Source organism: Perognathus longimembris, chromosome 26 (assembly GCF_023159225.1).
Source record: "Perognathus longimembris pacificus isolate PPM17 chromosome 26, ASM2315922v1, whole genome shotgun sequence".
NCBI classification, from domain to species: domain Eukaryota; kingdom Metazoa; phylum Chordata; class Mammalia; order Rodentia; family Heteromyidae; genus Perognathus; species Perognathus longimembris.
The window spans coordinates 2,764,515-2,835,097 of NC_063186.1; the positions used below are offsets into that span (position 1 = coordinate 2,764,515).

Below are 70,583 nucleotides of genomic sequence, written 5' to 3' on the forward strand. Positions count from 1 at the left end.
CGAGATCCTATTTGGAAAGGAACTAAAGCAAAAAGGGCTGGAGGTGCGGCTCAAGCCGTGCAACACCCCACACGCACACACGCCAAGTCCATGCGATAGTAAGTGTGGCTTCTCCCCAAGGATGCCGTGGAAGCTACAGCGCCATGTCCAAGTCAAGCCACGGATACGGTGCAACTGCTAGCTCAGGCCCAGGTTCCGCGCACACTCTGTGGGTCTGCGCTCACGAACGTCTATCCGCGTACAGTTCGCAGCAAGCATCACCGCCATTGGGACCCTAATTCTGACCCTCGGCAGTGGCTAGGCCGCTCTGTAATATGGAGACTCTTGAGAGTACGATGGGCAGCATGGAGCCCTTGGAGAATGGCTTTCTTCCCCCAGCCTCATCCCCTGTGGGCCTCGCTCAGGCTGTGGCAGTCCGGGGCTTGTCTGCTGACTAGTATCCGGGGCGGAGATGGGCTGCAGCTCCTTATCTATTCATCTGGCGAGTGACCTCGGGCATTACCAACAAAGCTGCCACGAGCATTCATGTATAGGTTGTTGTGTGAACGGCACGCTGTCCTTTCTCCTGGGTAAAGATCCGGAAGTGGCTTGCTGGAGAGCATGGTAAGCATATTTTAACTTTATAAGAAATTGTCCAGCTGGCTGGGTGTCGGTGGCTCACACCTGTCATCTTAGCTGCTCGGGAGGCTGAGATCTGAGGATCGCAGTTCAAAGCCAGCCTGGGCAGGAAAGTCCATGAGACACTTATCTTCAATGAACCACCAGAAAACTGGAAGTGCTGCTTGTGGCTCAAGGGAAAGAGTGCTAGCCTTGAGCTGAAGAGCTCAGGGACAGCGCCCAGGCTGAGTCCAAGCCCCAGGACCGACAAAAAAAAAAAAAAGAAAAAAGAAAAAAAAAAAAGAAGAAGAAGAAAAAACTGTTCCAAAGAATGGCTGCCCCGTTTTACCTTCTCACCAGAAGTATGAGAGACACAGTCTTTCTTTGTCCTGCCAGCATTTTGTAACATCAGCCCTTTCCATCTTAGCCGTGCTAATAGAATCGTAAGGGTTCTGTTTGGCAGTCTGAAGTCAAGTGGCAGAAAAAATGTCAGCCCCCAGACAAGGGTAGGGTGTCCTAGGAACCAGGTTAGTCCAGCTTGCCTGATGAGGGCTAGATGGTGGGGGACATGGCGTGCACCCTTTGGAAATGGGTTCGCCTCCGGGTTTGTGCGGTTGCTCCTGACTGCAGTGGCAGGACGCCAGGCCCCTGTGCGGCAGTGTGCCTGGCCTGGTGGACAGGCTTGAGCCAGCAGCACAGGCTCCCGTTGGGTGAAATCATGTCTGCAGGACTACAGCGTTGGCCAGTTACATGGAAGCTCTGTGTTCCAAAGGCGAGTCAGTGATTAGCACGGCGTGAGAGGAGGAAGGACGTGGAGCCAACACACACAGGTAGAGCTGGGAGCATCAGTGGACTGGCCGAATCATAATCTTTGATTATCCAGTTTTCCAGAGGAACTCCCTGACATCTTTCCTTCGTGACTTCAGACTCTGGCCCCGCCCTTCCTGGCAGCATTTCCGGCAGCAGTCCTCCTGTGGCTCCAGCCTTTGGGGGCTGGCACTTGCACCCTGCTTATTTCTTCCGCCGTTGGGACTCACTCCCCCATCGGTCTCTGGTGAGCTCCCCACTACCCCAGGTGACCCCCAGCTCAGGGGGGAACCTTCAGTCCCCAGGACCAAACACAGGAAAGGGGACTTGCAGTGGACCAACCTGCTGTTTGTTTATCGTACTCTCTTTAGCACACTCCTGAGGAGGCTGTCCAGCCGTGCTGGGGAGGAGACCAGCATCAGACTCTGTCTTCAGGGATTTGAGAGGCTGAGTCAGATCTGCCAGCACTGGCCTTCCCTCACAATAGACAAGGCCTGACCTTCAGGGTGTGGGCACGAGTGCCAGAAATGTCAACTCCAGCAACAACTAACACCCAAACCACAGCGCTTCACCAAAAAGCTAGGCAACCAGGGACTGAGTGGCTCAGATGAAGACTGCTTTATTGGTACTGGAAATCTTGAGATTAGAGGCACCCACCACCTATAGTTTCTAAAGTTTACCGATAAGGAGAAAAAGCATATGAAGATCAGCACGGGTAAAAAGGAAAAAACAAGTCTATGCATATGTGAAACAAGGAAAACAAGGAAAAGGCTCTTCAGACAGGGCTTCTAACTTTACCTCTCATTGCTTCAGTAAGTATCGGAAAGTTTCCCAGGAAAACAAACAAACAACAACTAAAACCACACATCAACTCCTTCAGGAATGGCGTGGGCCTTTTTAGTCTACTTTTAAAGAATTCTCTAATGTCATGTTTGGTTGTAAGGTCTCTCTTTAGGGAATTTACCCCTCTGATTAAGTCTCCTAAGACCTGAGGCAGAAGAGTTAGAAAAGTCTCCCAAAACCCCCAGGAACAGAGAGAGCCATGCGCTACAGAGACGAGATTGCCTACAGATCACGGAATCTCATAGCTCATAGATGTGGAACAGAAGTCCACTGAGCAAGTAGAACAGGAAGAGGACTAAGCCAGCACAGTCCTGGGGCAAGAGGACCCTGGAAGGAAAATAAAGGGCAGGTTACACTTCCTGTTTTACTAGCTGTCCGTTGGCAGCATGCAGCTGCTTACCTGAAGTCCTGGGGTGCGAATGGACAGCAGCGTGTTGAGAAAGAACTCTCATACACAGCCAGAGGACATCTACAGTATCCATTTAGGGAACCACTGGATGTGTGTGTGTGTGTGTGTGTGTGTGTGTGCGCGCGCGCACGCGTGCGTGTGTGTATGCTGGTCCTGGGGCTTGAACTCGGGGCCTAGATGCTGTTCCTGAGCTTCTTGGCTCAAGGCTAGTGCTCTAACACTTGAGCCACAGCTCCAGTTCTGCCTTTTTTGGTGGCTGACTGGAGATAAAGAGTCTCATGGACTCTCCTGCCTGGGCTGGCTTTGAGCCTCAATTCTCAGATCTCAGTCTCATAAGCAGTTAGGTTTACAGGCATGAGGCACCAGCACCCATTTCCAGGATACTTCTCGACCACTACTCCATGCTGGCCCTTCAGTATCTCCAAGTTCCTTTACATTTGAGCCAGAGAGAGCTACCTCTTCTCCACAAACTCTCCACAGTTGCTCCTCGGAAGTGGCTGTCCCTTGAGGAACTACATTTCCCAGATGTCTTTGTGGTTAAGTGTGGGCATGTGACTGAGGCTTAACCAATAGGATACGAGACTGGCTAAGGGTCAAGTCATAAAAACCCGTGCTCCTTTTCATAATCTTCCCTTTTTCTACTGAGGAGTCAAGATATTCTAGGTGACTTTAAGAACTGCCTAAGGCAGACGGGCTTATAATTTTACTTCACATTATTTCAGTAAATATCTCAACCTGGAAGTTTGAATTTTATCGATGATATTGCTATTTGCCCTGTTTTGTGGCACTGCAGATGGAAGGAACCCTGGCTTCCTCAATAACAGGAAGGTACTCTACCACTAACTACATCCCCAGTCCTGAGTCTGAAAGGCAGTTGCCCCCCTGGCCTGGAAGGAATACGCTTCTGTTATGTTGTAGCCATGGTACCTTTTGGTTTATTGTAGCAACCACTGTATTCTATTAAGTATCTCCTTCTTCTTTCTTTTTCCTATGGTACAGGGGTTGGAACTCAGGCCTTAAACGTGCTAGGCAGGTGCTTTCCTTGTGATACACCCCAGCCCACCCACCCCTTTTTGGCTTGATTTTTCACAAAGTTTCTCACAGTTGTTTTTTTTCCTGGAGTAGCCTGGGGATGAGACGCGTGTGCCTATGTTGACCTTGAACCAAGACCCTGTTGCTCTCTGCTTCCTGAGCAGCTGGGATTACAGGTATGAGCCACCATGCTTGGACACACATACTCTCTTTCACGCAGTTGTCGCTGTTGTACGTAGACGTCTCTGTGCCCTTTTCCCTTTTCTTTAAAATCTTGCTCTTGAGCAAAACAGTAGAATTAGACCCAAAATGTAAGGAGTAAACAGTACTCACACATTTGTGGTCACGGTACTCAGATCTTGCAGCAAGAAGAGTGGTAGTACGGCAAAGCCTCACTTGAAAACACCCCGATCTGTTAAAAAAAACAACAACAATAAAACCTAAGACCTCCGCAGAATGCATTAGAGTGTACAGTTCATTTAAGAGTTTTAGGTTACGAATCTGCCAGGACACTGCAGTACACGACAAGCTTCCGCGTGACTGTAAAACATGCCCTCAGTCATTTCAGATCAGCATGTAACTCCGGAAGTCAGGGGAATCGGGGTACTACTTCTTTATCTTTGTGCCTTGCAGCTCTCACACACGTGTTAAAAGGACTGTGTTTACGGGAACTTGAGTTTCTCGAAGCATGTCCGCAAGCTGCACGTGACGGGCTTGGCAAAGCCGCCCGAGCTCTTAGCTGAAGCGGAGCGGGACAGGGAGGACGTCCTGATGCGTCGTGGTTGGCAGGGTCACGGTGGGCACGGCGGCACGGGCCAGCTCTCTGGAGCGGCGGCTGAGACGGCGACACGGCTGCGGCCCCCGGCCCTGGGGAAGCCGCCTCTCGGGGCTGCCATCTCTCACCAGAGCAAGGGTGCAAATGCCACTGGATGGCGTAGGGTGCCGCGTGAAGGCCGTGCGAGGCGCTGCCTGGAGCAGGGCTTAGACTTAGGTCTGGCTGCTCTGGAGAAGTTACAGGAAGCGAACGTCCAGAACCGCGAGCAAACCTTCTGGCAGTTGGCAACAGGAGACTGGCGCAGCGAGACACAGAGGCGACACACAGGAGGGCTGACAGGAAAAGGCACCGGTGGGCCACTTCCCCCATGGCTTCAGCCTGAGTATCCCTGTGTGTGTGTGTGTGTTCACATGTGTGTGTATGCACGTGTGAGTGCGTGTGAGTGCGTGTGTGTGTGTGTGTGTTGGTACTGGTTCAGGTCCCTTTAGGGAAGAATCCAGAAGGTCTTCCCAGGTAGCCCCACCCGCCCCACCCCTGGACAAGGCCCGTGGGCCTTGGGTCAGCGAACAAGATGGGACCACAGGGTGGGTCTGAGCGAGGGGCCGTGGGTGGGCCTGCACTTACTCGGAGAAGACGCTGGGTCCTTGGCAGCCCGAGCACTGCCCACTGCCTGGGCTCAGAAGTCCCGGCTGCCTTGTTGCTGGGGGGTCCTTCACTTCAGGTCAAGATCAGTTAGTTCCACATAGTTTCCTAGTGATGTCACTCATTCTGGCTTCCTACATTTGGAGAGTTGATAGACGGGTCAAACCTTCCTCCTCGTTTGAAAAACAAAAGCAAACCCAACCGAATGAAGGAGAGGGAAGCGCGAAGCCAGGCGTGTGGCATGGAGAGGGAGGAGGCCCGACAGCGGCCTCCTTATTTTGAGAGGAGCGGCAGCTGCGAGGGGAGGGCCCGCCCCGCCCGCCCCGCCCGCCCGCTTCCTGGCTGCAGAGGGAGGCCAGTGGACAGACGCCCGGTGACGTCAGGCCCGGGCCTGAGTCACTGCCAGCCCAGGGCTGCCCTGCCACTCGCAAGGGGACAAAAGGAACCTTTGATGTCCAGAGGCCCTCCTCTCCCCCAGGCACGCTCGCAGTCGGGCCGGCAGAACATTCCAGCCACCTCCCCTCCCCTGCCTCCTGTCCTACTTCCGGAACAGTCCCAGACAGCTCCCCCAAGGCCTCCCCAGGGACGCGGCCCACAGGAAGGCCTGCCCTCGGGAAGGCTGAAGCCAGGAGAAGAGGGGTCCCTCTGGGGCCCTCTCACTTCCTCCCTTCTTCCCAGGGTGCAGGGCTCCGTGGGTTCCCGCCGGGGGTCCCTGGACCACACCTGAGCCAGGGCCCGGCCCTGCTGCTGGCTCGGGCATCCACGGGCCCGGCCTCCCACAGCTCCCGGGTTTCCACGGGAAACCTCAGGCCCTCCAGATCCACGCGTGAACGCATCGCTGGGTGTGTCGCACAATAAGCGCGGCCCACAGGGTGAAAGTTTCAGCAGGGATTTATTTTAGTATGGCAAGGTTACAGTGGGATTGGGGGGGGAAACGAGGGGGGAGGGAGATGGGGAGAGAGAGAGGAGTGATTTGAGATTCTCTGCTGTCGGGAAAGCTGTTACCTGCTGCCTTTCATCCTTGGGGGGCGGGACACAAGTGATGGGCTTGCTGGCCCCTCCCCCTCCCTGCCTCCCCCTGGGGTGCGTGGGGGGGAGTGTCAGAGATGACTCTGGGCCTACTCTAAATTAGGGACAATAGGTAACCACAGGGGCAAGGGCTATCCTCAGGGGGCTTCTCACCCACTGTCTCTACCCATTCACAGAGCAGGTGCCCGGTTTTTCCATTTCCAAGGAGAGGGCCGTGAGATGGCCCCTCTTCGGTAATTCTCATCAACTGTCCTGTGAAGCCAGGGGGTCAGACCCAGGTCTCTTGAGCACCTCACTCACTAAGTAACTTGAACTCAGTCTCAGCTTCCATCGCCTAAGTCCATGACGTATCGAACCCGAGAGGTTACGAGCTGGGCCAACACCACAAAACCTGGAGGACTAGGTTTTTCTCCTTGTAGGCTACATGGTCCACAGTCTCCCCGCCCCTCTTCCCCTCTCCCCAAAATGGGAATTATTTTTTTTTTGGCCAGTCCTGGGGCTTGAACTCAGAGCCCGAGCACTGTTGCTGGCTTCTTTTTGCTCAAGCCCAGCACTCTACCACTTGAGCCACAGCGCCACTTCTGGCCTGCTGGGGAATCGAACCCAGGGCTTCATGTATGCAAGGCGAGCACTCTACCACTAGGCCATATTCCCAGCCCCCCCCCCCCCCACTAAAATGGGCTTTTTAAGTGGTATGACTCATCTGATGCTGTGGGAAGAATGTTTAAAAAGTAAAGACCATGATGCTTTCCCTCATCGTATCTAAAACACACCGAAGGGCTGCAAGACAAATAGCTCTTCCCCCCTCATTGTTGAGGGCCATCACCCCCATCAGCTGCTGGCAACACCGGCAGGCAGTGCTCCCCCTGCTGGCCCGGGAGGACACAGGCCTGTGGGAGCTGACTGACAGGCTCCCCGGCCCCGCCCTCCGCGGGGGGTAAGGGGGGAAGGAAGGAAGGACCAGACCACCAGGCTCTCAAGAAACTGTTTGGCAACATCTGGGGGTGTTTGGGGCTGGGGCGGGGGATCACGGGGCTGGCAGAGCCCCTGCATGAGGGCAGAAGTCCTGGAAGAGCTGGGGCTGGAGAAAGGGTAAGCGCTGCGAAGTTGCATTTTATGATGGTTCAAGTTGCCGGTTCTTTTTAATCTCTTATGGCTTTTAACGTGAGAATTGCTTTAAAAGAAAAACAAACCAAAAATAGAACATACCCATGAATAAAACAATATAATAATACGTATACGAATATTTCCCCCATTCCCTCACCCCTTCCCTTAAGTCAGTGTTAGGTTAACCCTGGCTAACCTCAAGACCATCCCTCTCTTTCTCTGGCAACACAAATGAGGATTCTTTTGGCTTTGCTTGCTGAATTTGTAAACCTACATTACCTTTCAATACTTTACGTGTGTGTGCGCGCACGCCAGTCCTGGGGCTTGAACTTGGGGACTGGGTGCTTGCTGTCTTTGAGCTTTTTTGCTCCAGGATGGCACTCCACCACTTGGCCACAGCTCCACTTCTTGGGGAGGAGAAACCAAGCCTGTTTAATCCGCCATCTTTCATCAGACACTCATGGAGTCTCCTGACAAATATGCAGGGCCAGGCACCATGTGCGAAGTCCGAGCTCTCTCTAAGACAGCTGTGCTTCTCTGACCATTGTGAGCCGTTGGGGGAAGATGAGGAAGGAAGGATGAGGAGGAAGAACGCGGCTGGTAGCCAATGTGACTCGCTTTAGCTGAGAGCCGTGCCCTCAGGAGAGAGTGCACTAATGCATTCCCTCTGCGGACAGACAGCCTGAATTTGTAATCCCTAGTGGAGAAGGCAAGGGTTCAGGAAAGACATTGCAAGTAATGATAACAACAAATCACTTCAAGAGGAAGACACAATTACTTCTAAATTCCAAAGTCGTTATAAGCATTTCTTTTTACTGTAACTATTGCCAGATCATTCCTCAATGATATCGCTGCTAGAAAACAGTATGAAACAGTATGAATGAAGAACAGTATGAATGAATGAAGAATGAATGTGAAGCTGGGCGCCCGTGGCTCACGCCTGTAATGCTGGTGACTCAAGAGGCTAAGTACTGAGGATCACGGCTCAAAGCCAACCTGGGCAGGAAAGTCCTTGAGACTCTTATTCCAATAAACTTCCAAAAAGCCGAAAATGGGGCTGTGGCTCAAGTGGTAGAACAACGCTAGCCGTGAGCAAAAGAAGCTCAGGGAGTGTGCCCAGGCCCTGAGTTCAGGACTGGCACACACATACACAAATAATAATAGTAATAATGAATGTAGGACATTTCTTTTAAAAAAAACACATAAGTAGTTTATTATAGACTATAGCCATTGGTTGGCTTGTAAGGCACTATTTCCATTTCATTTTTCAGATGAACATACTGAGTAAAAAACTAAGCCGTTGTTGCAAAGCTCAGGGTGGTGGAAATTACAAGCACTGATACCAGCCAGGCATTTTAAAACTTTACTGGAAAGTAAATATGACTTTAGTAGATCAATAGATAAACAAGTACACTATTACAGGTAATAATGGGTTGCTACCCACAGCCTTAACTAAGGAATTTTCTCAGGGCCAACCGGGGTTACAGGAGAACGTGTTTGTGACGCGTCGTGCGTGTCAGCAGAGACAACAGTGCCCTTGCTGCCAGCCACGCCTCTACACACAGGTTCAGAAGGTTTATACAAAAGAAGAAAGGGGGCAGCCGAGGGGGGGAGGGGGCGTCCCCGGAGGAGAGCTGGGCAAAGCCAGGGTGGAGATCTGTGCACGCCGTGCGTGCTGTGCAGCGTGTGTGCGCACTGTGCAGATCTGTGGGTGTTGATGGGCTCAGGCTGCTCCGCTAGGAATCTGGTTGAGGGACGGGACATTCCACGTGGGAAAACAGCAGAGAGTCAGAGGCGAGTGACAGGGGAGGGAAATTCAACTCACTTCAAGACCACGACGCGCCCCCAGTGATTTAACTTAGGGGAGAAAAAGAAATCCCACTAGCAGGAGAAAGAAAGGAAAGAGCAAGCGCGAGGCCTCAAGACTTGCTGTTCGGCGTGGACTTGCACGCGGGGGTAAGGCCAGACGAGGAGGCGTGGGAGACACACTTCCCGGCCGTGGGCTCGCTGACCACAGGGTCACCAGCCTCCAGCCTGCTGATTCACCTCAAGCCATGCAGCCGGGACTCCCCGGCCCCGACTCACAGGCCTGCCCAGAACACTCCTTTTTGGCAAGGCCCTGAGAGCGGCCTCCAGATCAAATCAGGGCGCCCTGGAACTTTCTCCGTCTGCTCACACCAGGAAAGAGCAAGGCCCAGCTCGGCGCGCCCCACCTCAGCTCCACGCCTCCTCCGATGCATTCGCGGCCAAAGGCCCCAGAGAAGGGACTTGTGGGCCAGGCTTTCCTAGAACCACCCACCCACGAGCACACGGGGGCGTGCGCACCCACGCCGTGCCTGCCGCAGCCGGGGTGGGCTGCAGTGTCCGGCGGGCCCTGGGAGGTGGGGGCGGTCTGGGGGCAGCCCCGGAGGAAGGGCGCCCCTCCTGCCAGCTCTGTGGGGGAGAGGCACGGCACGGCGACCTCAGCAGCTGTGGCCCCAGGGAGGCCTGTCAGCCACCGCAGCGCAGCTCTGATGCCAAGGCCAGACCGCGGGGCCTGACCCCCCCCCCCCCCGCCGGCACTCTCAGGGCAGCCTGGCCAGCACGAAGGCCACGGCCTCACCCGGCTTGTCCATCCCGCCGGCTGTCCCGATGCGAGAACTCAGACCGTGATCCAAGGAAACGGAGCGGGACCCCTAGTGCAGAGGGCCCTCCGGATCCACTGAGAACCAGCAAGGCTCAAATCGCATCTGCACCAAGTAAGCCTTCTTCTCTTGTCATTATTGCCTGAGCAGCACAGTAGGGTAGAACTACAGAGGGGTGACTTAAAGGATGCGGAGGCTCAACTACGCCAGCGCTGCCCTGGGAAGTTGCTATCTGCAGAGAGCCTTGAAGCCACTGACTACAGGGCAAGCGCTCCGGTTCCCGCTTTTCTTTCCGGTTGTTTTGAGAGAAGGTCTTGCTGTGTAATCGAGGATGGCCTGGAAGTCTGATGATCCTCTGGCTTCCGCCTCCCCAGTGCCGGGGGCGACAGGCACGCACTGCCATGCCCAGCAAGCTCTCGAGACATGCCTATGACCCAGCCTCTTCCGTACAGCAAGGAAATTCGCTGCTTTCTATGTCTCCCGCTTTTGTTCTCCACCCCCTTAGTTAGCATCACGGTGACAGAGCACCAATGTATATAAACTTCCATATTTCCACTCCAGAAAGAGAATGGTGCTTTCATCCATAGCTTGGCTCTGAAAATTAAGTAAGAAGAGCCAGCACTTATAATACTGGGATTATGGACGCATCCTTCCGCCCCGAGGCCAGTGAAGACCCGTAATGAAGGGCCTCTGGCAGCGTGTCACTACCTGTACGCCACCCACAGGGCTTGCGGAGCAGGGCTCGGTGGCGAAGCACCTGCCTAGCGTGTTTGAGGCCCCAACGCCGAAACGAAAAATGAAAAAACCCTCGATGAGCTATGCTGCAGGAGGACCCGAGGCAGGAATGAGCGGCGGAAGTTCTTTTCCTTAGCACGGCGAAGACATTTCTCTAATTCTGGACCTCAGGCTTCTTGTTGTCCTGTGAAGCGCGTCTGCGGTGCACAGGGACAGTGCTTGTCCTCGGAGGGCAAAGGCCCGAACATCAGAGGCCATGTGCAGAAAGGTGAGGTCTGAGGAGACAGGGGAGTGCTCTCTTCTGTTCACAGTTGCATTCTCGGTGAAGGAGCACAATGCCAGAGTGAAGCCTGCTGCAGAAGGCGGGTGGGACGCAGAGTGAGGGGGGGCTCAGGCCCCCCCACCCCCCAGGCTGGAGAGCTTGGGTGCAGCACGGACAGCCAAGGAGGGGCATGGCATGGGGAGAGATCTAGAATGGGACCCCCGCAGAGCTGGGTGGAAACAGACGGGAGAAATGGAACTATGACTTAAGCGGTAGAGCTCTAGCCTTCAGCAAAAGAAGTTCCGGGACGGGAGGGGGGGGGGGAACCAGGCCATGAGTTCAAGCCCCAGGCCGAGCACAAAAAAAAATAAAGACACTGAAACTCCAAGAATAACTGCCATATGAGTGCATGTGTCATAGCATAATAAAGTTTTACAATTTTTGATTAAAAAATTATTGCACCTTGATAAGAAGCCGTCCCCTTATTTTGGTTCCCTCGGGCGGCCTCTCTACCCGCCCCCCCCTCCGCCCCCCTCTGCCTCCCCCCCAGGTGGGGAGGAGCGAGGAGGAAACACACGGAACCGGTTTTGCTCTCTCTTCTTTCTCTCTCTCTCTCACCTCCCCTCATCGCCTTCACTTTGAAGTCCAATGTCATGTAAACATTAACCTGCTTCTTAAATAAAGTCACAAAGGACAAACGGTAATCCGAGCCAACGATATCCGGATGTTTCCCCGCAGATTTTTTTTAAGGGTTCTGCATCTCCTCTAGCGAGTCTCAGTCTCACAGAACTCACTTTCAAATACTCTCCGTATTCATTTGCTACTGAAATGTTTCCCAAAGGATGCCTCTTAGGGATGATTGTCAGGAGTTCTACACACCATTTCCTTTCAAACATATTTAAAATCTATCTGTCTTTATCTGAAGGAAAACAACCCTGTGATAAATAGCACTACACGTGGTCAAAAGTAGGCAAAAATGACCACTAGCATGGGTTTGGATACCCCGTGTGTGCTTGCTGGCATTGTGTTCTAGGTGACATTTTTTGCATATATCATTGTATAACTTTAGGACAAAAATTGTATAATTGTAAAACTTTAGGAAAAAATTGTAAAATTGGGGACTGGGAATATGGCCTAGTGGTAGAGTGCTTGCCTCGTATACAAGAAGCTCTGGGTTCGATTCCTCAGCATCACAAATACAGAAAACGGCCAGAGGTGGTGCTGTGGCTCAGGTGGCAGAGTGCTAGCCTTGAGCAAAAAGAAGCCAGGGACAGTGCTCAGGCCCTGAGTCCAAGGCCCAGGACTGGCCAAAAAAAAAATAAAATAAAAAATTGTAAAACTTTAGGAAAAACTCCGCAGCTAAGACAGTCTATATTTTTTTGTTGTTGTTGATGCAGTACTGGATTTGAACCCAGGCCCTTGTGCTTGGAAGGCAGGTACTCTATTACTTGGACCATTCCCCCAGATCCATTTGCTTTAGTTATTTTTCAAATAAAGGCTCACTTTCATGCCTGAGCCAGCCTGAACTACACTCTTCCTGTTCACGCTTCCTGAGCACTTGGCATGATGAAGGTACACTACTACGACCCAACCCCTGTTGGTTGAGATGGCGTTTCCAGAGTTTGGTCAGCACTGGCAAGACGGCGGTCCTCCTCATCTCCACCTCCCCAGTAGGTAGGACCCCAGGGGCGCACCGCCATGCCCAGCTATGTGTGGACTCTTTATGCCAGTCACCAGCCATTGATGACCTAGGTTACCAATGGTTGTTTGCTTGCTTTTAAATACAGTTGTGCTCATGGTGACTGTGATCATTTAAACTACCTGGGGAAGCCCTTCAACTCGCTAAAACATAGGTTTCATTAGGGCGACCTTGGAAAAGCTGGTACCAAAGGGGAGATTTCGACAGATTTGCTTTGGAGATGTGTTTTTTTTTTTTTTTTCTTTTTGCCAGTCCTGGGGCTTGGACTCAGGGCCTGAGCACTGTCCCTGGCTTCTTTTTGCTCAAGGATAGCACTCTACCACTTGAGCCGCAGCGCCACTTCTGGCCGTTTTCTGTATATGTGGTGCTGGGGAATCGAACCGAGGGCTTCATGTATACGAGGCAAGCGCTCTTGCCACTAGGCCATATTCCCAGCCCTGGAGGTGTGTTTCTTTTCTCTTCGAGGTTGTATTGTATTTACTCTTACATCAGGTGACACAAAATCATAGAAAAATTTCCTAACATTACAGAGCTTTTTTTTTTTTTTTTTTTGCCAGTCCTGGGGCTTGGACTCAGGGCCTGAGTACTGTCCCTGGCTTCTTTTTGCCCAAGGCTAGCACTCTACCACTTGAGCCACAGCGCTGCTTCTGGCCCTTTCTATATATGTGGTGCTGAGGAATTGAACCCAAGGCTTCATGTATACGAGGCAAGCGCTCTGCCACTAGGCCATACTCCCAGCCCTATCTTTGAGCTTTTGTGTTCAAGGCTAGCATGCTACTACTGGAGCCATGGCTCTACTTCAGGCTTTTTGGTAGTTAACTGAAGCTAAGAGTCTTCCGGACTTCCCTGGCTGACACAGACCAGAAGAAATGGCTGCTAGGGGTGGGGGTTTGGGATCGATTGTCAGTTATGATCACTGCCCCTTGGGTGTCATTTCCAAGGAGGACATTTTTTGTTGTTACTCTGCTGTCTACTACTAGTTCATTTACTATGCAAAGTGACTGGGATTGCGTTCTGGAGTCCAGGTATTAATGACCAGGGCACTAAGGCATGGGGAAAACACCTTTTATCATCACAGCATTTCTGAGTAAGACCATCTCCATTCTTTCCACTCATACCTCGTCTCCAAGGACCTCCATGTCTTTTGTTTTTTCTTCCTGTCCCTCCTTCCCTCTTTCCTTTTCCCCCTCCCTTCCTATCAGATACTAGTCAGCCTGAAAAAGGCCAGTCAACAACAGATAAACTCTTGGTCTCCAGGACGTTTGGTCTACCAACTGAACACTCTTCCCTCTTCTCTGTGTCAAGGAATTCATGGGAAATAAACCACCTTGGACAGCTTTTCCTGAGTGGGAGGAAAAGTGTGTCACCCACCTTGGGCTGTTGTAGTCTTCTTTGGGGGCTCTGGCTGTGGTCAACAGTTCTTCTTTTCCCCAAGAGCTGGCTCTGGACGGGCATTCCTCCTGGTCTGGCATTAGGAAGCCTGGCCCGGAGTGTCTGCACGGGCATCAGCCGGATGGGACTCTGGGCAGCATTAAGTCTCCTAGAAAATGCAAAGTGTCCCACGCTCAGATGGTGTGGCCGCCCGGGGCCCCAGCTTCAGAGCTCCCATAGAAAACCACAAATGCACAGGAAATTGGGGAAAATCAGATAAAGGCCAACCATCGCACGGCAAACGTACAGAAGGGAAACAGTTAAGAATTAACCCAAATTAATGTAAGGCTACGCGAGCGAGTGGTGCAACGGTCGAGTTAATGAGAAGCTAAGGCCGCAAAGCTAGGGCACTGGAAGCAAATAAGTCCGGACAGGTGGCCGGGCAGAACGACGGATCACAAGGACGCGGACACAAGGCTGTGGGAACCGGGAACATGCGGGCGTGCCCGCCACCCACGCGTGCCCACACATCCGTGTGACCGTGCACACACGGCGGGTCAACTCCCAAATACCAGCTGAGTGCCACTGTCCCGGACTCCCTGTCTGCTAGACCCGCTGAAGGAGGGTTGCCATGTCGGTAAAATGATGCAAAGGAAAAGGCAATGCGGAAACCTGGCTCTGCTGGCTGCGGTTAGTTGCTCTGGAGTTAACAGGGCTGACTCCAGTAGCACACTCGTGTCCTCCACCCCAGCCTTCCTGGTCTGTAATACTCTGGAAGCTTCCACAGCGTAGGCTCAGGCCATTCAGCCCAGGCAGGAGCCTCCCCTGGCTTTCTGCACGTGCCTAGAAATCAGCTTCCTGGATCTCTGGTCTCTGGCCCGCTGTTGTTAACCTCTGAAACTCGAGCTCCCAGGCTCACCGTTTCTGCAGTGTCCTCTGCCTAACTCACCCGGAGCGGTCCCCAAGTTCCCATTCCAGTGCCGCAGGCAGCCGGGCCCAACTGTGCGGCGTGAGACAGAGGTGTGAGAAGCGCAAAGTGAGACGGGGTAAACATCCCAGCCGAGGCCAGAGATGCCATAACCTATAGGAAACACGTGGCTGATGGCTGACACGCCCAGAGATCACGCATCCCCACTTCTGGTTTCGGGGTGGCTTGGTGGTAAGGGTGAGGGGCCTCTCTGGAGATAAAATGAGAGCAATCCGAAGCACTGGGCACGGACGGCTGCTGGTGAAGGGTGACTGTCCCCCCAGAGTGTGGACTTGCTGAGGAGGAATACCGATTCCAAGTTCTGTGGCTCAGCTTCCCGTTACCACGGAAAGATAAAACGTTAAAACGCCGGAGAATTAACCTAAAGGAAAACGGATCGATGGATTGATTGGGGCTTTCAATCCCAGCTCTCGGTCACTTTGTGTCTGGTCTGTGGCGAGGCAGAACAAAATCAGGAGCCTTCCAGAAGGCTCATTCCACACCACCCCCAGCCCCCAAAGGCTCAACCCCCTCCCAGAAGCACCAGCTGCTGGGGCACAGCCCCCCCCCCCCAGGGCGGGGGTCATTCAAGATCCAGGTCACACCACTACCTCCAGCACTGGGAAGGTTGGGGGTAACTGACAGGCCTTAAAAAGGACATAGAAAAGACAGCGGAAGGGATCAATCATTCTTTCATTCTCCTAGGGCTCTTTTTTTTTTTTTTTTTTTAAGCCCATTTAGCCGAGGCCCTGAGTTCAAACCGTCTACTGCAACCATGAGTTTCTGTCTTCTTGTTGTTTGTTTGGTTTTGTCAGTTCTAAGGCTTGAACTCAGGGCCTGGGTGCTGCCCCGAAGCTTCTTTTTGCTCAAGGCTAATGTTCTACCACTTGGAGCCGCAGCTCCACTTCTGGTGTTTTGGTAGTTAATCAGAGAGTCTCAGAAGCTTTCCTGCCTGAGCTGGCTTTGAACTGGAATCCTCCCATCTCAGCCTCCAGAGTAGCTTGGATTGCCAGCGAATTCATCACTCAGAAGCAGTATGAAAATGCTGGAATCTACAAAGCCCAGGACTAAGCACTCCAGCAGGCTGGCTGACCCGACACCCGCCCCCATCCTCAAATCAATTTACCCCATCCAGGATCTTTCAGGATGGCGTAAGAGCGAATGGTGTCCCATCTCCTGAGCAAGAAGTGAAAATGAGCAGGGGGAGCGCGGCAGAAATGTCCATTCGGTCCTCCAAGGTCAAGCTGGTAGCGGGATTTACTTCCTCTGAGGCCTCTCCTCTGTCTGTCTCCCCATCCTTTGGGTGTCTTTTGTGCATCTCCAAATTTCATCTTCTTACAAGGAGACCAGTTTTACTAGTCTAGGAGCTACCCTCACAGCCTCATTTTAGGGCTTCAATATACAAATTCTGGGGTGACCCAATGCGTTCGGGCCATAACATAGCTGCCCTGCAGACCCTTGCTCTCTGGCTGCCCTCTGATTCGCCGTACGGGCAACGCAATGAACCGCAGAGAAAGCCAGTGAGCACCAGCCCTCAGCTTCCTGGGGAAGAATGCCCACCTGACCCCAAAAGGAAAGAAGGAGAGGGTTTGACCTGGACCTCGCCATGCATGCCTGTGCCCCCTGCCCTCTCAGGATCTGAGGAGGTTTCCTGAGTTTTAACACAGGGAGGAGGAGGAAGAAGAGGAGGAGGAGGAAGAGGAGGAGGAGGAAGAGGAGGAGGAGGAGGAGGAGGAGGAGGAGGAGGAAGAAGAGGAGGAGGAGGAAGAAGAAGAGGAGGAGGAGGAAGAGGAGGAGGAGGAGGAAGACGAAGAATAGGAGGAAGAGGAGGAGGAAGAGGAGGAAGAGGAAGAGGAGGAGGAAGAGGAAGAGGAGGAGGAGGAGAAGGAAGAAGAGGAAGAGAAGGAAGAAGAGGAGGAGAAGGAAGAAGAAGAGGAGGAGAAGGAGGAGAAGGAGGAAGCAGCAGCAGAAGTAGTAGTAGTAGAAGTAGTAGTTCCTCTCAACAGCAGCTGAGTTGTCTACTTTGTATTTCTGAACCCGTTGAGGCCAGCAGAGGCTTCAGGTCAAGAAGTCTCCAAAGACTTTTCAGACACAAACCAGGATGCCCTAACAGAGCCAAGATGAGAGGAAGGACAAGAACGTTGCCAGGCACGGTTAGCACTGGGAAAACTCAGTGTTTCCTGTTTGCTAGCAAACTTCACTCTGGCGCAGGGGCCTTGCTCAATCTAACAGGTCCCTGCTGGGCTTTGGGCTGCGGCCTTAGGTCACTGCCCTGAAAGCCAGTTGTTTGCATTTTACTTTGTAGTCTCAGCGGGCTCCAACTTTCCCTACCCGTCCCCTCTCAGCGAGTTTCTTTAGTCACTTCTAATGGGTCTCATTTATTCTCACCGCCCCCAAGTCCTTCCTCATTCCTCACCCCACACACACACACCCCAAATCTCTCATCCTTTATTCATCCCAACATGGAACTCAAAGTGCTCTTCACCAACCCCACTGCACAAGGTGCTTTGAACAATAAACCTATCACTGCTTTAGTATTTAGCTTTAATATTGAAACTCTTGTCATATACTTAGTAGTCAACTGTGTTTCTGATTTTTATGAACTGCTCATGTATATTCTACTTAAGTATTTGAGCTCAGGTTTTTACCTTTTATAAATCTTTTTTTAAATTTAATTTATTTATTAATTGAACACAAATTTTTTTTGACAAGGTGTTGTGCAAAAAGGGTACAGTTACATAGTAGGGCAGTGTGTACATTTCTTGTGATATCTTACGCCCTGTTTTTCTTTCCCTTCTCTAGGTCAGGTAGACATATATGCAATATACGATGTATCAAGAACATATACAGTAGCCACGTGGCCACGCCCAAGAAAGTTTGCCTAGGGCTTTAAATGCAATGTCGATATTAGACAATATGTCGACAGTAGTCTTGTATGAACATACATACATAGCTTTTGAGCTATTGTATTCCCCTGAGAGGTCAATTTTTGACCTTTATGTGTTGAGTAATTGTTTGGTTTTAGTTACATACTGTTGGGTCGCTGCCCCAATCCTGTGGGGAATACTATTTGACAAGCAGTTTTTGGTTTCACAGACTTGGTTTCTACTGTCTCTCCGTCTCCCTTTGTTAGCAGTCATATATCAGGGAGATCATGCCCCTTTGTTTTCTGTGTTCTAGGCTTGTCTCACTCAACATTATTTGTTTGAGTTCTGACCATTTCCCTGCGAATAACAATATTTCACCACTCCTAATCGCTATGTAGTATTCCATTGTGTATAGGTACCATATTTTTTGGCTTTTATAAATCTTGTGGCTATTTCCCCCTGTACACATCCTGTGATTTCTAACAAATAGGGCTGAGACTGTGTCTCTTAAAGAACACTCTATAGTATTCTTTACAATGCCATGAGGTATTTTAATATGTTGGCCGACTAAGAATCTGTAGAAATATTTAAAACAAACTCTTCAAAGAACTTTATTCAATACGATAGGCTGTAAACTTCCTAAACAGGCAGAGGAAGCATATACGGTCGACTGACCAAATGGTGGATTCGATCTCAAGAAATGAGTTAAAAAATTAAAAAGCAGACCTACTTCCACGTTCCATTCTGCTGTTATTTCTAAGTTTATCATTTTTGACAAAATAATAACTCAGGGCCTGGGCGCTGTCCCTGAGCTCTCTTTTGCTCAAGGCTAGCGCTATACCACTTTGAAACATAGCACCACTTTCAGTTTTTTGAGTGGTTCACTGGAGATAGAAAGAGTCTCACGGGGACTTTTCTGCTGGGGCTGGCTTTGAACTGTGATCCTCAGATCTCAGCCTCCTGAGCAGCTAGGGTGACAAGGCTTGAGCCACGGGTGCCCAGCCCTAAATGTAGTGTTTTAAAATATATATATTCCTAGATATTCTTTTGATATCCTCCCCTGAAGAGGTAAAGTCCAATCCTCCTTGATTGTGGATGTACCAAACACCGCAACTAAAATGACTGTGGATTGCAGTGAACACTGAGACTCAGTTCTGCCCGCTTTGGGGTGGGGGTGGGGGGGAACGTCCGTCTTTCTTGGTTCTGAGCCATCAGCAGTGAACGGAGGTCTCCATTCCTCACCCCTTCACCCCCTGCACCCCAACCCCTGCATCTGGATAGACCCAGTGGGGCTTGGCAGGCCTCACAGGTGGGTGCTGAGCAAATCCTCTTTAGTTCACTCCCTCCTTCCCATTCCCTCCCCCCCGCGCCTCCTCTTCCTCCTAATGCTCCAGACGCCCCCCAACCCCACCCAGCCCTCCTCGTTGCGGGGGTGAGGGACACAAGGGCCTAGCAGGTGACAAGGAGCCCTGCGCCCCACAGAGGCCATCGCCAGGGGTTGGGAAGGGGACTGCTGACCCCCAGAACCCAGGCTTGGGGAGAGGGTGGGGGGTGTCCTCAACGGGACAGGGCCTCCAGGTCACCCCCTCCCGGGCTACGCCCCCCACCCCGTACCTGAACCCACGGCCCGCGGCCTCGCCCCCCGCAGCCGCGAGAGGCCCAGGGACGCGGGCGCGCACGCGCGCGGCCCTCAGGCCCAGCGTCCCGCTCAGGCCGCCTCCTCCTCCCAGACGCTCGGCTTTCTTCGACTCACGAGCGACCCCTGGAGGCAGAATCTTCGAGAAAGAAGGAGGCGCGGGGAGGTGGGGGGGGCGGGGGGTGTCGGGGAAGCTCGCGCGCCATCTCCCGGGACCTAGGTAGTTCCGTTCCTCACGCCGTGAATGAGGCTTTCTGGGAAGTGGAGTCCTAGCCAAGAGGCTTCTGGGAGTTGTAGTTCACGCTGGTGAGTGACCCCCCCCGTCGCGCATGCGCACTGCTCCTCCAGGCGCCCGTCGCTTGCCCTCCCGGGGGTGGAGGGCTTGTAGGGCGGGAGGTGCGCCTGCGGTGAAGGCAGGCTGTGGGGGCCGCGGGAATGGGGGGACGAGGGGAGGAGCCTCGCCCGCCGTGGTGGAGAACTGCGGTGCGGAGAAAAGCCACAGGGCAGGGGGGGGCCAGGGGGCACCCCTTCTTTCTCTCCTCCCCCCTGCCCAGGGGTCGAGGCGGGCCGCTTCCGGCTGGAGGGAGCCCCGGCGACAGCAGGAGGAAGTCAGTGAGTGTCCTGATACGGAGCCCGGGGCCAGAGCTCTGAACCCCAGGGTGTGTGTGTGTGAGTGCGTGTGTGTGTGAACCCCAGGGTGTGTGTGTGTGTGTGTGTGTGTAGAGCTGGAAGGCCCCACCTGCCCAGGGTGTGTGAGTGTGAACCCCAGGGTGTGTCTGTGTGTGTAGAGCTGGAAGGCCCCACCTGCTCAGGGTGTGTCTGTGTGTGTGTGTACCCCAGGGTGTGTGTGTGAACCCCACGGTGTGTGTGTGTGTGTGTGAAGAGCTGGAAGGCCCCACCTGCCCAGGGTGTGAGGCCTTCGCTGGGCCCCAGCTATTCAGCCCTGAAGCTGGGCCTCCCCTCTGGTGGAAGAGCCTGCCGTGGCCCAGGCTGCTTCTCCAGGGGCCAGGGAGGTGTCAGATCAGTGGCTTCAAGCCCTGCAGACTCCCCCCCCCCCCCCTTTAAAGCAGAGCCCCGTGACCATCAGCCTCTCCGAGTGGACAAGCAGCTAGAGACCGCACAGCTAGTCAGGGAAGACGGGTAAGAGGACGGGGCTCCTCACAGCAGTACTTGGAGTGTTTATAGTAAATGGTGAACACAAAGGCAGAACTCCGGCCAACGGGGACACGAACTGCATCTTCCTCTCTCCTGAGCACGCAGGAGAGACACCAAGCACTACAGTCCACCCGCAGCTCCTCCATCGTTGTACTTATTGCCAGTACTGGAGAGATGGCACGGACCCAGACCATGAAGGCCTCACTGGGCACCTTAGGATGACGGCTTCCTCCCCCTTCTTCTGGCAAGCACTCATCACTTGGGCTGTCCCCCCTACCCCCCCTTTTGCTCTTTCCAGTGTGCTTTTCAGATAGGGTCTTACTCGTTTGCCTGGGCTGATCCTCCTACCCCTGCCCCTAGGATGGTCTTTGTGGTTGTAATCTGGAAAGGCTTTAAGTATGTGCAGGAGAATTCCATCTTCAGCAATGAAGATCAATTCAACAAAAGAAAACCACGTTTTCACCTGAGAAGAACTTGCACGTCTCACCGGTACATGAGCTGCACAGGACGCATATTCCTTCAAAACTTTATTTATAGAAACAGACGTATTCAAATGTCACACTCGGACAACAACTAAGAGGAGAGGTCGCGGAATGCCAGCGGTTTGGAGAATCGCCGAATCAAGCTCAAATGGTTACGTTTCTTCCCGATGGAGCTAGCACCATTATTTAGACCACAGATTCGACTACGACTGCGCTAATATATAAAATACCTTAGAAAGATTATTTAACTCTCTAGTAACAAAGTTCTCCTAAAAACGTGTCTAAAAATCATCAATCTGGAATTTTCCACTGCAACTGGTGAAAATGGTCTAAAAATGGATTCAATTCTAGGGCCTGTCAAAAGGAATGAGCCATTATTATTATTATTATTATTGATTTTTGTGTGGGGGGTGTGCCTGAATTCAACTTTTGGTCTTTCACCCACCGAACAGTAAATTAAATATTACCATAGGTATAAGAACACATCTAAAACTGGCCCCCAAAAATATTTTCCTAGACTATAAAAATACTAAATGGAATACAAAAATTTCAAGTCTATACAGCAGATAGACTACAGCAGACAAGTACCTGAAACATAGGTGAAACTAACCTGTACCACGCTCACGACGGACATCAAGTGTTTCTGCTAGTCGTTCACCTAGGATTCACTCTGATTCCCCGTGTGATCAAATTCTCTTTCCAGCAGAAGTGTCTGGAAGAACCACTGACTGACCGATTCTTGGTAGTCAACTGGTTTTCAAAGTGCTGCTTGTACAACTGGTAGTAGAGCCTAGTTTCAAAACCAGGTCTGCAGATTTCAGCCGTAGAGAGCCAACGCTGAGGCCCTTACCTGTCTTTCGGTTTAACCTGCCAACACAAACACCTTTATGCCGTTACTCTCCTCAGAGCTGCTACGTTACCACAGCAGAGCAGGGGTAGTTACCACCCAAGACTGTCTGTGGTCTTTTGGTCTGCAGGTTAAAGTATTTCCTACCTGATCCTTTAAGGAAAAAGTGTGCCAATCCTTGTTTTAGACAGAATTTTCACTGAAAGGTAAAAGCATCCAAGAGTAAGAAAACAGTGGCTGAGGTTTGCTGGTTCTAAGGTTTGGCAGGCTAAAGGAATACAAACGTGGATTGGCAAATTTTGGGTACTGAAGATTATTCTGGCACTCTGAGCAATGTGTGGCTGTGATCGAGTACCGTCTTCTCTGCTCTCTGCGAACCGGCCATGTCGTACCAAATAGCTCACGTACCCAATGACAGCAACGCGTGCTTCCTGTTCAGCCCGAACCCAGCGTGAAGCCTTTTAAAATCAAGACTCAGAGCCAGTGGCTCTGCCTGTCATCCTAGCTATTCGGGAGGCTGAGAGCTGAGGATCAGGGTTCAAGACCACACCTGGGCAGGAAAGTCGGTGAGACTCTTTATCTCTAATCACACACACACACACACACACACAAACACACACACACACAAAGATGGAAGTGGAGCTTTGGTTCAAGTGGTCAAACGCTGGTCTTGAGCAAAACCTAAGTGAGTTCAAGCCCCACAACTGGCACATAGGGAACAACAACAACAACAACGTTAAAGACTTGGAAACCTTCCAAAACAGAACGACAAGCAGACCCTTCCCTGCCTTGCCCGCGAGCCCCGGCCCCGCGGTGCTGCCACCGAGCACCCCCTTCACGCTCCTTCTCTGTGGCACGCCTCGAAATAACTGGTACTGCCGCCGTCGAGGGCCAGGAACATGTCCCTCTGGACGAAGCGGACCAGGTTCTCCAGGGGGCACATGGGCCTGGGGGGGCGCCTGGGGTGGTCCCTGCAGAAGGAGGTGAGGAACGTGACGTCCACGCCGTCGTAGAGCACGCGGACCGAGTGCTCGCCGGGCCGCTCCCGGTCCCGCCAGAGCTCGAAGATGAGCCTGGCGGCGAACCTGGGGAACCTGGCCTCGGCCAGGCCCAAGGCACTGAGGAGCGGGGACAGGGTGACGTCGTGGGCGGAGTGGAGGGCGAAGAGCTCCCCCGTGCCGCCGCGGGCCGCGCGCCGCAGGCGGTCCACGGTGTGGTTGAGGACGGGGTGGGCGCCCAGCAGCGCGTAGCCCAGGTAGAGCTTCTTCTCCCGCCTCTCCCTCTCGTCCTCCAGCTGGTGGGCCTTGATCACCCTGAAGTGCTCCATGCCCAGGCAGCCGCTCGGGGTGCAGGGGAAGCTGACGTTGTGGCAGAAGTGGCAGAGCATGGCGTCGATGGGGTTGGCGGCGCGCAGCTGCCTGGCGGGCACGTCCACGATGCGGGCCATCTCGCCGTACGTCCTGTCCAGCAGGCCGTTGCGCAGCCGCAGCAGGTACTGGCGGCGCTGCTCCCGCTCCAGGAACTGGTTCCTCGCCGGGCAGTGGCAGCTCCCCGAGCAGAACAGGGTGCTGGGCTGGTGGCGGAAGCGGATCTTGGTCCAGTCGAAGTCCGGGAGGAAGCCGTAGAGCAGGGCCAGCGCGCTCTGCAGGGTGCGGCTCTTGCCCGTGGTCTCCAGGTAGAGCTGGGCGGCCGACCAGTCGTCGGGCAGGAGCTGGTGCTTCTTCAGGTAGACGTCCCGCAGCAGCTGGCCGTTCCGCAGGTGCTGCACGACTCCTGCGAGAAGGCGGGGCGACATGGGCTTGCACACGCGGGCGCGGGCCACACTCATGGGACGAGCGGGTGACAGAAGACTACTTGGAAGCCACTCCCGTGGGGGGGGGTGTGTGTGTGCACGTGCACAACTTAAGAACGGCGTGCTTGCTAGGCAGGCGCTCTAATTCGAGCACACTGTAAGTACCTATCTTTCTATCTTTGCTTCAAGGCAGGGTTTTGTTTTCATCTGGTTTTAGACCAGGCGAAACTTCCACATAGCTGGGATTATCAGCACCCAAGCCTGAAAGGGTTTTTTTGTGGTTTTATTTTCCCCCAGTCCTGGGGCTTGAATTCAGGGCCTGGGCGCTGTCCCTGAGCTCTTTTGCTCAAGGCTAGCGCTCTATCACTTTATAGTCACAGCGCCATTTGTGGTGGTTCAATGGAGATAAGAGTCCTACAGACTTTCCTGCCCAACTTGGCTCTGAACCACAACCCTCTGATCTCAGCCTCCTGAGTAGCTAGGATTGATTATACAGGCGTGAGCTGCCGGCATCTGGCTCAGAATATTATTATTTTTATTTTTTATTTTTGCCAGTCCTGGGCCTTGGACTCAGGGCCTGAGCACTGTCCCTGGCTTCTTTTGGCTCAAGGCTAGCACTCTGCCACTTGAGCCACAGCGCCCCTTCTGGATTTTTCTGTATATGTGGTGCTGGGGAATCGAACCCAGGGCTTCATGTATACGAGGCGAGCACTCTTGCCACTAGGCCACATTCCCAGCCCCTAATTTTTTTTTAATTGAGTTTAAGTGACTCTATACATTTCACAGTACAACATTTTAACCTTCAGAAATGATGAACACCATCATTCCACCCTACAAAGTGAAAGGTGATTTTTTAACTTGAAGAAAGCAGGTGTTTCAATTCGATATCTTGGGGTTCCTCTGAGCCCAGGGCCCTTGCCTGGGGAGCCAGCTCTGACTGGACATGAACGGAAGGGGGGGGGGCGTCCCACATACCTGTCTGCGTGAGCTCCCCCAGCTCACACAGAGGATGGTTAGGGTACAGAGGCAGGGAGTTTAAGGGGCTTTCGAAAGAGGCTCCAGATCCCTTGGACATGTGGCTGACGAACGCTTCCAGCTTGGGGTGATAGGGTTTCCTAAGGAGACAACAGAGGATTTAGTCCTCGCAGGCTTCTAGAACATTCCTGCCCCCACCAAGCAAACCCCATAAGCGTCACGGGCTCCAAAGGCAGCTTACTCTGACCTCCGTCTCTCCCCCCCTCCCTTCTTTCTGTTGCACCCCCTTTTGGCTTGTTTTGGTTTTGGTCTTGCCAGTCCTAGGGCTTGAACTCAGGCATGACGACAAGTCAAGACATAATTGTCTTTCCAGTCACGAGTACGCCATTTCCACCGAATAAGGAAGGTGGCCTACGAGGAGAGACTCATTTTCTCAAAGCAGTGAAACGGCCCACGGCTATGTCCGTGTTACCCAGCAGAACAGAGAAGCATGAAAAGGAAAGCAGAGGCGGATGGTTCTCGCGGCCCATCCTGCTGCCTGAACACCCGGTGGGTTTCAGCCGTGCTGTGAGAACGGCTGTCAAGCCAGCACTGGTTGGCGCATGAGGATTTTACGTCTCAGGAGGCTGTGGCCTGAGGGTCAAGGTTCGAAGCCAGCCTGGGCAGGAAAGTTTGTGTGAAGCTTTTATCCCTAAGGAACCACCAAAAAAGCCAGAAGTGGCCGCTGTGGCTCAAATGGGAGCGTGCTAGCCTTGAGCAAAACATGCTCAGGGACGGTGCCCATAGTCCTGAGTTCAAGTCCCAGGACAGACAGACACACACACACACACACACGCACACACACACACACACGCTGCCAACATGAATTTATTATCTTCCCAAACCACAAAGCTGAAAAGAAAAAGCCATCTTTAAAAAAAAAAAAACAAAAAACAAAAGGGGCTGGGGATATGGCCTAGTGTCAAGAGTGCCTGCCTCGGATACACGAGGCCCTAGGTTCGATTCCCCAGCACCACATATACAGAAAACGGCCAGAAGTGGCGCTGTGGCTCACGTGGCAGAGTGCTAGCCTTGAGCGGGAAGAAGCCAGGGACAGTGCTCAGGCTCTGAGTCCAAGGCCCAGGACTGGCAAAAAAAAACCCAAAAAAACTGCATCTTAAAAAACCAGAGGATGCCCATCCTGACAGGCCCCAGAGTCTGACATCACCCTGGACGGCTGCGGGGAGGCGCAGCTTTCCATAAAAACAGAATTAGTTTATTTCGCCCAAGGCTGAAGCACATACGTGTTTACAAACTCGGAAAGAAAATGTCCAGACCGACAGGGAGGCTTGCCAATACAAATTCCCCTCCACCGGGGCTATCCATCAACACCGCGCGCGCACGCGCACACACACACACACACACACACACACACACACACACGGCGTTCCAGACCATTATTTCAGGCTGGCGATTTGCGGGGATCTGAGGAAATGATGCGGCCAGTTTTAGAAATGGATCTCAGCCCTGAACGTGCCGGCCGGGACCCGCCAGGCTCCCGGGGCAGCTGACTGCTTCACGATGCCCGCAACTGCTGCGTGTGCTCGCCATGGCTTTCATAAGAGAGGTGAAGATTTGTGGAAGAAAAAAAAAAAATACGGGACGGGTGACAGCTGTGTCTTCGTGCGTGTGCGTGTCGGGTTTGAACTCAGATCGTGTGCTTGCTAGGTGACCGTGCTACCGCTAAGCCACACCCCTGCCCCCAGCTGTTTTATGAACTAATTTTTTTTTTTGCCAGTCCTGGGCCTTGAACTCAGGGCCTGAGCACTGTCCCTGGCTTCTTTTTGCTCAAGGCTAGCACTCTGCCGCTTGAGCCACAGCGCCACTTGCGGCTTCTTCTGTGGATGCGGTGCTGGGGAATCGAACCCAGGGCTTCATGTATATGAGGCGAGCGCTCTACCGCTAGGCCACCTTCCCAGCCCGGCTCCCCCACTGAAATGGGAGGGCGTGCAGTGAGGCTGAGTCCCGGGACGGGTGCTGGATTGAAGGTCCAGCCTGGCACCAGCGGGCGGGCTGGCGTGGGGAGCGATTCCCCCGCAGCCTTCTCCAGCTCCCGGCCTGGCCGAGCGGGGCGCCTCGGGGACGGGTGCGATTTACCTGTTGGCCACCAGGGTGCAGTCGATGTCGGGCCGCTTGGTTTTGGGGATGGGGTAGAGGGGGGTAGCGGTCCCCGTGGCGGATGAACGCGTGCACCGAGACCAGCTTGAAATGGTGGGGGGCGTGACCTGCGGGCGGAGGCGGGAGGGTGGGCGCGGAGCCGGGACTCTCGCAGGGGGAGGGGGAGGGGCACAGGGCTGGGAGGAGGGAGGGGGAGGAAGGGGAGGGGGGGCCGGCTGCAACCCGGCATGGGAGCCCCCCAGGGCGCCCAGCTTTTGCCCCCCGGGGGGGGGCTGCGTCCTGGGCACGGCGGCCAGCGGCAGGGCCGAGCAGGGAAGTGGGGGGGGGCACCCCTACCTTCCATGCTGTGCTCGGCCACGCTGGGGATGTTGCAGTAGAGCAGGGCCTCGTACACGGGGTCCGCCGCGGGGGGCTCGGTCGCGGGGTGGGCCAGGATCCTCTTGCGACTCTTGCCGTTGCCGCCATTCTTAGCCGGGGACACGGGGATCAAGTGAACTGTGGGGGGGATGGGGGTCACCGCCATGCACTGGTAGAGGAGCTGCGCCCAGCCCGCGGCAGGGAGAAGCGGGGCGGGGCCGGCTCTGTCCTGTGTGTCCCCCCGCCCCCCCCCCCGTGAGGTCGGCAGCTTTTCTGACCCCCTTAAGTGGAGTCGTCATCGATCTGGGGGGACAGTGCGTTCTCTCGGGCCAGCCCTCCCCCCTCCTCCGCCCTCGCCCCCACCCCCGTCTGGGCCTCCTCGAGGTCCTCCACTACATTCCTCTTCCCGGTCGATCGACCGTGGGGTCACAAGGCCCCCGAGTTCAGACACGGGTGGAGCGGGGGACGAATCGCGTGAAGCGGGGCGAGCCACGCTCAGCGTTCCCTCTCCCACGCGGACGCGAGATCGAATCCGCACAGACGACAGGGTGGCGGTGGATTCCACGGGGCTCTGGCCCCCCCCCCCCCCGCGCACGGCAAGATGGGAGGAGGAGGAGGAGGAGTGGAAAATGCACTGTGCAAATCATGGGGGGGGGGGACGCTGGGGGAGGAAGCCAGGGGAGGGCGCCGTGGTTGGAAAGGAACCCTGCACTCATTACGTGACTCGCGTGACTGTCGCCCTCCGCGCGTCGCCTTTGTCGCGGTATGAACGACACGGAACGCTCCGGCGGCTCTGGCCTCCCCCCTCCTTCGCGGGCGTGCCCAGGAATGGTGATTTTTCCCTGGCGGTCATCTCCCGCCATTCCCTCGCCGCTCTTCGGGCCACTAAATGACCGGAGATGCTCACGCTGGGCCCGCGCCGGACGGAACCTGGAACCGTCTGCTGCCATTGCCGATGGGAACCAGAACTGCGGCCAAGAACCCGCGCTCCTGTGACCGGCCCTGGGTGGGGGTCATTTGTGTTTTCGGGGTGTAGAGTCGAGTTATTCCAGCGGGGCAGGGCAGGCCCGACGCAGGGTCACGGACTTTGAGATGTCTGGTTGGATACAGACCACAGAGGGACCAAACAGAGAGCCAGGAGCTGGTGGCTCACGCCTGCCATCCTAGCTACTCAGGAGGCTCGAAGCGGAGGACGGTGGTTCGAAGCCAACCCGGGCGGGAACGTCTGTGAGACTCTTATCTCCAATTAGGCACCAAGTAGCTGGAAATGGAGCTATGGCTCAAGGGGTTGCATACTAGCTTTGAGTAAAAAAGCTCGGGGACAGCATGCAGGCCCTGAGTTCAAGCCTAGTACCGGTTTAAAAAAAAAAACACGACATGGTTCAAGGCGTTTCCTGAAACTTTCTGCCCTTACACCAACGTTGCACAACACCACCAACCGACCCTCTCGCCGAAAAAGAAACAGACGCTTCCACGAGCCGGAGTTTTCCTAGTCCCGTTTGCACAGTGACTTTGCAAAGGAACAACAATTGTTTTATGGAAGAAAACAAGTTTCCCTGAGCCCGAGGTGTCCCTAAAGGCCTCTTCCCAGGCTGGCCTTGAATCGCGGAGGCGGTCTGTTTTAAGGGAGGGGGAGGGGGAGGAGGAGGAGGAGGAGGAGGAGGAGGAGGAGGAGGAGGAGGAGGAAGGGCTCTGCCACATGGACCATGCCAGCCGAACACAGAGAGAAAAGCACAAAAGCAAGCATTAGAGACACGCAGGGGGACCGGCAGGGAAGCAGGGGCTGCAAAAGAGCCACAAAGGAGAAACCCCAAATAACCCACTGCCACGGCGCGCTTCTGGGGCCTGAGACGTCGCGTTTTCCCTGGTCCATTCTTCAACTACAACCACACCACGCAGGGCCTGGACGCACAACACGGACGACGGTGCAGCAACGCAATCAGCCAGCCCCAGGAAGCCGCGTTACGCACAGATCACGGCGCTTAATAAAGCCTGGCGGATTCCCCGCACGCATCTCTCCCCAGAGGGGGGCAAGATGCTGATTACAATGACTTGATTTCTGAATCATAACCCCAGTCGTAACTTTTGTGTATTCAAACAGCAACAGAAAAAGAATTAAACAACAACAACAACAACCTACCCATCAAGACGAAATAAAATCTGCCTTCACTCCAGGAAAACAAAACCGTACTGTTGACTGAACAGATGAGAAAAGCAAGTTGTATTTGAAACCGCGCAGATATTCCTTACTGTCAGTGCCAACTGGCATCGAACACCGTCGAGAGAGATGAAAAAGAGGTCCATGTATTTCAGAGTCAGAAAGAAAAATACGCCGCATTATGAACGCGTGCAGTATAAAGGAAATGATAAGCGCAAGGAATAAAGAGATGACAGAGAGCCACTGAACTCGAAATTTCTACAGAAAGTGGGGGGGGGGGGGGAAGAGGAAGTTACACTTTACCTAGAAGTAGGAGAGCAGAAAGAACGTCCATGTCTTGGTCTCTCGCCCTCCCCGACGGATCGCAAGGTCGACGACCAGCTTTAGATCCCGCCGGGCCTTACCTAACCCCGCAAATTCTTTCCTTAAAAAAAATAAATAAAAGTGCGGCCGAGGACTGGCCCTCCCCAGACAGAGGTACTTTCAGAAGCGTTATGTAAGCAGAGACGCAGACACACAGGGCCATTCAGTGACGCGGAGCCAGCTCAAGCAACGACAACGCCGTGGATGGGGCTCACGTAGGTCCCTCAGAGCTGCGGGGGGGGGGGGGATGGGGGGGTCTCAGCGGGAAACTCAGGTGACAGTGACACCCTTAACCACCCAGACCAAGGTATGGCCAGTGCAAATCTGTACACAATTGAACTACTGAAAGTCAAACCACATTTCCCCCCCCCCCACGGGGTAGGGTGGGGGGGGGACGGGGAGGAATAGGGTTAAAGATTCCTGTTGAACAGTTCGTTAACCACCCGAGGTATATTTTTAAACCTCTTAGGTCCGTCTTCTCTTGACCTCTTTTTCCAATTCTGGAAGGACGAGACGAGGATTTTTTTTGGTCACTTGTTAAGACTTGAACTCAGGGCCTGGGCGCCGTGGCTGAGCCCTTGTGCTCGAGGTCGGCGCTCTACCACCTTGAGCCACGGCGCCACTCGCAGTTTTCTGGTGGTTAATAGGAAATAAGAGCCTCACGGACGGTCCTGCCCGGGCTGGCTTTGAACTGCGATCCTCGGCGCTCAGCCTCGGAGCGGCTGGGGTGACCGGCGTGAGCCGCCCGGCGCCCGGCCTGAGATGAGGACTTCCCGCGCTCTCCGCGGTCCCAAGCGCCTGGCACGCGGCCCCCGGGCGAGCAGGAGTCGGGAAACGCGGGCCGCGAGCCACCTGCCCTCCACGCCCCCTCCTCCGATGGCCGAGCCCCGGGCCGCTCGGGGGTCACCGCGCCTCTTCTCCGCCACCCACCCTGCGACGGAAGTGCCCCCTCCCCACGGAGACGTCCCGGGCAGTGATGGGTGCCAACCCCCTGGTCGCCCACCCATCGGGGTGAGACGGCGGCACGGGAGTTGCGTGGCAGCGGAGACGTGACTCTCGGCACTGCACAGATACCGGCTCAGCCTCGCGTGCACGGCGACAGAGGAAAGGGACGCGGGCTCAGCCTGCCCCAAGAGGGAAGGGACGCGGGCTCAGCCTGCCCCAAGAGGGAAGGGACGCGGGCTCAGCCTGCCCCAAGAGGGAAGGGACGCGGGCTCAGCCTGCCCCGAAGAGGGAAGGGACGCGGGCTCAGCCTGCCCCAAGAGGGAAGGGACGCGGGCTCAGCCTGCCCTGAAGAGGGAAGGGACGCGGGCTCAGCCTGCCCCGAAGAGGGAAGGGACGCGGGCTCAGCCTGCCCCCAAGAGGGAAGGGACGCGGGCTCAGCCTGCTCCAAGAGGGAAGGGACGCGGGCTCAGCCTGCCCCGAAGAGGGAAGGGACGCGGGCTCAGCCTGCCCCGAAGAGGGAAGGGACGCGGGCTCAGCCTGCCCCGAAGAGGGAAGGGACGCGGGCTCAGCCTGCCCCGAAGAGGGAAGGGACGCGGGCTCAGCCTGCCCCGAAGAGGGAAGGGACGCGGGCTCAGCCTGCCCCGAAGAGGGAAGGGACGCGGGCTCAGCCTGCCCCGAAGAGGGAAGGGACGCGGGCTCAGCCTGCCCCGAAGAGGGAAGGGACGCGGGCTCAGCCTGCCCCGAAGAGGGAAGGGACGCGGGCTCAGCCTGCCCCGAAGAGGGAAGGGACGCGGGCTCAGCCTGCCCCGAAGAGGGAAGGGACGCGGGCTCAGCCTGCCCCGAAGAGGGAAGGGATGCGGGCTCAGGCTGCCCTGAAGAGGGAAGGGACGCGGGCTCAGCCTGCCCCGAAGAGGGAAGGGACGCGGGCTCAGCCTGCCCTGAAGAGGGAAGGGACGCGGGCTCAGCCTGCCCTGAAGAGGGAAGGGACGCGGGCTCAGCCTGCCCCGAAGAGGGAAGGGACGCGGGCTCAGCCTGCCCTGAAGAGGGAAGGGATGCAGGCTCAGGCTGCTCTGAAGAGCAGGTTTGGATTTATTCATCGAACCCACCAACGTCCAGGAGAGGGCGGGCGTGAGCTACAGCGGTGGGGGCTCGAGGACTCTGCCTCGGAAGCTGGCTCTCGGGGGCCCCTGCGCCCCTCCCCTGTCCCCCCCCCCCCCCGCCCGCTGCTGTACTCACAGAACTGCAGGCTGAGGCTCAGGAAGGCGAGCAGGGCGGCCAGCGCCAGCAGCAGCAGGAAGCGGTTGCGGAACAGCATCCTCGCCCCCTTCTACCTCCTCCTCATGGCCTCAGCCCGGACAGCGGACCCGACCTGCGGGAAGAACGGGAAGAACGATGACGGTGACACACGCGTGCGGGGGGGGGGGGGAGGAAGGGGGGGAGAGAAGCCATCAACATGGTCACCTGACGGCGCCACCGTGTCCATCCTGCTTCGCGTGCTTTTCATTTAAGGAGAGAGACAGCAAACGGGGAGAAGATTCTGGAACAGGAAGGCTTACGGGCATGGGGGCTTGAACTCAGGGCCTGGGCGCCGTCCCTGAGCTCTTTCTGCTCACGGCTGGCGCCCTACCACGTGGAACCACGCAGTGCCACCGGAGATGAGCGTCTCACGGACTTTCCTGCCTGGGCCGGCTTTGAACCTGGATCCTCAGATCCCCGTGGGTAGCTAGGGTGACGGGCCGTGAGCCAGCTGTGCTACTCCTGGACTGCCGAGCCCCTCGGCGGAAGAGGGCCACCGCACGGGCGAACGCAGCCCCCAGGGAAACCTTCCCGGACCACAGGGAAGGCACGCCGCCACCCACAGGCCCCCCCCGCCCCCCGTGAGCGGAAACGGGGAGGCTGCTGTATCTCCGTTGGTTGGAGTGCTGGGGGCTTCCTTCGTACGAGAGGCCAAAGCGAACGGACCGACACCCAGCACACTGACGTCCCTCCGTGCCAGGAGATCCGACGCCCGGATCTGGTCTCTGCCATGTGCGGGCGGCGCGGGCGGGTCTGCCCACGTCCCCAGCTCTTCAATCTGCCGAGGACTTTTTCTTGGGGTGGGGTGGATGTCTATATTTAGGTCTAGATGTAAAAATAGGGAGGGCAGAGCGGGGGGAACCAGATGGCTGGGTTGGTATGAGTACCGCCTTAACCACTGCCAATATTGGGAGTCCTGTCATTTCTGCCTGGCTATGATTTCTTCATGTACATGCGCTGTAGGGGCGTTCGATGCTCTCGCTCCTTCTCCTGGGTTTCTGGGTGTTCCTCCTTTAAACTCCTTCTGTGTGTGTGTGTGTGTGTGTGTGTGTGTGTGTGTGTGTCCTGGGGCTTGAACTCTGGGCCCGGGCGCTGTACCCTGACATCTTTTTGCTCAAGGCTAGCACTCTATGACTTTGAGCCACAGCGCCCCTTCCAGCTTCCTGGTGGTTCGTTGGAGCTGAGAGTCTCACAGACTCTCCTGCCCAGGGCAGACTCTGAACCTTGATCCTCGGACCTCAGCCTCCTGAGTAGCTAGGATGACAGGCGTGAGCCACCGGCGCCCTCCTCCACCCCCGCCCCCCACGCTCGAACCCCCAGACATCTGGTTTTGATTCGGTGAGCGTCAAGGCCAAACCCAGTTCCCCAAACAAACGTGGGGCTAGCGCTTTCCCAATTCCAGGCCGGACCTGAAGCGCCTCTCCACCCTCAGATGCCAGCCACGCGCGGTGGGGTCCCCTGAGCCCAACCCGCGCGGTGAGGTCTCAGTCTCGGGGATCTAACGAGCCCTTGCAATTCCCACTGACGCGGCAAACCAACAGAACACCCAGCTAGCTCCAGTCGGCCCGCGGTGCGAGGAAACGCCGCGGAGCCCAGGCTTGAAGAGAGTCCAAGCTAATGAGCAGTTCCCACTGCATTACGGTAAACACCGCGTCTGAATGGAGAAGGAACACGCCAATGCCGTGTTTTGCATGACTAGAAGTCTCCACAGTCTGAGCCCTTGGTGTGTGTGCGTGCGCGTGCGTGTGTTGGTCCTAAGGCTTGAACTCAGGACTTGGGTGGTCTTGAGCTTTTGAGCTAAAGGCTGGCATTCTATCACTTTAGCCACAGCTCTGCTTCTGGCTTTTTGGTGGCTAATTGGAGCTCAGAATCTCTCCGACCTTCCTGCCCGGTCTGGCTTCGAACCAGGAGCCTCAGGTCTTAGCCTCCTGAGTAGCTAGGATGACAGGCGTGAGCACCAGAGCCGGGCTCCCATCCTGACCTTCCTTCTTCCCCTTTCCCGGCTCAGAGCCGATGACGAGGGGTAAGGACGCCGGGCCACACCCATTTCCTGTCGGCCCACTAGCTCCGATCACTTTGGAAGATAACCATCTTCACGACCTTTTCCAGGCACGGTTCTTTTGCTTCGGTGAAAGCAGCCAAACCAACCTGGCCATGGGACACGGCCATTCACACTAGAGAGCGCGGTGGGGTGGTGATCGCTACCCGCCCCGAGCTGCCCAAGCACCTGCCAGCCCGGACGCAAAGCTGAGGTAAGACACGAGGCAGACACCATCACGGGAACCTTTGTTCTTTGTCAACTCCGTTGTTTGATCTTAAACAATTCATATCTAGGAGGATGACTGGGCGGGAAGTAACGAAAAGCCCCGGGTAACCCAGCGACTCCCGACCTTCTCCCCAACAAGTCAGAGCCGGAGGGAGCCTCAGAAGCGCAGCTCTAGGCTGGGTCATGCGGAGGCTCCAAGACACCACCGGAGGCTGGGGGTGGGTGACTCACGCCCCCCGTAACCCCAAGTATTCGGCAGGCTGAGATCTAAGGATCCAAGTTCGAAACCAATCTGGGCAGGATTAAAACACACACACACACACACACACACACACACACACACACACACACAACAAGCCAGAAGTGGAGCTGTGGCTCAAGTGGTAGAGCACCAGCCTTGAGTGCAAAAAAAAAAAAGCTGAGATAGCTCCCAGGCCGCTGAGTTCAAGCCCTGGAACACACACAAGCGTGCGTGCGCACACACACACACACACACACACACACACACACAATAGACAGATATCTCCCACCCAGGAAGATGTGTCCCGCCCAGGGCCACATCAAGCACCGACTGGGCTCGGGACAGCACCACCGAGGGAGCCCCACCGGAACTCGTTTCACCTCCTGGCCCAGGCCCCCGGTGGGAAGGATGAAGAAAGGAGGCCCGAAGAGAAGCGAAGCGCGGCAGGCCTGGGACAAGGCGCGGCGGCGGAAGGCGAGAGGGCGATCGTTCTGGAGCCTGACCCTGCGGCTCCGGTGTCCGACGCAGGCACTGGCATTTCAAGACCCAGCGATCAAAGCGCGCGGGGCGGCAGGGTGAAAGCTCAGCCAAGGGTGGCGGGGCCTCCCGCGGGCTGCCCGGGCTCCGCTACCCCGAGCTTCCACGCAACACGGCGACCCGGTTCACCCACTCCGCCGCACGGGCGGCTTCCCTGCCGCTTCCTTCCAAACGCCTGTCAGGCTGGTAACCTGCACATTTACGGATTTTTTTATTTTTGGCAACACGGGGTGGAGGGGTTTGAACTCAAGGCCTTGGCGTTTGCTAGGCAGGTGCTCTGCCTCCCGAGCCGCACCCTTCACTCCGTCATTTGGGGTTTGTTTTTTTGCTTGTTTGTTTTATGCCGGTCCTGGGGCTTGAACCCCAATTCCGCTTCCGGCTTTTTCTGGGGAGTTTACTGGAGATCGGAGTCACTTTGGCGGCCCCCCCCACCCGGGTTATTTTCTCTCGGAAGCCTGTGTCCCGTCCGGCTTCACTGCGTGGCTCTTTGGGAAGTGATAGCAGCGGCCGTCACCCGTGAAGCTGCCATCCTGGCTGTAGACTATGAGGAGCAGCGGTAAGAACACCCAGAGGCGGAAATCAGCCCTTGGCACAGATTCCTCACACAAAACGACTGTTAAAAAAAAAACAAAACAAGGGCTGGGGATATGGCCTAGTGGCAAGAGCGCCTGCCTCGTATACATGAGGCCCTGGGTTCGATTCCCCAGCACCACATATACAGAAAACGGCCAGAAGGGGCGCTGTGGCTCAAGCGGCAGAGTACCAGCCTTGAGCAAGTCCCAGGCCTGGCGTGTACGCATGGGTGCGTGTACACACACACGCGCGCGCACACACACGCGCACACACACACACAGAGCAAGGCCACTCCCGAGCCGCACCTCCGGGCTCCGGGCCAGGGCTCCGGCGGAGCATCGAGTCTCCGCACGGATGACGGCTCCGGCTCTCCACGCCAACCGCACACACCCCGGTGCCACTGCGCCAGGCTCTATTTTTACAGCCTGAGTAATTCCCGGGCAGAGGACCAGACAACAACCAGAGAGAGAGACAGAGAGGGAGGGAGGGAGGGAGAGAGAGAGACGGGGCACGAGAGGTGACGTCCCTAGCTACAGCCATGTCCTGTGCAGCCCGCCACGCCACGGCGAACCCTCCACAGCGGACACCCGCGTGACAGCGAGCCTCCACGAGACCCTGCAGCCTCCACGGCGGGGGGGGGGGGGGGGGAGAGAAGCGTCTGCCCCGTCGCCTGCCAACAGCACGCCCAAGAAGCAAACACCAGCACCACGCGCGAACGCACACCCGTCGCTTCCCCGCGTGGCCCGCGAGGCATTCGTGGAGAACCGGAGGTCACGCTTCCGTGGGACCCCTCCTGACCTCTAGATATGAGCAGCGATGGGGGGGGCGGGGAGGTAAGGAGGGGGAAAATCTGTACTGCTGGGGGGGGGGGTTGAAGGCCATTTCTCCTGGGGTCTCCTCCTGGGTTTTCTACTGTGGATTGGTCTCAGGATGACGTCCTGCGCTGCCGGCTCCAGGCCTCCTTTCCTGCTAAGGAAAAGCTGATTCGGGAGGAGGGGAAAGGCACCTGTCTTCTTCCTCAACGTGCCACGGGACTACATTTCCCAGCATGCCTGTGTGTGAGGTGTGATCATGTGCCCGGGCCGGGCCAATGGCCTCGGGACTCCGGGCCTGGGCCTTTTTACCCAGCTGAGCAGCTCAACTCCCTTCCTACCTTGGCACCCCAGTTCACAAACACCTCTCGAGCCAAGAGCCGGTGGAAAGAACGGCGCTCTGCAATTACCGCCTGTACGCAGGGTGGCTAAACACCGTCCGCAAAGCAGCTGCTATAGCCAGACAGCCGGTAGACATCGGGGGAGACGCACAAAAGAAACCCCAAAATCACACGCTGTGTGTGAACTTACGGGACACAGGAACGAGGAGGCGTCGGCCTAGCTCAGATCTGCCCGCCTGCTGACGTCAGGCAGCTCCTGAAATATACTTTCATTTCTCAAGAAGACAGCAAGAAAAAAAATTTTTAAACCTTAGAAATGGGGCCGAAAAGAAAAACCAAACAAACAAAACCAAACAGGGTCCATGCCAGAACCTTCCACCACAAATGCGCCTTGATTGGATTCCCCATCTGTGTTTCCAACAGAAACTAGGGTGGAGATAGATTGTAACCAAAGAGCAAGGAAGGAGCCCTCCCCACCCCCACAAGTTGACACCTGTAATCCCTGCCACCCAGGAGGTGGGGATTGGTAGTTTGAGGGCAGCTTGGACAAGAAGTTAGGGAGCCCCGTGGAGGAGGAGTGGGGTGCCCGTGGCCCCAGCCGTGTAAGAAACACAGGTAGAGGAGAGAAGGAGAGAATCTCAGTTCTGAAGCGGGCCCAGAGCAAAAAGTGCCCGATCCCATTTGAAAAATAACGAAAGTCCCCAAGGGGTGGGTGTGTGGCTGGACGGGAAAAGCACCTGCCTAGCAAGAGCCCCCCCACCCCCGGCCCATGTCCTGAGCCACAGGTCCCTTCCCCTGGCGGCCTGGAACTTGGGGGGGGGGGCGGTTAACTGCAGGTGAGTCTCCCCGGCTTTTCTGCCAGGCTTCAAAGGCCAATCCTCTGGTCTCAGCCTGCAGAGTCGACCGGCCAGGCAGCAGCAGGTGCCAGGCCGGAAATCTCCCCAGTAGGATTTGCAGGATCCGAACGAATCTCCCATGTTTTCTCCTGCAACCCGCACACAGAAGCCCGTCCTCCTCCTCCTCCTCCCCCCCGCCCCGCCTCCTTTCTCCCTCAAAAAGAAAAACGGCAGGCATTAATTAAACCTCTTCTAGAAAACACTTTTTTCCCCCCCTCCAGGGATTCTGGGTAAGAACCAGCCAGTGAAGACAGAGACCATCTGTGTAGGGAAGATAAAACGCAGGCAGCCAGGGCTGATGCAGGTCCTCCCAAAGGGGGGGGGGTGAGCACCCCAGCATCACCCTCCCTAGGGCTGTGGTCCCTGGCCTGGCTTTTTACAAAGTGGAGGCATGTCCCCCAAACACAGCTCCCCTCCCCAAATGACAAGATCGGAAATGTGGGAGACAGGAGGGGAACTCCCAGTGTGTGTGTGTGGGGGGGGGGAGAGGGATGGGGACAGAAGTGGCCCGAGGGGCTCTGCACACGACCCTGCCTCCTCCGTCCATGTAGCACCCGCCCCCCCCCACCATACCTCTCTCCCCCCAGGGGTTCAGGCCTTCCTCTGATCCACCTGTAGGGCCCACAAGTCAGGGAGGTCCTTCCTGGAAATTCTGGGGTCCCCGGCGGAGAGGGTAGACCCTCAGGTTGTCAGAGCGCCCCCTAGGGACTGACCTCTCCCCCCCTCTGCCCCCCCCCCAATTCGGTTCCCGCGACCAATACGCAAACGCATCTGCCTCCAGAGAGGCTTTTAATATGGACGTGCACATTGAACTCATTTGCAAGCCAGGGCAGCAGACTGGGAAACGATGGCTACCAGACGGAGGCCGACGGCGTGGGGTGCGATCTACTTCTTTGCTCAACAAACACTGAGTCACACAGCAAGCGGGCAGTACCAGGCTGGGCTTAAGACCCCAGTCATGCCCTCCCCCGAAACCGCGACCCATGAAGGGGCTCCTGGCAGCCAGAGGCTTAGCCCAGAGACGGCCAAGCAGACGCCATGGAGTCTCGGGACACTCAGGAGAGACCCTGTGTCCTTGGCTATTTACCCATCTCGTCAGCGATAAAGGAACACTCAACCCGTTCATTCTACACAGCCCACCAGCAGGAAAGATGCAGATAAGAGCTGGAGCCAGGGGCTCCCGAACCTGTCATCCTAGCTACGCAAGAGGCTGAGAGCTGAGGGTCAGGGTTCAAATCCAGACCGGGCAGGAAAAGCCCTTATGAGACTGTTATTTCCGATGAAACACACACGCACGCGCACACACACACACACACAGAAGTGGAGCTGTGACTCAAGTAGTGGCATGCCGGCCTTGAACAGAAAAAGCTAAGGGATGCGCACCCAGACCCTGAGTTCAAGCCCCCCCCCCCCAGCAGCAAGTGTGCAAGCATAAGCACACGCCCACAGTTCCACACACAGCCCTCAGAGTGCTCTGCTCCAACGGCCAGGCGGCCCCCTTGTGCCCCGGCCGGTGCCCAACTCCATCCCCAATCTCTGAGAGAGAAACCCCCCCCTCTAGCACCCCTTCTCTGACATCGCAATCGACTTCATCCAAGGCTTCATGGGTTTGTGGAAGGGATGGGACAATCGTGTGCACCGGCGGGCTCCGTGCATCCTCAGCTCTGCCTGGGGATGAAGAGGGGGTGGCTGCCCCCCCACCCTCCTCCCCACCCCCCAGATGTCTGTCCTGGGCACCCACAACTCTTGGGCAGGAGAAGGGGGGGTGCATTCATGGGGGCCACCCTGGGGCCTCTGCAAACAGCCGCACAGGTCCCTAAGTTGTACTCCGCCCCCCCCCCCTTGGGCCTGGCTGGCGGTTCGGGCCTCCGGCTGTGACTTGTGGGGTGACTGGGCCGGCTCACCTGTCACCGCCCGCAGCCTCCACGAGGAGCCAGCGCCCATCTCGGTATCCACAAATCCATCGCCCCCCCGCGACAACGCCACCGGCCCGAGCTGGGGGTCTCAGCTCCACGGCCCCGGCCGGCCGCGCCTCCCGCCCCAGGTCTCCCTCCGGGCGCGGCGGGGCCGGGGAGGTGGCCGCCCGCGCCGGGGTCCCTGCCGGTGCCCCGGCGCCCCCTCACCGGGAGCGCAGCCCGCTCGGGGTCGCCCGGGAAAGGGGATCCGGGAGCTCGGGCGGGGCGAGGCGGGGGGGGGGGGGGGCGGAGAGGGAGGCCGGGCCGGGGTGGAGCGTTCCGAGTGAGGAGGCCCCGGTGGGGGGACGGGGAGGGGGCCGAGGAGGGGCGGAGACAGGGACCCCAGCGCGCGTGGGGGGCGACGGGGGAGGGAAAAGGGGCGCGGTGGGAGGTAAAGGGGGCGCAGGGGGCGGGAAAGAGGGGCGCAGGGGGGAAAGAGGGGCGCAGAGGGAGGGAGAGCGAGGGCACAGGGGAGGGGAAGAGGGGGCGCAGGGGGAGGAAAAGAGGGGGCGAAGGGGGAGGGAAAGTGGGGTGCAGGGGGCGGGGGAGCGGGGGCGCCGGGGGCGGGGAGAGCGTCTAGTGGTTGGGTTCTGACCCGACTCTCGGGTCCCGGCCCGGGCCCCCGTCGTCCACGCGCTCACCGTGGGCCTCGCGCCCGTCCCCTCCGCCCGGAGCCGCCACGCAGCGCGGCACCGACCGCCACCGACCCCGCCGGGCCGGCGCCCTCCCCGCCCGCCGCCCCGCGCCCGCCGCCCCGCCGCCCCGCGCGCAGCCCGGCTCGGAGGACACTCACCCCGCCCGAGGGCTCCTCACTCCCCCGCCGGCCCGGGCTCCGCCGCCGCCACCGCGCGCCCGGCTGGCGGCTCGGCCCCGCGCGCTCGGGCCTGGCGCGGCGCGAGGTGCACGGCGCCCCCTGCCGGCCCCGCCGCGCCCCGGCCCCGGCCCCGGCCTCGGCTCCGCCCCGAGCGCGCGGGGCGCCCGGAGCTCCTCCCCCGAGGCCCTGCGGGGCCGTGCGGGGCCGTGCGCGGGGCCGTGCGGGGCCGTGCGCGGGGCCGTGGGGTGCAACGCGGGCACCGGATCTCCAGACCCAGACCCCCAGGTGGGCGGGACCCGCGCGGGGGCGGGGCCGGGAGCGCGGGCAGGGTCTCTATTGGGGCGTGTCACGTCGGTGGGCGGGGCCATCTAGTGGGCGGGGCCATACATGTGAGCGAGGTCTCCGCGGGGGCGTGTCTTGCTGGTGGGCGGGGCCTCCACGGGGGCGGGACTGTGGGGGCGTGGTCTCCCCGGGGGCGTGCCGTGCTGGTGGGCGGGGTCTCCGCGGGGGCGGGGTCCGCCGCTCAGGGCCACTGTTTAGGGTGCCTGTCCCGGGCTCAGGTGGGCGCGTGTGTCCCGGGAGGGGGGGGGTAGCGTGGACCCCAGCTGACCCTTGCCCTCTGGGCCGGGCCTCCCCATCCCCGGCTCCGTCGGCGACGCCCACCTGGGCGTGTCGGTCCTCCCGGGTCACTTCTTGGGAATCCAGCCCGGGCTTCTCAGCCCCATGGCGCCAGCTCGGGTAACCCAGTCCAGGAGACTCCGACCTCCCTTATCCGCCCCAAGGGGCCGGAGGAGGGGCTGTGGCTCCAATGGCAGTGGGCGAGGCTTGAGGACCAAAGCTCGAGCCGCGAGGCCAGCACACGCGCACACGCGCACACTCACGCACACACACCCCAGAGCTTCCTCTGTGTGCACCAACAGATGAGACTGTCAACAGAGTGCCAGGAGCGGCGTCTGCTGTCAGTGCGAGGGCGCTGTGGTCCAAGGTCTGTCCTCCTTTCCTCTTCGGGTGTTCCTGTTAACTCCTGGGTCCACAGAGCTCTCTTCCCGGGCATTTTAGCTCTACCTCCATCAACCCCCAATTTCCCGCCTCGAATCCCATGCTCTTCCCTTCCCAGGTCCTTACCGCATTTACCCCTGGGGTCCAGTTGTGCCCCGTCTTCTGTTCTGGAATGGTCTCCTTTCCGCCCGGAGGACTGGCAGAGCCCCTATCCAATCCATGAACTAGAAATAAAAAAACCTCATGGGTTCCAAAACTCCTACCTGGCTGCCAAGGGCCTGGAAGCCAGGCCTCCCACCCAAACCCCCTCCTCCTTCCCTCTCTAGACTCCTGATTTTTCTGCACCCCGGCTAGGACAAACACGAGCACCCCAAACACCAAGATCAGTTTAACATCTCCCTCTTCTACATCACCACCCCCACCCCGTCTTACAAAACTAGTCCCAGGCGCACCCAAGCCTGCTGCTCAGAAAATATTTGAGTTTTATGTCCCGGGGCTTGACCCGTGGGTGCGGATCCCTGAGCTTTTTTTTTTTGTCCAAGGCTAGCACTTTATTACTTGAGCCACAGCTCCACGTCGGGCCTTTTTGGGGTTAACTGGATATAAAAGTCTCACGGACGTTCCTGCCTGGGCTGGCTTTGAACCATGATCCTCAGCTCTCAGCCTCCTGAGTGGCTAGGATGACAGGCGTGAGCCACTGGTGCGTTTGCCGTTTTATACTGACAATGTCTGCTTGGGAGTGAGCAGCCAGGGGCAGGTGGCCGCCTTCCACCCAGTGAACTGGGCAAATATTTGCACAGCTTCCTTTGTCCTGCCCAGTTGCCTCAGAGAGTCAACTTTGCTATGGGGAGGAGGAGGAGGAAGAGGGCAGGTTACAGACAGTCCCAATGGACAACAATCCCCATTAGCCTCTGATGGTGGTGCAGGGGTGAGTTACTGGAACCAGCTTCTAAGTGTGAAAGGCCTGGACTGCTATACACACACACACATGAATTTATTTATTTTTTGCCAGTCCTGGGCCTTGGACTCAGGGCCTGAGCACTGTCCCTGGCTCCTTTTGGCTCAAGGCTAGCACTCTACCAACTTGAGCCACAGCGCCCCTTCTGGCCGTTTTCCGTATACGTGGTGCTGGGGAATCGAACCTAGGGCTTCATGTATGGGAGGCGAGCACTCTTGCCACTAGGCCATAGCCCCAGCCCCCACACATGAAATATTTCTATAGTGTCCTCTCCCCCAAACGCCCAGATTATAAATATAAACTCTACTTACCATGACTTCTGTTAAGAAACGCCTGTTCATCGCAGATACAAAGAACACACACACAAAAAAAACAAAGATAAAAAAAAATCACCTACAATAGATTTATGTCAACTCCTATCGCAGAGAACATACATGAAAGACATGAAAACAGAAGATGGGACGGGGAATGGGCAGAAAGTACCCAGGGGGAGAGAGGGAGGGAGGAAGGGAGGGAGGGAGGGAGGGAGGGAGGGAGGGAGAGAGAGAGAGAACTCGAGAGAGCAAGCGCTTGCAAACAACCAAAAGACTAAAGGTCGTTTCTGAGGGTTTATTTTTTCCGAGATGCTATCCTCTTCTGAACACCACGGTCTGGCTCCGTTTCCCCAGCTCCAGGGTGGTCTGCTGTGTATTATTTATGTATGCGTGATTCATCTGACCGGCCCGGCTGCCGTCCCTCCCCCCCAGAACAGCTAGGAGGCTTGCTCTCCTCCCATCTATCTGAGTGAAATTTAATTAGAAAGGCAAATCTGGAAGAACAGAACACAAAATAACCACATTAAATAAAAATAAGAGAGGGCTCTGAACTCGACCTTGAGCTAAAAAGGAAAAAGATAAAAAAAACCCACATACACACACAAAAAACTTCAGTCATTCGATGAATCATAGGGCTAAATAATCATTTGTGTCCTCTAAACTCCTCACTCAGCTAAAAGATGTTTCTTGGCAGGGTTGGTGTAGGGGGAAGAAAGAAAGACACAAGAATTACATAAACTCACACAAACCACTTTTAGGAATCATAAAAGGAAGGCTGGGCGCCGGTGGCTCCCCGCCTGCATCCTAGCTACTCAGGAAGCTGAGATCTGAGGATTGTGGTTCAAAGCCAGCCTAGGCAGGAAAGTCCGTGAGACTCTTCAATTCAGCACCAAAAAAAAAAAAAAAAAAAGCCAGAAACGGAGCCGTGGCAGAGTGTTAACCTTGAGCAAGAAAGCTCAGGGACAGTGCCCAGGCCCTGAGTTCAAACCCAGGACTGACACAATGAAAGAGAGAGAGAAAAAGAAATCCTAGAGGACAGCAAGGGAGCTGTTTATTTCATCTAACATAGTACCTGGAAGAGAGCAGGCACTCTACAAAATTGGGATGAATGGAAAAGATGAAGTCCAGATATTATCACACATTTCTACTTTGGACCCCAAGCAGAAGAGATGGGAGCTAGGAAACAGCCTTACAATGCTGAGAGTCACTGGGCCCTGGGAACCCAGGCCTGTCCTCTCAGCTACTCAGGACGCTGAGATCTGGAGGATCACAGTTCCATACAGTCGGTGAGACCCCGACTCAACAGAAAACCCTGGGTTTGGTAATACAGGGCCTGGTATCCCAGGAGAGAGCCGGGGCTAGAACCCAGGTCTCCCGGACATGCCAGGACCCTTTTCGCTGAGCTACAGAATTTTCTGACCGTGGAGAAAAATTAAACAATCCTCCAAGAGAGGACCAACCCATTTTACCCTCTGGTGACTTTGCAGTTTTCAAGGCTCGAGGTCGCAAAGCCATGTGGGGTGGACATTTCTCTCAGATGCGTGAACACTGGATGGACTGGGTTCTTTCTTTGTGTCCAGCCTCAGTTTCCCTGTGGAGCCGTAGCCCAGAACACACAACTATGCACTCGGTGACTGCCCCTCATGCATAGTGTGCAGAGCTAAGTAGTTGTTTTATTCAATTATTTTTGGTTGTGTGGCACCAAGGAATCGAACCCAGAGCCTGAGTGCTAGGCAAGCATTCTATCCACTCAGCTACACCCCCAGTGCTCTCCTATTCTTTTTTTTTTAACCTGCTAACATAATGAATTATACTAATTATTATTATTCGTTTTCTCTGTGTGTGTGTCAGTTCTGGGGCTTGAACTCAGGGCCTGGGCACTGTCCCTGAGCTTTTGCACACAAGGCTACTGTTCTACCACTTGAGCCACAGCTCCGCTTCCAGTTTCTCGGTGGGTCACTGGAGATAAGGGTCTCACGGGGACTTTTCTGCCCAGACTGGCTTTGAACCGCGATCCTCAGATCTCAGCCTCCTGAGGAGTTAGGGTGACAGGCGCGAGCCACCGGTGCCTGGCTTTTCTGCGACTCTTCGTCCCACTTCATGGGGTGACAGGCCGGGTCTTGAGGGCTGGCTTTCATACGCTCTAGGCCCCAGGTGGACTTGCTCAGCCCTGTCCTGGGCCTCCTGTCAGATAGGAGCCATGCTTCTTCATGGGGTGGGGGTGGGGGGTGGGGGGCTTGGTTCCAGGGTCTCCTGTGTGGGTCAGCCCCTCCTGTCTCCCACTGCCTGGTGGGGGGCGGGGCGCTGTGATTTGTCACAGCAGAGGGCCAGTTAGCATCTCGAACACTAATGTCCCCAACTACCCCAGAGTGCCCCGCACATATCGGTCGATCAATACATGTCTGGCTGCGGAGTTCCTGTTAATGAATGGCGCTGGCCCCAGTCGGTGAGTATTGATGGATCTGGGCTCCTGCTTAGTCTGGACGAGAAGCCGGGGCTTTTGCTGAAGGAAAACAAGACGGAGCATTCCCAACCCGCTGCATGCATTCTAATCCTCTGTGTAGACAGATCGGTCATTGATTCCCAGCCAGGAGATGGGTCTCTCTCTCTCTCTCTCCCTCTTGCTCTCTCTCTCTCTCTCTGTTGTCATGGTGACACTTCAAGAAAGAAAAGAGGGAAAAATATTCTTTAACAGCATCCCAGACATCAGGACTCTGAAGTAATAGCCCTTTAAAAATGGAATCATCTTCAGACCCACCCAACTGCATGGCAATATTTTTTTTTCCTCTTCGGATGCATTATTAACTTGGCTGGTGATAAGATCTCATAAATGCCAAGTCCCTGTTTAGTGGGCACAGCCCCTCCCTCCCACACAGAGGGAGCAAGGAGGTTGCCCCCCAGATCCAGACATCCTGGTGAGCTTTGGGTTAGAGATTCTTAGTGGGTTTTTTTTTTTTTTTTTAATGGCCAGTCCTGGAGCTTGGACTCAGGGCCTGAGCACTGTCCCTGGCATCTTTTTGCTCAAGGCTAGCACTCTGCCACTTGAGCCACAGCGCCACTTCTGGCCATTTTCTATACATGTGGTGCTGGGGATTCGAACCCAGGGCCTCATGTGTAGAAGACAAGCACTCTTGCCACTACGCCATATCCCCAGCCCCTCTTAGTGTTTTTTGAGATGAGGTCTTACTATAGATAGCCCAGGATGGCCTGAAGCTGGAGGCCTTCCTCCCTCTGTCTCCTTTGTGGTTCGGTTACAGGCTTGTACCCTCCCCCCCAGAGCCTTGGGTTGTAGATTCTTTTTTTTTTTTTCTTCTGTGCCAGACCTGGTGTTGAACTCAGGGTCTTGGTGCTATCCCTGAGCATTTGTGCTTAAGGCTAGTGCTCTACCACTTGAGCCATAGCTCTACTTCTAGGTTTCTGGTGGTTCACTGGAGGTAACAGTCTCATGGCCTTTCCTGCCCGGGCTGGCTTCCAACGGCAATCTTCAGATCTCAGCCTCCCGAGTGGCTAGGATTGCAGGTGTGGGCCACTGGTTCCCAGGTAGTGTGTGTGTGTGCGTGTGTGACTGGGATCTGAACTCAGGACCTTCAGCTTGCTGGGCAGGTGCTCTACCTTTGAGCCACACTTCAGAGGTTTTGATCAGATCTACCTTACAAGCAGGACGTCTCGCTTTCACAGCTCAAGGGGGTCAGCTCTGAAGCCGGGCGCCGGCGGCTCGCGTCCGTCATCCTCGCCACTCGGGAGGCTGAGGTCTGAGGATCGCCGTTGGAAGCCAGCCCCGGGCGGCAGAGTCCATGGGGCTCTCGGCTCCACTGCATCACCAGAAAACCAGAAGTGGCGCTGTGGCTCAAAATGGTAGAGCCCTAGCCTTGAGCAAAACAAAAACAAAAACAGCACAGGACAACACACAGGCCCTGAGTTCAAGCCCCAGGACTGATTAAAAATAAGTAAATGAAATTCTCTCCTACAGAGGTTTCTTAGAGGCTTTGCTGCGAAAATGCTGACCGACACGAGATGGCAGTGTTGAGTCGGCCCGGAGCCCAGGTTTCCCTGCCTGGGAAGGCGGGCAGGTGCTCAGCCTGTGGCGCCCACAGTTACCACCAGGGGGCAGGCGGGGGAAAGAAATGCCACCTCCCCCCGCCACCCCCCACAACCGGCTCCCTGCTGGTTTCAGTGAATTCCTAGCGCATTGAAATGTTCCTTCTGTGTGTGGAAGTTCCATTTCCGAAACTGCGCTTTTAATTGTTCCTGTGAATGAATGACGGGTAGAAGGAGAAGGGTCCAGATCTCTGAAACCTCCTAGGCTTGGGCAGCCGAGAGAGCCACCATTCACCAATCACCTCCCCGATGTCAGGCCTTCCGCACTAGGTTTCATCTAATCCTGGGGGTCTCTGAGTGGCTTCGACGGTGGGGTTGCTGTCCATCTGTCCACTCGCCTCTGCCTCCATCCTCCCACCCATAATCTATCCACCTGTCTCTCTCTCAACTCAGCTACTCTTCTCAAGCATGAGATCCTGAGTTCAAACTCCAGTATGGCCAACCTTTTTTTTTTTCCTGCCAGTCCTGGGACTTGACCTCAGGGCCTGAGCACCGAGCTTCTTTTGCTCAAGGCTAGCACTCTTACCACTTGAGCCACAGTGCCCCTTGCAGCCTTTTCTGCTTCTGTGGTACTGAGGAATCGAACCCAGGGCTTCATGCATGGTAGACAAACACTCTACCACTAAGCCACATTCCCAGCCCTAGGCCAACATTTTTTTTTTAAGTTAAAATAAAAAAGGGGCATGCCAGGTGCCGGTGGCTCACGCCTGTCATCCTAGCTACTCAGTAGGCTGAAATCTGAAGACCAAAGCCAGCCTGGGCAGGAAAGTCCGTGAGACTCTTATCTCCAATGAACCACCAGAAAAAAAAAAAAAGAAGTGGCTAGCCTTGAGAGGGAACAAAGCTTAAGGAAAGCACCCGGTCCCTGAGTTCAAGCCATATAATCAACAACCAAAGAAGAGGGGCAGGGCCTGCAAGGGAGGGAGCTACAACTGGGATTCAAAGTTATGGAGAGAACAGACTCGGGGCACTTCCACGGAGGACAGAGGTCCCCCTGGGCTCTTGGGGAGCCGGCTGCCTGCTACAAGCGTGAGGGCTCTGTGGCAATGACCCCGCTTCCACTTACACATTCATGAGACTCTTCCTTTGCATTTCACATGGCCTCAGCGAGTTCAAGTTCAGTCACCTTCCCTGGGTAAAAGGGAAGCCACCCGGACGGACGAAAGCCCATTTCTCCCAGGGCTCTGAATTCTGCTGCAGGGTGCTGGCTGTTTATCCTGCCACCCCTCCATTCCATTCTGCTCAAAATGGTAAAGCATTAATTAGCCTTCAGTGAAAAAGCTCAGGGACTATGGCGAGGCCCTGAGCTCAAGCCCCACAACCGACAAACAAAACCAAACCCAAGAAAAAACCCTTAGCATTGTCCTAGATCTAGGAGCTAGCTACACTCGAAGCTCCCTGTACTCCCGTGTTTGCAGTCCTGGGGTTTGAACTCGGTACTGTGTTTGCCAGCCAAGGTGCTCTACCGCTGAGCCAGGCCTCCGGCCCTTTTTTGCCCTGGTGACTTTCGACACAGGGTCAGTCTTACCTCCTGCCCAGGTGAGCACAGCTGGACTGTGCTTCCCTCCTCTCTCTCTGAGATGGACTGTCGGGGACTCTTCTGCCTGGGCTGGCCAGGAACATTGATTCTCCCTAATTTCAGCCTCTCAGGTAGCTAGGATGACAAGCAACAATTTGTTGCTGTTGTTGCTGTTGTTACTGGATGGTACTGGGATGTGAACTCAGGTCCTCTCTCCTGCTAAGCAGACGCTGAGCCACACGTCAGCCCTTGACTTCAGTTTGTTTTCTTTTTTTTTTTCAGATGAGGTTTCACATGAACTGCCTGGGCCAGCCTCGGAATGCAATCCTCCTATTTCTGCCTTCTAAGTAGCTCAGATTACAGTCGTGTACCACCGTCCTGGTCCCCAGAATCTCATATTTTAAGTGGTTTTGAGGCATAGCCAGGACTGGGAACCACTCCTATTTTTAACAGCCACTTAAAGAAAGAAAAAAACGTCCAACGGGACTTTATTGAGATCCTACTGTGTCGGCGGCACCTTTCCGTGACAATGGCATCTTTGTGGGGCAGACAGAGTGACCTCTCGCCTCACGCTGGACTTCCCGTACAATCCCAACTCTGTCTCTGAGGAAAAGAAAAACACACACACACACAAATGAAAATGTTACGAGCAACACAGCTCCCCCTCCCAGTCATTTGATTGCACCATAAATGGCATTCAAAACTTTTATTGATGAATAAGCTATTCACCGTCTCGTTAGTGTGCTCAAAAACAGAGAGTGAATGAACACAGGCCTTCACGTGGCGGCAGACATTGATGTCTTATTTAAAACCGTCACGAGACCACGCCAGGTGACTGGAACTCACACATTATACTAGACTCCAATTGGCTTATGATATGAAGGTCTGTGAGATTCACGTTCACCTTTATACAGGGTTCCTTGCAGCAGAAAGTTCAGCTCGGGGCTAACACCCCATTGGATTATGGAAAGCCAAGTCTCCCTGGGTTGTGAAGAAGTTCAGTCAAACTATACAGGAGTGTGTAAACGTCTTTGGCCCTTAGAAAAAAAAGACAAACCAAAGATGTAGAGAGGGGGGCTGGTGGCACCGTGAGCCCGGCCTTCCCATGTGTGGTGGGCAGGCGGAGCCAGGCAAAGACCAGCAGAGGGGAAGATCTTCAGACCCCCAGTGAGAACCCCGAGGGGCTCTGCCAGCTCTCGGGTTTGCTCGGGGCCTTGATCTGGTGTCTGATACACAGCCATTGGCCTATTTGATGGATTTATCTTCTCTCAATGGCATCTCCCTTACAAGGCCTGTGTGTGTGTGTGTGTGTGTGTTCCTAGTGCATGGTCATCAGTCTTGAAATATGTGGGTGTCCTACAGCCAGCCCTGGAAGGAAAGTCCTTGTTAGACTCTTAACTCTGATTAATCACTAGAAACCAGAGGTGGTGCTGTGGCTCAACTGGTAGAGCGCTAGCATTCAGTTAAAGAGCTCAGGGACAGTGCCCAGGCCCAGAGTTCAAGCCCCACAGCCGAAAGAAAAAAAAAAAAAGTTCATAGCAGCATCTACAAATAGTAAATCCTCATGGTTAAATCTTACAAAATCTGTGAAAGATTTACCCCCCAAAACTACGAGACACTTCAGAGAGAAATTAGAGGAAGAGTAAGTAAACCGAGGCACAAGGCCTTTATACAAATTAGAAGACTCGGCTGGGGATATAGCCTAGTGGCAAGAGTGCTTGACTTGTATACATGAAGACCTGGGTTCGATTCCCCAGCACCACATATACAGAAAATGGCCAGAGGTGGCGCTGTGGCTCAAGTGGCAGAGTGCTAGCCTTGAGCAAAAAGAAGCCAGGGACAGTGCTCAGGACCTGAGTTCAAGGCCCAGGACTGGCCAAAAAACAAAAACAAAAAACAAATTAGAAGACTCACTACGGTTCTGAAGTTGGTTCTTCTTAGCCTATGGATTCCTGGAAATCAAAGTGACTTTTCTCTTCAGGAGAAATTGACTGTTTCTGTAGGTCAGAGGGAAGGCCAGCCGTGCAGAATTCTCTCAGCCTTTGTTCTAAGGCGCAGAGGTAAAGAGGCAATGCCACGTGACAGGAAGCCACGGGAGCATCTCGTGGCAACGGGAAAATCAAATAGGTCAGTGGAACAGAATAAAGCAGGGAACGGCAGGGAAGGTTCTGACGGTCTCCGGTCCTCCTGCCTCTGCCTCCCGATGGGGCTGGGACCACAGGCATGAGCCACCGGGGCGGGCCCTGCAGGACACGGGCACGCGCCCTCTCCTCTGCAGGCTCCCGGGGGGTCAGGCCGAGGCCCCCGACGGAAGCACCTGGACGGAAGCCCCACGCCGGGCCCCTTCCCCCCAAGAACACCTCATCAACACACGGCTGAGGAGATGGAGGACAGACTTTATTAGAACGGCTCCTCGCGCGTGAGTCAGATTCACAGTAGAGTGGGCGGAGGCAGCCGTCGGGGCGGGGAGGAGTGGGCCGGGAGGGAGGAGGGTCTCTGAATACCCCCCCCCCCCGCCCTGCTGTGATCATTTCCAGTTAAAGGGGAGTCTGTGGGGGGAGGGGGGCATCGGAACCACACGGGGTTGTCAGAGGACGGTGGCGGCAGTAGCAGCATTGCTGTGCACGAGGCCCAGGCCGGGGCTGGGGGGAGGGAGGGGGGACAGGTCCCCACCCGCCCCTTCCAGTGACGAGGCCACCTCCCAGCTGACACATTAGAAATAAGCATGTCACATGTAACAATGACAACAGCAACAATAATAATTAGCTCACAGAAAGCTCTGTGACGCCCGGAACGTGCCCTGACAGGAGCGGCCAGAGGCCCCCAGTGCTCCAAGACCCCTGGGCTCGGGACTGTCTCCATCGCGGGGCTTGAACCTGGGGTCTGGGCGCTGTCCCTGAGCTCTTCAGCTCAGGGCTAGGGCTCTACCACGGAGCCACAGCGCCACTCCCGGTTTCCTGGTGGTTCACTGGAGATAAGAGGCTCACGGGCTTTCCTTCCTCGGGCTGGCTTTGAACCAGGATCCTCAGATCTCAGCCTCCTGAGCAGCTGGGATTCCAGGCGTGAGCCGCCAGTGCCTGGCTCTTTCTTTTTATTAAAGATTCCAATGCTACATCACGTGATCAGAGCCAAGGGGAGACACGGTGCCCCTGGAGTGAGCCGGGAGACCCACTTTTCCTGAGCAGGGCTCTGCCCATGGCTGGGAGGGCGGGGACGGGGCAGAGAAGACGTGGTTCAAAGAGGCTTGAACGTTCAAGGTCCAGCGTGGCCCCCGAGTCCCTCCGCCCACTCTCTGGGGAGTCCTCGGCAGGGGCCACGCCGCATGGTTTCCTGCCCTGGTGTGCTGGCCATTCTCTCAGGTCCAGGAGACGGTGTCCGGAGGCCCCCCGGGTCCCGGTGGTGGGCAGGCTTGACCCCCCCCCCCCAGCAGGAAAGCTCCAGGCCCTGCCACAGAGGTGGGGCTTGGGCCCCTGATGCTGCTTGTGGGCATTCTGTACTTGACAGCGGGGGGGGGGGGGTGTCGGCCCCGCCGTGCCGTGCCCCCGTCTCTGGGCATCGTGGGGCGTGGGGCGTCCCGGGCGGTCACTGGTACTGCAGGTAGTTTTTGAGAGACTCGGGCAGGGGCAGGGCCGCGATGTCCTGCAGGCGCTGGCGGCCCAGGGCCGAGCGGATGGCTCTGCGGCACAGGTCCATCAGCGGGAGGGGCTCGGCTGCGGAGAGAGGGGAGGGCGGCGTGAGGGTCCCCCGGCCTCCACCCCCTCCCCCCGCCATGGCCTCCTGGGCCCCGGAGGGCGCAAGGTGGCCCCGCGCCTGCCACCCTGGCTACTCAGGAGGAGGCTGGGAGCTGAGGATCGCGGCTGGAAGGAAGCCGCCCCCCCCCCGCCCCAGCCCTCGCCAGTTCCCCAGTTAACCACCAAAAAGCCACAAGTGGAGCCGTGGATCAAAGGGGCCGAGCACCAGCCTCGAGCACCAGCACCGAGGGACAGCGCCCGGGCATTGCATTCAAGCCCCAGGACTGACACGCCAATAAATAAATAAATAAGTGGGGGGGAAGGACTTAGCTCATATGGGGTCCTGCATGAGAAAGAAATGGCTGCAGCTGCTTCCCGAGCCCCAACCCCCCCACCCCGATATCGTCCCCCCCCCCAGCAGAGAGAGGACCGGCCAAGAAACCAGTCACCACCCCCCTCTCCTCATCCCTCAGCTCAGAGTTCTGAACAAAGAGCCACCGTTGCAGGTCACGGTGGGGGGGGGGGGAATTCCTTTGTGGTCATCGCAGACCACGGTGCGGACGGCGGCGGCGCTGGATTCGGCCCGCTGTTGGGTTTCCAGGAAAAGGAGTGGGGACGGCAGGGTGTGACCAGCTACCCGGGAGGAAGAGGCAGGAAGGCCCCGCACTGGAGGCTGGAGAGTGAGTGACGCTCTCTGTCTAGAATCGGAGGTGCGGCTCAAGCCGTGGTGAAGGGCTCGCTCAGCAAGCGCCGAGGCCTTGGGTTCCACCTCGAGAGCGTCTGGAATGTGCCAGGCCTTGTTGCTTCCCCAGGCCAAAGGCTGTGGCAAGCCCGGGTGGGACCCCCCCTCCCCCGTTCTTCCCGAGGACCGAGAGAGCTCTAGGATGCAGACAGAAGGGAGGGCAGGCGCCATGATGAGATGGCGGAGGAAGTCCAGAAGAGATCCCGCCAGCCCTGCCCACCACGGAGCCCCACAGCTAGCCTGGGGCGCCACACAACAACGCCCCGCTGGGAAGAGTCCTCACGACGCTGCAATCCCAGCCAGGCATCCGGGACTCGCGCCCGTCGTCCTAGTGACTCAGGAGGCTGAGGTCGGAGGATCCTGGTTCAAAGCCAGCCCGGGCAGGGAAGTCCCTGAGACTCTTCTCTCCAAGGAACCACCAGAAAACCAGAAGTGGAGCCGTGGCTCAAAGTGGTAGAGCGCCAGCCTGGAGCACAAGAAGCCCAGGGACAGCGCCCAGGCCTTGAATTCAGGCCCCACAACTGACTAACAGAAAGAACACAGAAAAGTAAATGGAGGAGCCGGAGGCGGGGCTCGGTGGATTGAGCACTCGCTCATGAGCCAAAGCATCCAGTAAGCGAGTTCGAATTCCAACAACAACAAAGCAAATGGTCGGCTGGGGTGAGCAGCTGGTACCGCTGCCCTGCTCCCTAGCTAGATGCCGGGAGCGCCGGGGCGGTAGCCCCGGGGGCTCACGATGCCGGCCTTCCAACGCAGGGAGTGTGTTTATCGGCCCTTTCCAGAGGAGCCGGCAGGGAGCTTGTTTTCCTCCCGCTCAGCGCAAGTAGGGAGCACGCTGAAGTCTTGGCATGGGGTCTGCCTGGTTTGGGCCGCTGGCTCCCCCCTCCCTTCAAAGGGTTCTGCGAGGCTCGCGCGGAGCCGGGAGGGAGCGACGGCTGAGTCCCTTCGGGGTGAGCCTGAGCCTCCGCCAGGCGAGGCGGCCCTGCCCAGGTGTGCTCACTTCACAGCCCCACGATGACGGGTAAGCGGCCGGCAAAGCGGGGCCGCAGCTGCTGAATGCGCAGACGCGGGCTCGCCCGACCAGAAGTGGGGTGGGAGGGGCCGGGTTCTGCCTCTGCGGGAGCACACGGGAGCGGGGCAGTGCCTGGCCCCGGCCTGGCTGACGGCTGACCCGCGGGGCTGTACCCTCGTTGGTGTGTGTGCCGGGCTGCTGGGACGAGGTCTCGGCCGTCGGTGCGGCCCAGGCAGGCCTGGAGACTCGGGTGCGGCCCGGGCTGCGCCTGGCCTCCTGAGGGGCTGAGATGGCGGGCACGGGCCGCCACACGCCGCTTTGAGGAGGGCGACTGTGTCTGCCCGTGAGCTGTGAAGGGGCGGGGAGGTGGGTGTGTACCTGGGTGTTACTCATTCTGGGCTGGCTTTGGCGGGGTGTGTGGGGAGGAGGAGGTGAAGGGTAGAGGACAGTCCCCCACCCCTCCAGCCCTGGGACAGATGGCTTTGGGAAGTGAAAGCTGTAGGAATCCCATTCCCAAGGGCCGGTCTGTGAAGACCTGCAAGGGAGAGAGAGGACCAGGCAGCCTGCGGGCAGCTGGCCAGCATAGAGGAGGCCCTGCTTCCCGGGGGGGGGAGGGTCCCTGGGCGGGGGGAGGGAGGGAAGTCAAGCCCAAGGCCCAAGGAAGAAGTTCCTCCCTGAGGAAAATGTGCGCTTGCTCAGGACTTGCATTAAGACTCATTTAGCAACACCGATTAGAGAGCTATAAATAGCCCCAGCACCCGGTCACAGGCCATAAAACACACTTTCCCCTCGCTGCCAGCCTGCCCTGCTTAATTGGGGCTCCAAATAAAATACCTGGAAGGCTACCTTTAATGGAGGGCCCTGGTTCCCATGGTGACCACTCCCTAGGACAGGATGCGGGATGCGGTAGAGGCGGGAGGCTGGGGCCGGAGGTGAGGAAGGGGGAAGATGGGGGGGGGGGGAGGAGGGCCAACATCGACGGCGCCAGTGAAGCATGGGACCTGAGTTCGGATCCTGACTTAGCTCCCTAACAGCCAGCCGGGTGACCTCTGATCTGCTTCCTTCTTTCTCTGGGGCTCCCCCCCCCCCCGCCCCCGTTGAGCTGCCACCCCCAGCAAGCAAGAAAGGCGGAGCTCTCTGAACTCATTTAACTCACTTGAGGCAGGCCTGGGTCTGATTCCAGGAGGACCCATCCAGCACAGAGCGGGGGGCCCCCCAAGACATAATCTCTGCATCTCTGAGGAATCCAACATACACACGCACAGAGTGTGTCTATTCCAGAAGGTTCCCCGGGCTATTCCCCTGTCTCTGCTCCCTCACTGTGGCCTCCTTCGGCCTCATTTGAATGCTACAGGAGTTTTTATTTTCGTTCTTTAGCATGTGTGAAATACAATGAGGAAGGGGTGTCCCCCTGGGAAACCCAGACGCCCACTGCGGCAGGCCTTGGGCTCCCGACGGTGCCCGGGAAGGCGGCGTTTCCAGCCGCGCCTCGGTTAACTAGGTGGGAAGGGGCTGTCAAGGAGAGGGAAGGGCTTTGAGGGCTTCTCTTTTTTCAGTACTGACTGGGGTTTGAACTCTTCTCGCTGCGGCTAGGACAGCCCTCTACCACTGGAGCCATAACCCATAACTCCCAACTTCTTTTTTGCTTTTCTTTTTTTTTTTTTTTTTGATGCCGGCCCTAGGACTTGAACTCAGGGCCCGGGCGCTGTCCTTGAGCTCTCGTGCTCAAGGTTGGCGCTCTACCGCTTGAGCCACGCCTCCACGTCCAGCTCTCGGGTGGTTCACTGGAGATGCGTCTCATGGACTTTCCGGCCGGGCTGGCTTTGAACCATGACCCTCGGATCTCAGCCTCCTGAGTGAGTAGGGAGGGTGACAGGCCAGGGCCACCGGCGTCTCGCTCTCTGCATCTGCTTATTCTAAGAAACGGGCGTTCGCTTTCTTATTGCTTCTTTCTTTCTTCCCTGGGTTGGCCTTGACTCTCAAGTCAGCATCCCAAGTGGCTGGGATTGCAGGCGTCAGCCATGGTCGCGGGGCTCGGCGGGTTTCGCTGGCTACCTGACCCGGGAAAGCCTTCGCTCTGGCGTCACCTCCCTGTCTGCGCCACCAGGTGGCGATGTAGAGTCACCACAGGCTCCCACAGGGGAGCTCGTTTCTATGAAAAGGGGCGTTTCGTGTCAAAATGATGATTAGGTATAAAAACTAGGATCCGCTTGATGATCACCGCAGAGGCAAACCTCTGAGGGGAATGGAGTGGTTAGAGGGCGACATGCCGATCCCATGCCTTCTGACCCTGCTAGTGAGAATCCAGATGCAGTCTGGCTAGGAAACCCCCAACTCTGCCAGTTCTTAGCTGCGTGTCGTCCTGGGTTGAGGACGACTCTGTGTGGAGCAGACATCAGTGGAAAGGGGAAGCCACTGCTTTACCTGCGGATCTGGTAGGTTTCGGGGCAGCCCGGTGGGATGACAGACGGCGCGTGGGCCCCTGAGGGGATATGGAGCAGTTATCACTGCAGGCAACAAGGAAGCAGCTCTAGCAATGGGGGGAGGGGGGAGGGGAGGGCTTGTGAACTGCCAGAAAGCGTCACCTCCGTGGCTGCCCACGAAACCTGCTGCTGCTGTTTAACAACTTCAGTGGACGTTGTTTTCCAACCTCTCTGTACGGCTTCTGGGAGGGGGCGGGGGTGGGGGTGGGCACAGAATTCTCTTAAAAAGTAAAAAAAAAAAAATTGTATTGGTTCACTTCAAACCTCCTCCAAACTCTACTGGCACAAATTAAGTGACACTTTATTTCCCCCAGCTTGAATGGGCCAAGCTAGCACCTCATAAAGTGACGGGGGGGGGGGGAATAGTTGGCCGTTTTCGTCAAGCCGGGGCCACAAAGACTCACTTGTGCCGGGCCGGGCCAGCTGCGCGGACGCAGGTATCTGGGAAGTCGAGTCCGCAGACACAGCGACCCCACCTCGCACGGGCCACCTGCGTGCAGGAAGGACCCGGGGCCTGGCAGCCCCTTGACGCCGACAGGCCATCTCCTCCCACAGATCACCAGAAACAACACCCACCGTGGGGCCGGGAGGAGGAGACGCCCGGAGTGTGTACCAACGCCTCAAAGAGGCCTCTGTGGGCCGGCCAGTGGGGGCCACGCAGGAGGCGGTGCCGCGTGTGGGGGTCGGCCTGGCCTCCCCGCAGGCCCTGCTCAAGGAATCCGCCCACAAGCTCCCCTCCTGCCCGCTTTCCGTATATGTGGTGCTGGGGAATTGAACCCCCGGCTTCATGTATAGGAGGCAGGCACTCTTGCCACTAGGCCATATCCCTAGCCACAGAAAGAGCCTTTTCAACATTCGTGACTTGATTTTTTTTTTTTCCTGATCCTTTCTTTTGCTTTTCGGTTGGCTATGGGGTTGAACTCAGGGCCCCTGAGCCTCTTTGCGCTCAAGGCTAGCACTCCCATCGCTTTGAGCCACAGCGCCACTTTGCTTTTGAGTGGTTCATTGGAGGTAAGAGTCTCGCGGGAACTTTCCTGCCCAGGCTGGCTTCAAACTGAGATCCTCAGATTTCAGCCTCCTGAGTAGGTCGGATTACAGACCCAAGCCACCGGTGCCCAGCTTCAATTCTATTAAGTGGCTGGGAAATTTTTTTTTTGGTAAATCACAGGGTTTGAACTCAGGGCCTGGGTGCTGTCCCCAAGCTTTTTTTTATGCTCTATGACTTTACTTAAGCCTCAGCTCCAATTCTAACGTTTTGGTCTTCAATCAGAAATAAGAGCCTCACCGGCTTTCCTTCCCAGGTTGGTTTTGAACTGTGATCCTCTGATCTCGGTTTCCTAAGTAGCTAGGATGACAGGCGTGGGCCTCGGGTAACCTGGCTGCCTTTAGTTCATTTTTTAGACAGGGAGGGACTCTCACTTTTGTCCAGGCCAGTCTCTGACCAAGATTCTCCTACCTCTGCCTTCTGAGAAGCTGGGATTCCAGGAGCCAGGTCCAGCTTCTATTTGGTAAACAGGAAATGGCTTATTTTGAGTAGCAACCCCCCTCTTACTGGGATACCGTGACAGTTGATCCTGATGCACAGGATAGCTCCCAGGAACCCACCGGAGGGTAATCTACATAGCAAGGAAACAGGGAACAAAGTGACGATTCCATTCTGGGCCATATGGAGACAGACAGATTTCCTCACATGGCTCAGTACAGCACGCCATTTAAAGCTGAAATCATTTATCTTTTAAATTTTTGCATTTACTATTTTGGGGTCCTGGTTGATGACAGATACCTGAAATAGGTCAAACTGGACAAGAGGAACGCTCCTGGGCTGGGGTGAGGGTTTTCCTTTCCCCTCTGCCCTTGCGTGACTCACTGGATACCAAGGCTTGCTGACCTGCTCTGTGGTGGTACCAGCTTACCATCTGGCCCTCCCTCCCAAATACAATTATCTGTGGATGCGGGCATCCGGCCTTCCTCAGGTCACAGGAGGCGGGAAATGGTGCCCTGGGAACTCCCTCCCTTGTTCCCCGGCTGTAGGGACGGCGATGTTTGCATGGCCCCGCGGTGGCGGCGGAGGTGAGCGATGATGGCCTGTGGGCAGAGAGGGACCTTGTGCCACGTGGGGTCCCGATGAAGGGAGGAGAAAATCCCCCTACCACATGGGGCCTCGGGGACCCTCCCTGCGAACCCCACTTGTGACCTCAGTGGTGCCCGCCTGCGGCTCTGGCTCACCTCCAGGTCTCTGGTTGGGGTCCCAGGTCCCCTGTTTTGGAAGTTACTCCTACCCAGCCGGTCCTGTGCCGGCCCCGCCCACGCCCCTGGCTCCGCCCAGAGACGGCCCCGACCACACGGTGAGCCCCGCCCGCCGCGGCAGTTCTTACCCAGGGGTAGCCCCGCCCATCGCGCCAGCCCCGCCCACACTGCTAGCTCCGCCCACGTGGGCACACCCATAGTAAACGGGTCCTCTGCGCTTCTGTGATAGCCCCGCCCACCGCCCCGCCCCAGCCCCGCCCACCTCATTAGCCCCGCCCACACCCCAGCTCCATCCTGGCTGGCCTCTGCCCAGCATCCTGGCAGCCAAACTCTCTCCCTTCCCCTTCAAAGAAGCCATGCGCAGCTGAGCCAGCGCATCTACCTGAGCTCTGAGGACGGGCGGGGGTTGGTGCCCAGCCTCCCGGGGAGCGAGGGGGAAGAAAGCCCGCAGGTGGGGGCGCAGGTGGGGGCACCGGCCCTGCGCTCAGCGGGGACAGGAAGCCCCCCCCCAACACACCATGATGCATTTGTATTCACTGTCGCCATGGTGCTACAGGCAGCAACACGGAGGGAGGACGCAGCTGCAGAGAAGCTTATGCCTCACTCTTTCCACCACCTCGCAGCAGCAGGGAAATCCCTTCCAGAACATGCCCTGGGCACTGGGGCGGGTGGGGGGGTGGAGATGGCTCCCTCCGGGGACAGTGCAACGGGCTGAGCTCCCTCACCCAGCGCAGGGTGAATGGCGGCGGTGGGAACGGCCTCACCAGCTGGCCGGGTGCCAGTGTGAACCCGGGGCAGTGCGGGGACAGGGCCAGGGGCCGCGTTACCAAAAGGCCCCGGGGTGTGTACACCCCAACCCTCAGGCAGATGGGGAGCGGTTCCTGGGGTGCCATCCCTGGAAAGACAACGCATCGGGCCAAGAAGTGTGTGCCAGCAACTGTGAGGTGGGCAATGGAACCCCCTCAGAAGGAGGGGCCCCTGCAGCCTGGATGGTGAACGGGAGGGAGGGAAGGGAGGGAAGGGAAGTGGATGGACAGTGAACGTCTGAAGACACCAGTGAACCATCAGTGAAGGCTTCTTGGAGGAGGAGACATACACAGGGTTCAGGTCCTGCCAGTAGAGAAGGCATACCCCCCCACCCCCCAGGCCGCCGTAGATCTTTATGGGTTATCTCCAGGAGGAGGCCCCAGCCCCCAGCTGCTGCTGCTGCGTGCAGCCCGGGCCCCCTCCTTGCCCCAGGAGTGATTGACAGGGCAGCTGTCTGCGGGGGTCACTGGGGGAAGGGCCCAGCACGGTTGGCAGCCGAGGCTGCTGGGAGCAGGCGGGGGCAGGGCAGCCATCTGGTTTGGGTCAAAGGTCTCCAGGGAACAGTTTGATTTATAGGCCAGTGCAGCCACCCAGGCCGCAGGGAGGGCACACGAAGGCCCGGGCAAGGGGTTGGGATTTGGGGGAGGGGAGGGAGGCCCGGTATGTGTGTGGTGGTGGGGGTGGGGGGGTGGGTAATGAATGGAAGGAGGAAAGTTCTGGGCTGAGCCAGCTGCTTCCAGTCTTCGGAAGCCTCAGGTTGCCTTTAACAGAGGAGAAACACGGCAACAGGAGAGTTCAGTATTGAGGACGGGGTGGGGCGGGGGGAGAGGAGGGGGAGCTTGTCTCAAATAGTAGCGCACCTGCCTAGATAAGCATGAGGCCCTGGGTTCAAACTCGGAACTGAAGGAAAGGAAACACAGCATTGGAAAAGTCAAGACGGGTTTGTTGGCTCTGCTGCTGCCTGGGTTTGATCCTGGATGCTGCCTTTCTGCTTGGCCACAAAGACTCTCGTGGGCCCTGCCAGTGGCCTGCAGAGGCCGTGGCACTGAGGGGGAGACTAGGAATTGGTGGGGCTGGCGTGGTGAGGGGCACCCCTCCCAGTTCTCTTGGGATGAAAGGGAGTGACAGGGGCCATCTCCTCTGAGACTCAGCAGTGCACCTGGTACGCCATCTTTCTCTCTCCTGGGCTATCAGTGCGCTCGGGGAGTCCCGTGGCTAGCTCCGGTCACTAAGGCTAGCCAAACCTAGCCTGACAACCAAATTTAAAGAAGACCAGGCAAAGAAAGCAGTGGGCTCGGCGGGGGTGGGGGGGGGCACTGCTCTTGTGTGCTGGTGACTCACCACCATAACCCTAGTTACTCAGTAGGCTGAGATCTAAGGATCTCTGTTCGAAACCAGACGGAAAGTCCACGAGACTCTTATCTCCAACAAACAACTCAGAAAATGCCAGAAGTGGGCACTACATACAGCTCTAGTGGTAGATCACTAGCCTTGAACACAAAGAGGGACAGCTCGGGGACAGTGCGTAGGCCCCGAGTTCAAGCCCCAGGACAAAAAAGAAAATAGAAAAAAGAAGGCACCGGGGAAAGCAAAGGGCCTTTCAGCACATCCTGAAAGGGAGATTCAGAACCTGATGGTCAGGCTAGGCGCCTGTCACAGCCCGAATTCCCTCCTCACTGACAGACGGGGTAAGACGCCACGCGCGGAGCTTCCAACGCGTGAAGCACTGAGCCGGACAAAGGGACGGCCACCCACTGGGGACCGCCAGCCACGGACAGCGCCATGCCTCTCCCAGCCAGCTCCGTTGGGCAGCAGGGGTTCCCTCGCAGAACAAAAAGCTTCTGTGGCAAGATTCAAACGCCCCTCTCTGCATTCTGCCCATTTATGGCGGGGACTTTTTGAAGAAGAAGAAGAAACCCACCCCAAATCCTGACCTGAGCCATGAACCCATCCAGGGCTGGAGTACAGCAGGCAATTCATCAACCAAACCTTCCAGAAACATCACCTCACCCACCGTGAGGAATGCAGATGAAAAGCCTATCGGGGGACTGAGAACTGCGGAGGGAGGGGGCTGTGATTGAAACCTGACAGCGGGAGACTTCCAGCCGGGTCACCCCGGGGGGACGTCCGGCTAAAGCCCAGCTCTGGCCTCTGACCTCTGCCCTGGGCTTGTTTATGCATGTCTGGGTTGGGGTTGAGGTGGGAGCTGGCGGCCAGACACATAATGTGGGGAACAAGGAGAGCCTTCCGCGAGTTTCAGAGATCTGCTGGGGAGCAGCCACCGGGCCCGCCGGGGGTGGGGGAGGGGACGCGCACATGGGCTCCCTTCAAGGATGCCGCCAGTTCGGTGGTAGGTACGGTGAAGTTGTACTGGGTGGGCAAAGAATCCCCAAACCACCCCAAGCCTTACGTGTGCCCAGGGCCTTCCTGGGTTTGATCTCCATAGAGGCTTTCCTGCTAAGGGAGGCTTGGGGGCGTAGGGGATGGGGTTGCCCCCAGACCACCGCGCCCTACGGCTCATCCAGGCCATCTCAACGCTGCCCCTTCTCCCTGCAGGGGCCTCAGGCTCTCCCCCTCCTCCCCCTCCTCTGAATTCCGGGCATTCCTCCTGTCAGCCCCCCCCCCCCCACTCCCCAACCAGGCCCCTCTGCCATTCTCTGAGGGATCCGCACAGGGCCACGCCATTCAACATGGCGGCCTCCAGGGCACCTAGACCAGGGGTCTTTGCCTACAGCCAGTGCCACCGAGGCACCGCCATCTTCGGGTTCACCAATGCCACTTCATTTTCATTACACAGCCGCCACAGGGGCTAGTGGCTATCTGACTGGATGACCACAGTGGCTGTCATCCAACAAATCTGAGACCGTGGAATGATGGAGACCCTGGAGGCCACTGCCCGGTCCCCACCTTCCCCTCTGAGGGGGGGATACCAAGGCACAGACAGAGTATAGATAACAGGCAGCTGGGGCAGGGAAGTCCAGGAGATGCTTATCTCCAGGGAACCACCAAAAAAGCTAGAAGTGGGTAGCGCACTAGCTAGCCTTGGGTTAAAAAGCAAAAGGACAGGAGGAAGAAAGATGGCGCCGATGGAATAGGGAGGCACCCCGACTCGCTCCAACGGCATAGTGAGCTGGGAACCCCAACACCCAACACCCCACCAAGAACCCAGCAAAACCAGCAGCCAGAAGCAGTGGAGAAACGCAGGAAAACAAAAAGGAGCAAAAAAGAAGAACCGAAAACCTACACGGAGCCGGAGATTCACCGGGGCACCCTCCCCCCTCCAGCCGACCCTGGCACAAACAGGGTCAGGCTGGGAAAGGGGAACCCGGCGATCGGCAGACAGGCTGCCAGGAGCGCAGAATTCATATAGGGGGAGACCCCACGGACACAAGGCAGGGTGCGGACCAAGACACACCGGCAGCGACGAGAAGTTCGGGTCCACACCGGGTTCGGACAAGGGAACCCAGCGCGGCAGAAATCGGGAACCAGGGAAGCCACCACGACACTTAGCCAACCCCTGGAGGGCCAACGGCGGCGCGGGACACACACACAAAGCAGCAAAAGTGAGTGCCCTCCCTCCCCCCTCCCCCACCCCTGAGGGAACAAAGAACCCACAAATCAGGCGGGGAAACCCCCATCAGGCGCTGGGAAGTCAGTTTAGCAGGGGAAGGGCTCAGCAGCACCAACACCCCACAGGTTCCTGAACTGGCAGAACCGGCCCCGCCCCCTTCCCAACAGGGGCCGGGAGACAGCCGGTTGTGCAAACCCCACCTGAGGCGCCTGGACCTCGCAGACTCTTACAACTAAAACCACAGGCGCTGGTGGGCAATACCAGCCCAGCAGGGTCACTTGAGCCCGATCACGTCCCCCCTCCTAACAGCGGAGGTGAGGTCTGAAGGTGCCAAGCCACACCCGGACAGTCGATCCCACTGGGCCCCACACGTACCCCCCCCCACACAACGGACTCGTGGGAGGGCGCAAGCACAACCCAACAAACCAGGACTTGCTCTGGGAGGCATATCCCGCCGAAGTGCCTGTTGCACTGAACGCACAGCGCACAGGAGGGCGGGGCCCCCGGCGACAGCGCCCGCTCTGGTAGGCGTACCCTGCACTGGTGGGTGGGGACACAGCGACAGCACCTGCTGCCCGTAGACACGTCTACACAGGAGGGAGGGAGGAGCTACAAACCAAACCTGAGAAGCCATCCAGATCTCCAGATGCGCAAATCACAAAGAAACATAACTCAGTTCATCAAAGGGCAAGCCAACTCGCCAGCTCCAAAAAGCAGCACGACTGAAGAGGAGATGGAGACTAAAAAAGCAAATGAGGCCATGTTAACAGGAATGATCGAAAGCGTCAGAAATGAAATCAGAAAACAATTCCAGGAATTTAGAGCGGAAATCTGGAAGGACACCCAGGAAGCCAAGAAAGAAATGGAAGCAAAACTGGATACAATGCAAACCTGCTTTAAAGAAATGGAAGCAAAAATGGATACAATGCAAGCTGCCTTTAAAGAAAATCTCCACATCCTAAGAATTGAAATGCATGAAAAAATAGATTTAAAATACAACTCTTTAAAGGAAGAAATCTCCACGATCAGAGCTGATATGACAACCATAAATAGCTCTCTGACATCCATAAACTCCGCAATTGAAACCATGACACAAAGAGTAGACCATATAGAATCCAGAATCTCTCGCCTGGACGATGAAGCAGCTGACAACAACCAGAAAATGACCACACTCCAAGAAAAGGTGAAGCTTCAGGGAAGACTAATCCAGGAACTAATGGACAAAGACAAGAGATATAATCTGCGCATAATTGGAATAGAAGAAGGAGCCGAATACCAGAGCAGAGGGCTTAATCATGTTCTCAATAAAGTTATTGCAGAAAACTTCCCCAATCTCACAGGGGACCCCATCCAGGTAACCGAAGCCTATAGGACACCTGGCAGGCCAGACCCCAGGAAAGCCACCCCAAGGCACATAATATTCAAGACTTCAGACCTCAAGATTAAAGAGCAAATTCTGAATTCAGCCAAAGCGAAGAAGGAAACTTTTTTCAATGGGAAGAGGATTCGAATAACATCCGACTTATCCACACAAACTTACCAAGCTCGAAGCGAGTGGAAGAACACCATCCAAGTACTCCAGAATAACAATTTACAACCTCGGATCAAATATCCAGCGAAATTGGAGTTCACATTCGAAGGGAGAACCAGATCTTTCCACACCAAAGAGGAGCTAAAGGAGTATGTGAATAAAAAACCAGCCCTACAGCGAATATTAAGAGGGGAACCCCACCCAACAGAGATCGTAAAAGACACACAGACAGAATCAGAAAGAAACTTCAATAGCCAAAGCCCAGCAGAAACACAAGCTCACTAAAGACAAGAAGAAAAAAAAAAGAAGAAAAAACAGCCCACCAAGAAAATGGAAGGAGAAAAAACACCCTTATCCTTGATCTCTTTAAATATAAATGGTTTAAACTCCCCGATAAAGAGGAGCAGACTGGCAGAATGGATTCGCAAACAAAAAGTTGACATCTGCTGTCTACAAGAGACCCACCTTACAGCAAGGGACAAAAACAGGCTTCGAGTAAAAGGATGGAGCAAGATCTACCAAGCAAATGCATCCACCAAAACGGCAGGTGTAGCCATCCTGATCTCAGACAAGCTTGACTTCTCTTTAAAGTCCACTCAAAAAGACAAAGAAGGACACTACATATTAATACAAGGAAAAATCCAGAATCAAGAAATCACGGTGATAAATGTATACTCACCAAACAAAAGAGGCCCGACATATGTCAAGCAAATTCTCAAAGAATTACAGAGCAAGATAGACGCAAACACAATCATAGTGGGTGACTTTAATACTCCTCTCTCTCCAAGAGACAGATCCAACACTCAGAGGATTAGTAAGGGAGCTGAGGACCTAAATAACACCATTTCCCAAATGGATCTAACAGACCTATATAGAACCTTTCACCCCACAGAGACCCAATACACCTTCTTTTCAGCAGCCCATGGATCATATTCCAAAATAGACCACGTCATAGCCCACACAAAGAACCTCAGCAAATACAAAAGTATTGACGTCATCCCATGTATTATATCTGACCACAGTGGATTAAAGGTAACCCTCAACAACAAAGGATACCACAGAGCCTATACACACTCTTGGAGGCTAAACCCCACGCTGCTATCCAACACTTGGGCCACAGATCAAATTAAAGATGAAATCAACGAATTCATAAGCCACAATGACAAAGAAAACACATCACAAAGAAACCTATGGGACACAGCTAAGGCAGTTCTGAGGGGCAAGATCATTGCACTCAGCACCCACATTAAAAGAATGGAAGCAGAGCAGGTGAATACCCTCACGATGAAACTAAAACAACTGGAGAAACAAGAAATGACAGAATCTAAAACGACTAGGAGAGGAGAGATCACAAAGATTAAAGAAGAGATAAATCTGATTGAAAATAGAAAGACCATTCAACAAATAAATAAGACTAAAAGCTGGTTCTTTGAGAAAATAAACAAAATTGACAGACCCCTTGCAAGACTTACAAAAAAAAGAAGAGAAGAGACTCATATTCGTAAAATCAGGGACTCCACAGGAAAAATTACAACAAGTACACACGATATTCAAACAATCATAAGGAGCTATTTCCAAAACCTCTACTCAGCAAAAAACAATAATTCTACAGAAATGGATCAATTCTTAGAGAAGTACAAACTGCCCAAACTGAACCAAGAAGAAATAAATCAGCTAAATAAACCAATAACTTACGGTGAGATACAGGAGGTAATCAAGAACCTCCCTACTAAGAAAAGCCCAGGCCCAGATGGATTCACCAACGAATTCTACAAAACCTTTAGTGAGGAGCTAATTCCAATACTCCTCAAACTCTTCCGCGAAATAGAAATGGAGGGAGAAATTCCAAACTCATTCTACGAAGCTAATATCATACTAATTCCCAAACCAGGCAAAGACCCAACAAAAAAAGAGAACTACAGACCAATATCACTAATGAACACAGATGCAAAGCTCCTCAATAAAATATTAGCTAATAGGATCCAGAAAGTGATCAAGAATATCATACATCATGACCAAGTAGGCTTCATCCCTCAGTCACAAGGATGGTTCAACATCCGTAAATCAATCAACGTAATTCACCACATAAACAGAGCTAAAATCAAGAATCACATTGTTATCTCAGTCGATGCCCAAAAAGCCTTTGACAAAATACAACATCCATACCTATTAAAAGCTTTGGAGAGAACAGGAATAGATGGAACATTCCTCAAAACAATAAAAGCCATATACAACAGACCAACTGCTAATATCATATTAAATGGAGAGAAACTTAAGTCATTCCCCCTAAAATCAGGAACAAGACAAGGATGCCCACTCTCCCCACTTCTGTTCAACATAGTGCTGGAATCCCTAGCCATAGCAATAAGGCAAGAGGAGGACATCAAAGGGATCCACATCGGCAAGGAAGAAATCAAGTTATCCCTATTCGCAGACGACATGATCTTGTATCTGAAGGACCCAAAAACCTCAGTACCCAAACTCCTACACCTAATAAACCAATTTGGCAAAGTAGCAGGATATAAAATCAACCCACAAAAGTCAGCAGCTTTTCTGTACACCAGCAATAGACAAACAGAAAAGGAAATTATGGAAACAATTCCATTTACAGTAGCCAAAAAAAGAATAAAGTACCTAGGGATCAACTTAACCAAGGACGTGACGGACCTATTCAATGAAAACTACAAAAATCTAATAAGGGAAATCAAAGAAGACACAAGGAGATGGAAAGACCTCCCATGCTCATGGGTAGGCAGAATCAATATAGTGAAAATGGCCATATTGCCCAAATTGTTATACAAATTCAATGCAATACCTATCAAAATCCCAGCCACATTCTTCACTGAAATAGAGAAAGCAATCCATAAATTCATATGGAACAGCAAAAAACCTAGAATAGCCAAAGCAATTCTAGGCAAAAAAAGCAATGCAGGAGGTATCACAATACCTGACTTCAAGATCTACTACAAGGCCATCATAACAAAAACAGCATGGTATTGGTATAAAAACAGATCGGAAGACCAATGGATTAGAACTGAAGACCCAGAAATAAAACCGCACTCTTACAGCCAACTGATATTCGACAAAGGAGCTAAAGATATACAATGGAATAAACATAGCCTCTTCAACTACTGGTGCTGGGAGAACTGGGCAGCCATATGCAGAAAACTCAAAGTAGACCCAAGCCTATCACCATGCACCAAGATCAACTCAAAATGGATCAAGGACCTCAACATCAGACCTGAATCCTTGAAACTACTGAAGGACAGAGTAGGAAAGACACTAGAACTTATAGGCACAGGAAGGAACTTCCTGAATAGAGTCCCAGGGGCACAACAAATAGGAGAAAGACTCGACAAATGGGACTACTACAAATTAAAAAGTTTCTGCACAGCTAAGGACATAGCCACCAAAATAGAAAGACAGCCAACGATATGGGAAAGGATATTTACCAGCACAGCAACAGACAAAGGCCTGATATCGGTCATCTACAGAGAACTCAAAAAACTAAGCCTCTCCAAGCCCAATAAACCTATTAGGAAATGGGCAAAAGAGCTAAAGAGAGACTTCACAAGAGAAGATATAAAAATGGCAAAGAAACACATGAGGAAATGCTCAACATCCCTGCTAGTAAAGGAAATGCAAATAAAAACAACCCTGAGATACCACCTCACTCCAGTTAGAATGGCCTATACTCTGAACTCAGGAAACAACAAATGCTGGAGGGGCTGTGGGGAAAGAGGAACCCTTCTCCATTGTTGGTGGGAGTGCAAATTAGTACAACCACTTTGGAGAACAGTATGGAGGTTTCTCAAAAAGCTCAATATAGACCTACCCTATGACCCAGCCATACCACTCCTAGGCATCTATCCTAAACAGCAAAATCCAAGATATCAAAAAGGCATTTGTACTACCATGTTTATCGCGGCACAATTCACAATAGCTAAAATATGGAAACAACCCAGATGCCCCTCCACAGATGAATGGATCCAAAAAATATGGTACTTATACACAATGGAATACTACATAGCGATTAGGAATGGTGAAATATTGTTATTTGCAGGGAAATGGTCGGAACTCGAACAAATAATGTTGAGTGAGACAAGCCTAGAACACAGAAAACAAAGGGGCATGATCTCCCTGATATATGACTGTTAACAAAGGGAGACGGAGAGACAGTAGAGACCAAGTCTGTGAATACTGTATATGTTCTTGATACATTGTATATTGCATATATGTCAACCTGACCTAGACAAGGGATAGAAAAACAGGTTGTAAGATATCATAAGAAATGTACACACTGCCCTACTATGTAACTGCACCCTCTTTGCACAACACCTTGTAAAAAAATTTATGTCCAATTAATAAAAAAAAAAATAATCGAAAAAAAAAAAAAAAAAAAAAAAAGCAAAAGGACAGCGTCCAGGCCCCAGGACTAACACAGACACATCTATCTATCTACATGCAAGTGCGCATGTGTGCATACGTTTGCAGCAGACACAGTGGCCTCTCCGTAAATTACTGAGACGAGAGCTGGGCTTTGCAGGACCATTGGGGTCTCCCGGGCACCTGGGAACGAGCAGGGGGGAAGGGGCCAGGTGGGGGTCAGGGGTGGTCCCAGGGGCCCACGGCGGGGGTATCCCTTGTAATCAGGGTTCCCAGCACGGCGAAGCCGGGGGTTCTCACGGAGCTCTATTTATAGAAAGCAGTCTCCCAGAAGGCTGGAGAAGTAGAGGAGAGCCAGCCCGCTCTCTCTACTTTCCAAGCTCATGCTGTCGGGGCTTAATTTCATTCCCCAGCAAATAAATCATTAAAGGAGGCCCCACGGGTCTCCCAAGACCTGATGGGGAAGAGCCATTAAAACAGCACGGCCCGCCGGTGAATTATAGAAAGCCTCTGACAGCAGCTCTAACTCACGCTAACCATCCCCTCTCCTTAACGGAGACACCAAACCCCGCAAACCAGCCAGCCACCTGATGTGGGCAAATAAATGTCACAGGCCGTTGGTTCTCCCCAGCTTGGTCCCCAGCGATGCCCCTGGCAGGGGGGCGGGGCCGGGAAGGAGCGCCACCCAGGCAGGTGGCCGGCCAACTGCCCTCTTCGGCCAGTTTGGCTCAGCACACTGAAGCCCAAACCTACAGCCATGGAAGGGGCGGGCACAGGCACACACCAGGAGGCTGGCTCCTGCCGGCAATGCCAGCTACTCAAGATGCTGAGACCGGAGGATCGGGGTTCAAAGCCAGCCAGGGCAGGAAAGTCCACAGAACAGCAATGGAGCTATGGCTCGAGTGGTAAAGGGCCGCCAGCCTTACGCACAGAAGTTCAGGGACAGCCCAGGCCCTGGGTTCAAGCCCCAGGACTGGCTTGTGTGCTCACGCCTGCATGCATGTGCACACATGTGTGCACACGCACACACACACATGAAAGGAAATGGTAATTGTAATAATACACTCCCAAAGCCAGTAGACTGGATTCCCTGGGCAAAAAAAAAAAAAAAACACAAAAAAAAACTCCCTGAAATTTAACAACTATCATTTCCAGCCTTAATCACAGTGATTTCCTCTGTCTGTGGAAGCAGTTCAAGTTAGAACTCGCCGAACGGTCTATACGTTGTTGTGTCAGGCCCTACCATTCACGGCCCGGGTACCAGGGCAATTTCTGTATATTACTCACATATTTCTGCATATTAGTCATATATTATTCATGATCCTGGCACCTCAGGGAGAATATATATAATGTATATATATATATATATATTTAATTTTTTTGCCAAGCTTGGGGCTTGAGCTCTACCATTTGAGCCACAGCTCTGCTTCTGGCTTTTTGGTGGTTCCCTGGAGATTAAGAGTCTCACGGACTTTCCTAACCAGGCTGGCTTTGAACTGTCATCTTCAGATCTCAGCTTCCTGAGTAGCTAGGACAACAGGTGAGAGCCACTGGTGCCTGGCCATTTCTCCCCCCCCCCCCCCGCCCCCACCAGCAAACTAAGGTTCAGGGGTGAAATGACTTGCTAGTCAGAAGCAAGACAGCCCTCCCGACCAGTCCTCATTCCACACGCGGCCGTCTGCATTTCTAAGGCCACAGCTGCAGTCAGGACTTGGGTTCGATGTGTGGGGCCCCCCCCCCAAAACCAAGCAAGCAGGCTGGCGGGGGTGGCCCTCCGCGAGTGACAGCCCATTCCCGTTGAGGGCAACAATGAGAAGGGAA

The 70,583-nt window shown here is 55.4% G+C and overlaps 2 protein-coding genes across 2 annotated transcripts in view; both read right to left on the reverse strand.

Annotated features, from left to right (window-relative positions):
* Positions 1 to 22,589: 22,589 nt before the first annotated feature.
* Pxylp1 (2-phosphoxylose phosphatase 1) lies at positions 22,590 to 39,522 on the reverse strand. Its single transcript, XM_048334923.1, is given in 7 exon segments — positions 22,590 to 23,659; positions 24,654 to 24,793; positions 26,790 to 26,851; positions 26,853 to 26,917; positions 27,147 to 27,305; positions 31,870 to 32,002; positions 39,500 to 39,522. Coding segments are annotated over 6 exon segments (1,443 nt in total). The 5' UTR covers positions 31,949 to 32,002; positions 39,500 to 39,522; the 3' UTR covers positions 22,590 to 22,721.
* Positions 39,523 to 51,834: 12,312 nt separating this feature from the next.
* Positions 51,835 to 70,583, reverse strand: part of Spsb4 (splA/ryanodine receptor domain and SOCS box containing 4) — a 21,800-nt gene continuing 3,051 nt past the window's right edge. The window contains exon 2 of the mRNA XM_048334510.1: positions 51,835 to 51,962. Coding sequence (XP_048190467.1) covers positions 51,835 to 51,962 — 128 coding nt within the window. The remainder of the gene's footprint in view (positions 51,963 to 70,583) is intronic.